Genomic DNA, 72,089 nt, shown 5'->3' on the forward strand with positions numbered 1-72,089 from the left:
GATGAATAAATCTGGGGTAACATGACCCAGCAAGGAATAGCATGGGGAGCCTGAAATCTGTGGAGGGAGAATAAAAATCTCCAAAAAATAATGGAGATTTGGCTTTTGTAGAAATTGGGGAACAGAAAAGTCAGGGAGTAGATTATGCGGAAGGTAATCTAGATCAAAACAATATGAAGGAGAGTTAAACTAAAATGAAGACTTTTAGGCAGAGGTTTAAGGGAGACTGTCCTGCTTAATTCATCTAACTGAGAAAAAAAATTAATTGGTTTGTACGAAGAGATATTAATCAGCAGCGTCTATAATTCCAAATATCTAACCATAGGAGAACTCTTAGGTAAAATTTGGTGTATCAATTCAGTTGCATTTTATACAACCATTCAGCACAACCATGTAGGAATGCAGAAACTGCTTACATTAAAATAGCATGGTACAGGTTATATTCACATGCTAGGAATTAGAAGTTAATATACAAAAATGAAAGTATCTGTGTTGGTTGGTGTCACTATTTTCACTTTTCACAATTTTAAAGGGAAAGATGATCTCAAAGTGATTTTTCGGAAGCTTTATCATTATTCGGAGAGTAATGGTAACCAGCATGTACTGAACACAGCCTATGTTCCAGAGACTGTGGTTTCATGGATTAGCTTGTCTAATTCTCACAGCAGCCCTGTCTGGTGAGTACGGTTACTTGGTGAAGGCCACTGAAGTCTCTGGCTCAAGATCTCACAGGACATAAACCCGGGCAGCTGGACTGCAGAGTTTATGCTTTTTCCAGAATGCTGTCGTGCTTCACCTTAACAACAAGGTCATTTTGACACAAACAGACTTGCTAGGTTCAAGGTGGCCTGCTGCCAGGCTGAATTCCTCTCTGGGGCAAATGATGTAAAAGCAGACCTTTAAGAAAGTCCAGGCCTTTGGGGCCAGTGGGCATAGCACCAGGCCGCACACAAGCAAAGCTGGATTCTCTGTTCACTTTAACCATGGAATGGCCTAGATAATTTGGGAAATTTCACCGAGTCCCTGCCCCCAAAGCAATAATTTAATCTCTCCGCATACTGCTCCAGCTTCTTTTACACACAAACGCAAAGTAGCTAGTAACTCAACAGAATGGATTTTTCTCTTGTTAGCTGAGGTAAAGCAATCAGTTGCTAGGGATAGATTTAGAACTAACAGGGCATTCGCTTTAAAGAGTCCCTGGACAAGCTCTGTTAACATCATTCTCCAAGCTGTCTAAGCTGCGCCAAGCCCAGTTCTGGCTGTGGGCTGCAATGAAGTAAGCTACAGTTCTAGGGGCTTTAAGATGTGGTAATTGGCGACAAACCCAGAACCTTACATTTTGTAGCTCCTTGGAAGAATGTGACGACACTTTCATAAATATTATTTCAATGGGTCTCTGCTAGGGATTGAAGTGTGTCCCCTGAAAGTTCATATGTTGGATTTCCAACCCCAGTATGTCAGAAAGTGACCTCATTTGAAAATAGGATCATTTCCAATGTAGTCAGTTAAGATGAAGTCATACTGGAGGAGGGTGGACCCCTAATCCGATATGACTAGTTTCTTTATGCAAGGGAGGAATTTGGTGACAGACAGGCACACCTGGAGAACTCCATGTGAAGATGAAGGCAGAGATTGGGGTGATGCAGCGAAGGCAAGGACAACAAACTGAGGAACACCAGATACTGCCGGTAAACCACGGAAGGAAGCAACCCTGCCAACACTCTGATCTTGGACTTCTACCTAAAGAAAGATGAGATGATAAATTTCTGTGGTTTAAGCTACTCAGTGTGGTACTTCGTTATGGCAGTCGTAGGAAACTAATATAGTCTCCAAAAATACAATAGTATCGTAAGATAGGCAAACTCTTACTCCCCCTATTCATATAAATGCAGTCCTGTACCATTTAACTATGGGGCTATGTTCTGAGAAATGTAGTATTAGACAATTTTGTTGCACACACATCACTGAGTGTGCTTGCAACAAACCTAGGTGGTATAGCCTACTACACTCCTAGGCTATATGGTAGAGCCAATTGCTTCAAGGCTACAGACCTGTATACCACATTACTACCTTCCCTTGCCAGCCTGGTTGCCCCTAGTTGCCCTCCCCTGCAGGCCTGGTCCCTCCCAACTGCCCTCCCCTTCTGGCCATCTTGTGGTGGCTATCTTATTTCCACATGGGGGAGACCATCTTTGACCAGAGGGGGTGGTTATCTTGTGTGCTGGAGTGAGGGTTGATTTGCATATTACTCTTTTATTAGATAGGATTATCATAAGATGGGAGCTCTGTTGCCAAGGCAACCAAATGTGATACAAGGGCTTTTAGCTTCAACTAAAACCTTAACTCTCTTTGGCCCCATTCCATACTTTTTTTTTTTTTTTTGTCTCCCTTTACTCCTGAGGTTGGAACAATGGAAGATATTCTACATTTCTGCCAGCATCTTTGTTTTATATGCTTTCACTTCTATACTCATTAACATGTCCAATAGTGTCTAAATTTATTAATTTAACTAATTTCACTTATACTACTTGTCCTTGATAGCTCCTCTCTTTCAGTATCATACTACACAATATCCATTCAATATGCATTTAATGGCCCCCAGCATGTTCCTGGCACTGAGGTTATAAAAGTAATGAGACAGATGTGGCCTGTGTCCCTCCAGAGTTTACCAGGTTAGGCAGTCAGGCACATAAAAGGTAAAGACATAGGTACTGTACTGGGGTCCTAAGTACCATGAGAAACAAGCACAGACCAATCGGTGGGGGCTTGATCTAATTTGCATCCAATGAGGATTTCTGAGAGGAATAAACCACTAACGCCAGAAACAGTTCCAAAATACTTCTACTTTTTATCCCTGTCCCAAAGCCATGTCCCTCTCCTTACCATCAGAAAATTATGCACACCTGCTCTATCAAGCCCCCTTTTTACCTTTGCTTCCTCATCATTTTAAATGAGGTGAGTTCAAGAAACAGAGTTTGTGTCAGTTGACCTCCCATAAGAACTGAACTGGCACAAAAATGATGCCATCATAATATAGTTTGGATTCTTTGAAGAAAATGCTGTAGGGAGGTCCTAACAGGCACAGTGGGAAATCCAGCTGGCATCAGTGAGAGCTGTGTTTGAATAAGGACTTAGAACCAGGGTAAAGCAAAAATACACATTTTCAACAGACTCACCCTGGCCTCCAGTGGGAAGGGTCTGTGGCAAAGTAGTAGTCACTCAGCATTTTACATTCACAGGACCTGAGTGTCACTGATTTTCAGAAACAGGACATGGCAGCAGAAACCTAGGTCCCCTTGCCTAACTCTAATATTAATCATCAATTGTTTAAAAAATGTGTTTTACAGCTCATCAAATATTGCCTTACTATAAATTTGTCATTCAAAAACCTACTGAGTACCATGACAGTACTGGGCACTCTGGATGCCGTCAGATGACAGTGATAGGAGCATACACATCTGGATGGATGAGCAAATCTTACCCAAGAAGCAATGCTTTTTTTATAACCTATATTAATAATAATGAAAGCAGTTATGATTTGCTGGGTAACTGGTACATTCAATGGGTTCTCACTACATAGGGAAGAACCCTCCTGGCAGCCACAGGATGCCAGCAAGTGGAAAACCATGCATCTTTTAGTGTATGCTTTTCAAGTCCTCTGACTGTGATTCTATTGGTGTGTGTGTGTGTGTGTGTGTGTGTGTGTACATGTGTGTTGGGGGGGAGGGTTTATCTGAGCCTTTCATTGTCTTCAAGCTATTTTACAACTCTGTATGTTATAGATAATTGATAACAATGCAATGATTCTTCTGTGCAGATACACAAATATTTACTGGCTGGCTGGAATTAAATTGGTTTTTCCACCCTCTCAAACCCGTCTCTACCACTGGAAAAAGCCAGTTTCTATTTGTAAACTTGTTTCAATATTCCTTTTCACCAAATAAATTTGTTTCCCCTTTGGGATAGTTTAACATTGTTGTGGGGTCGAATCCTGGGTTCAAAATAAGACCACCAGAGGCTGATGATTGATTAAAAAAAGCAGGCAAGGATTTATTGAACTGGCCAGGACGGCCCAAGAGCACCACACTTAGGTGGCCACACTCACGACCCGCACTGCTGCAGGTGTAGGCAGTCCTTTTAAAGGTCTAAACCACAAGAATTTTCCTTTGTTCTGAATTCTAAATTCTAAATGCTGGGAACAGGCTGCAGGGTCATTCCCAGCCACATCCTGCTGGACATTGGAATGTGGCCCTATCTTGCAAAAGCAGATAGTACAGAAGCAGATCTGAGTGGTTAATCTCTAAAGGTTATCTACAATTTCTATTCCTGAAGCTACTGAGTCAGTGGGAATCAATCTCCTGTAGCTCTGGTCCCAGGCACAGGAAAATTGCCTTAGCCTCCAGGTCTCAATCTAGAAGTTGAGGCAACTACCCTATTGTTTAAGCAAGTAAGCAAGTGCAGAAGCCAGAATACCAGGGTTAAAAATCAAACAGCAGTTTTTACCCAAGTATGGTTGTACCATATTTCAACATTCATCTGTTAAAATTTTTAGCATGTGCTTATTTTATATCTGTATAAGAGTCATGATTTTATATTTCAAAATAAATATCCCTTAATACTATTACTAACTCCATTAAAACATAATATATTTTTATTGATTTCAAAGAGAGGAAGGGAGAGGGAGAAAGATAGAAACATCAGTGATGAGAGAGAATCATTGATCGGCTGCCTCCTGCACTCCTCCTACTGGGGACTGAGCTTGCAACCCAGGCATGTGCCCTGACTGGGAATCGAATGTGACCTCCAGGTTCATAGGTCAACATTCAGTCACTGAGCCACATTGGCTGGGCTATTGACTCCATTTTATAGTTGAAAGTTTTGTGGTTCAGAGTGATTTGTTTGGGATCATTAATGTTCAAGTGACTTAGTCAGGGATAAAGCCCTGTGCTTTCTGACAGCACAGCCTATGTGCTTTTTTCTAATTATCTTCCTGCTCTATGCCAGGCATGTGCTAGGCCTGTGGGAATATTCTTTAAAGTCATTCAGCTATTAATAGCCTTTTCTATGCTGGCACTATGGGGATATAAAGTATTCATGATATAATCTCTGCTTGCCAGATGATAATCAGGTACACAAGAAGGCAGAAAATGCATGATAAGGGGAGAGAGGAGAGAAAGCAAGTGGTATATGCGCAATGGAATTAATCTTGAAAGTTTTTAGGAAGTGTTAGTCTCTCCATCTGCATCACCTAAATGGAAGAGGTATTAGGAAGAAGCTTGCAAATTAAAGCCAACAACTTGTAAACTTATGTCCTGAAGCCTTAAGAAGCAAGCAAGGAAGGAGGATTCTACCACTGACAGCATATTTGTGATCTAACAATGTAAAAAAATGTGGCAAAGGAAACAAAGAACCTCTTCTAATTTCTGGATCATTTGCTTTTCAACTATTTTGCATGACATTTCCACTGGCCCACATTGGGTGGGTTGTGTTTAAAACTGGTTGTCACTGGCTACTCTGTTTGCAGGCTAAACTCTAAACACCTCTATATCATACATCTGTGACATGGCCCCTGCCCACCTTTCATCTCTTCTGTTATGTAACAGCATCCCTCTCTACTAGAGCCTTTCTCTCTCTCTCTCTCTCTCTCTCTCTCTCTCTCTCTCTCTCTCTCTCTCTCTCTCTCACACACACACACACACACACACACGCCCTCACAGTCAGGTTCCTGACTCCCCGAAGGCTTGCACAGGCCATGCTCCGCTGCACCTCAGCCTTTGTGAAGCTCTGCCTGTAACACACCACCCCACCTTGGCAAGCACACACGCATCATCACTCACCACTGTTTCAGGGTCACCTTCCTTATGAGAAACTACTGATCCCGATGTGCAAAAACCAGCTCCCCCTAAACAAATTATGTCGCAGCCAGTGTGAACTTACAAAACCCTTGCTTGTGCCTCTGTGTTGACACACCCGCTCCCAGAGACAGGCTGGCCTCCGTTGGTCTCCCTTCTCTCCCCAGCTTCCCGCGCCGCCTGGTGCACAGCAGCGTGAGCTCAGGAACTGAATGCATTCTGCCTCCCTGAGCCACCAACACAATAGGCAAGGAAGGGGCTGGGGTGCACATGCAGACCCTTCCCTCCACAGCCAGGAAACTGAGGCGGGCGGGGGTGAAGTCAGGGCTGGAAGTATTCATAGAAAAGGACTGCCACCCCCTTCCCACCCCCCACCCCCACCCCCTTCCCGCCGCCCCCGGAGTTCAGGACTGATTGCAATGTGCCACCCTGGTTTCCGGGCTGGGGGTGGGGAAGGAAAATCTGCCTCAGCGAGAGGGATGGTTTATGCTTTGTTTTGTTTCTGCGGGGCTTTCACAATGTTGGTGAAGATATTTTTAAGCCAGAGCACGGGGCGGTTCGGTTTTCATTACCCAACTTGGCGTTTTCCTCTTGTGCGCGGCTGGCTCCCAGCCCTTATCGCAGCCGGGTAACCACATCCCCTGCCGGGCCCGTGCTCAATCATCACTGCCAGTCACACACCAACACAGCAGGTGTGCCCCACGGAGCGTCCGGGTTACACACTGGGGCGGGGAGCACACCCGACCCGGTCCCCTGGTCCCCGCAAGCCTGGGGCACCGGAGCCCGGGGCGGGCACCCCGAGGACTGCCAAGGGCTTCCGAGGGCTGCGGAGGCCTCCGGAGACTCAGGCCTGCTTGCCACAGGGCTGAGAAGCGGGTGATGGCAATGACAGGAGAAGTTTCCTTCCGCCAGGCACTCTTTAGAGCTCCTTGGAGCCCCTTAGGAGAGGTCTGGACCAGCGTGGCTGATCTGCCCGGACTCCGGGGTATCCTGAGCCCAGCACCCAGTGGCGACTGGCCACCAGCAAAGGTCATGTTCAGGACAGGAGCTCCGATCAGATGTGGTTTCAGAGGAAAAGCAGGGCCTACAGCCCGCCCAGGTCCAACCCTGCCCAGAGACGAAAGCGTCTGTTCCTTTATTCCTGAAGCTGCACCCTGGGCCTCTGAGCCAGGGCTCCGTAGGGTGCTCAGAAATAATAGTTCTCAATAAGAAGAACCTGAGCGAATGAGGCACTGACTACAGGCCAGGTGGTTCCAAGTCCTTCCCTGGTATAATGGCATTTAACCCTCACCTCAGCCCTAATGGTAGTAGCATGATCAGCATCCTATCCACTTTACAAATAAGGAAGTGGAGGGACAAGGGATACATTAAATTGGCCAAGGTTATGCAGATAACAGGTTTGTGGTGGAGCCAGCATTTAGTTTCAGGCAGTTAATTTCAGAGTGTGTTGTTAGGCCTTTATGATAGTGCCTCAGCTTCCTGGGGTTGATCTGATGGTTTCCAGCCTCGGCTGTACATTAGAGTCTCCTGGGTAGCTTTGAAAAATACCAGTGCCAGGCCCACCTCCAAAACACAGATTTATGTGCATTGGGGTAGTTCCAGTATTCTAATAATAGTAATAATAATAATTGTTATTATTATACATATATACACACATATATATGTTTTTGCAACTTGATATAATATATAAAACATAATATAGTTACATATATAGACACATACTTAAAAAGATATATGTTAGAGACATATAGCATATATACTTTAAGTATATATAATTACGTCATATATATGTCATTCATATATATGTATATATATAAAACAGAGACCTGGTGCACAGAGTTGGTGCACAGGTAGGATCACTAGGCCTGGCTGGTGATCAGGGCCTATTTTCTGGCTGCCGGCCAGGACCTTCCTTTGTTCTGTGGCACCCCCTGGTAGTCAGTACACGTCATCTTGAATGATTGAACTCCCAGTCTCCTGATCAAACTCCTGAGGTGATACTTTGCATATTAGCCTTTTACATATATATATATTAGAGGCCTGGTGCACCAGTGGAATCCCTTGGCCTGGCCTGTGGGATAAGGCTGAAACCAGTTCTCCAACATCCCCTGAGGGGTCCCAGATTGAGAGAGTGTGCAGGCCAGGTTAATGATCGATTGGTGCCAGGGAAAGATACAGGAGGTTGGCCAGCCAGGAAAGACCACAGGAGGGCTCCAGAGCATGTCTGGCCCAGTTTGCTCAGTCCCAATCAGCCAGACCCCAGCAGCAAGCTAACCAACCAGTCAGAGCATCTGCTCCTTGGTGGTCAGTGCATGTCATAGCAAACAGTTGAGTGGCCTTAGCATATCATTAACATATTACACTTTGATTGGTTGAACAGATGACAGGACACTTAGCATATTAGGCTTTTATTATATAATATAACAATTAGCCTTAGGCACTTAAAGAGTGTAGCTGGCATAGATAGTCACATTATCCAGCACATTATCCAAAGTGAGTACTGAGGAGGGCAGACCAGCCAAGGAAAGTCTGGCATGGGTGTGGTGCTGTGACTGAGGCTTGGGAAGAATGCCAGAAAGAAAGCACAGGTGGCTAAAAGGGGTGCTGGAGAGACAAGAAAGCCAACAGAGGCCTATTTCCTTGTTTGCCACGAGTGGACCCTGGAGACAGGCCAAGGGAGAAAACTTCGGGGTTGAGCACCTTCACAGATGATTTCTGGAACTCACCAGGACTAGAGAATTAGGGTTCCCAGAAAGGTGTTTAAAGAGAAACACTGGTCCTATAAATCACATCCTTTGGAACTCTGAGGGGGTATCTCGGGATCTGAAGCGCACAGCACAAGAATCGATTACACGCAGGGACTGGGGGCGTGGGATGTGAATGTTGGGAAGTAAGGGGTTCTTGAGACCTTCAGTGGCTGGTCTGGAATCAGCCTGTATCGGGTTACATTCTCAGACTGTTGTAGGGGCTGCTTACATTTCAGACATACACTTTAAAATGATAGAATTCATGTCCTTTAAAGACAAATGAAAATATTTTAAAATAGAAAAAAGTAATCACTCATAATTTTGTCACCTCAAAATAACAATGATTAATTAGCATATTTCCTTATGTTATTGTTTTTCCTGAACATAATTTTTAACATAATGTTAATCATAATATATATGCAATATTATAGCCTGCCTTTTCACTTAAAATAACATAAAGCTGTCTATCCCTTGCATCAATTTCTTTATTTCCTTCATAATAATTATACTAACAGTGACCAGTCATTACTGGATTACCGATAACTGAATAATCTATGAACTCATTCTATGAGAAAAAACTTTGTGTGAACATCCACCATTGATAAGAATGGTTTTTATTTTTACTTACTTAGATTAAGCCTAAAATGGTTATAAACTTCTTTGTTACTTGCAAACAACCATGAAATCAAGGCAATTTTATATGTTAGGAAAAAAACTACAACACCAATGTATTGCAAAGTAATAGTATTATTAAACATGAAAACATTGCTTTGAGTCTGACTGTTGCCCACTGCTTTGGTGCAAGTGGGTGCCTTCTTGGTGCCGACAGGCTGGGAGCGGTGAGTTCCCGAGGTTCTCCCACCACTGCTCTCTGTTCCTAACGCCGGGAACTCTCATGCCCACCACCCGCAAGCATCATGGGCCTTCACTTGGCATAAGCGCTTCCTTTTAATCAACTCGCTTTTTCTTCTGGTCTCTGTAGCTCATCACAATTCAAGTAGAACCCCTTGGTGCCAATGTCACTTTAAACACATACTCCAAATTGAGGTTTAAAATCTAATCCAAATAGATCTCCCCGCTGATCTAGAAGATGGTTCTATTATTTTTTAAATTATGATCGAAAGACAAACGTAAAGGTAAAGATCTTTCATAAAGAACTTCCAAATCTAGAGGATTCCTCATTAGGCCCCTGCCTTTTTGAGAAGTACTGGTTTATCAAACACCTTTCTTATGCCAGGTGCTGTGCAGGTCACTTATCTAGAACCACTCACTCATCCTAACAACATCTAATTCCCACTCCGCAGATGATGTAATTGATGCCTGAAGAGGTTCTGTACGTTGCTGAGGGACACAAAGCCGTCAGGTAGAGGAGCTGTGATTCTAGCCTCCATCTCCGTCATTCCACATCCGTTCCTCGTTGGACAGCCTTCTCACATGGCCTCTGGCAAACTCATCCAAAGTGTTCTTTTCCCATCTGGGTTTAGCATGTTTTTGCTGATGGGGCTGGAGAGAAAGGATTGCTTTTTTTTTTTTCCTTTAGAGAAAACATAGCATCTGTCATTTGTGGTGTATTTATTTAGGTATAAAACTAACCTGACAAGGATGGACTCCTTAAGATATTTCAGTAACATTTGGCAGTAGCTTAGGCTGTTGGCAGTAGCTTGCCAGCTATTAAATGGCTCTGAATATATAAAGACTTGTAATTTCCTTCTCAAAGGGGCTCTGCCAAAGAGGCTAAGCCACGTGGCATAATCCCTGAACACACATTGGCATATGCAGGGGCTCAGTTCATGCAAGTAGATTATTGGAACCAATCGGGCTAGCTTGGTATTTCATCTTTTGGCCTGATACCATAAACTGGCACAAATAGCATTACCCCTGCCGTGCACCAAAGTTCAGACCGATAAATCAGCCACTCTGTAATTATACTGGTGGAGCCAGCGTTATCCCCTCAGCCAGCAGGCTGATGTATCTGTTGAGACTGGGTGCCTGCGGCCTCTCTGGGAACCCGGGCTGACTTCCTAGTGCCCGGGCAGGCACTGCCCCAGTTCCCTGTGCATAGAGGTGAGCTCCCACTGTGCTTGGATCAAACTGGTTTCCAAACCTGTTTGGCTTCTCCTCACGGTCCATAGCTGTCAAAAAGTGAAACCAACAAAGGGCTGGGACCACAGAAAGACATAAGCTCATCCATCACATGGTGTAAGCAGAAAGGCCGAGGAGGCGGGGGTTGAAAGCCGGCCTTGCTGCCTGAACCTCGGTGGCTATTAACTCAGCCTTTGAAGACAGCCTCAGACAGGAGAGGTTGGGCCAGGTCATCTTTTTGTCTGAATCCATGCCATGTCTTCAGCAGTTGGCAGGAAGGCCTCGAAGCAGAAGATTTATGCGGGCAAAATAAGACCTGGAGAAAGGCCATCTCATATGGGGAAAAGAGTTACTTGTCCTTTTTCCTGCCTTACTTTAAAGCACATTAAAAAAGATCATATTCATATATTAAGGAGAGGGTGCGTGGGTTGGAAAGGGGGAGGTATACGTCAAAATCCTGTTTTTAAAAGTTGCAGGTCAATCATATCAGAGTTTAAAGGTGTGCTTACATTGCAGCATCAAGCTCAATCGATACTTCATGGATACATCCCAAGATTTCCTCCCGCAGGTTAAGAGTCACTGTGTTTAGGATGTCACTGTCTTAACCAAGGAATAGGTACACAGTCTCATTCTTTGTTCCAGACTTTCCAGAGATGGCTCTGTAACCTCTGGTAGAGAAACAGGAAATTATAAATTCTGGCATGACACTGATACCATAAAAGGCAAATGTTTTCCTCATTTAAGTTGCCATGGCCACAGACAGATTGGTCAAATGGCGAGAAGATGCTGGGAGACTCAACCATGTTTAAGAACCTTGGTGGATTTTTTAAAAATAACTTGCTGAGTATTTTAAAACGTATTATTATTCCCAGAGCTCTCCCTCATATATTGTGGCTAAGTGATTTGTTTACATTTTAAATCAATATGGTAAATGTTTGGACATTTACTTTAAAAAAATCAATATACGTAGTTCGCATGAGCAAATGGGAAGTTCTTAAGAATCTTGAGACATAGAAGGCTTTTTATCTTTTTCAACGGATTTCACATTTGCCTTCTCATTTTATTTCTAAACACCACTGAAGCAGGCGAGCGGGGTAACGTTCCTTTCTCCAGCCTGGGGGACTCCAGGTCACTGGTCTGGACTCTGGTTTTCGTCTTGCCGCGGTGGCTGCTCCCTTGAATCGACTTTGTTGGCTCCTCTTCATCACCCAGCCTTGAAGTGCTGGTGTGGCCCAGGACTCAGCCTTTAGGCATCTTCCTCCATTCATGTTCCTTGTGGCCTCATTCATTCCCTTGATGTTAAATACCATGTTTATGCTAATCATGCTCAAATGGATATTGGCAGCTCTGTTCTTTCTCTTTATCTCAGGACTATTACTCTCTTTGGCATTTCCATTTGGTCATCTTATGGGTATTTAAGTTTGAAATACCCAAAATGGGTTTCCAAAGTTGCTTCTCTTAGCTTGCCCCACTTCAGTAAAAGATGGCCCCATTAGTCTTGGGCCCATCCCTTACTCTCCATCTGATCTGTCACAAATCCTGATATTTTCTCTTTAAAAAATGCAGCGTATCCCAAGACTGGTTTTTTTTTTGTTGTTGTTTTTTTGTTTTTGTTTTTTACATTCCCTTGTTGTCACCCTGAGCCAGACCACTGTCACCTTTTGCCTAATTGCAATGGCCTCGTAACTCATCTCTTCGCTTCTCCTTTGCTGCCTTTTGGCCTGTTTCAACACAGCGGCCAGAGGGATTCTGTTGGCCCATCATGACCCTCCTGTGCTCTACATGCTCCCAGGACTTCCCTGTCCCGTAGAGTAAAATCCCCAGTTCTTCATCACAGGACCCTCAATGCCCTGGCCCCTCTCGCTCTGACGGGACCACGCTACTTCCTCCCTCCAGGCACACAGCCTCCCTGCCGCACTTCAACTTTCCCACCACAAGCCCTTTGCATTTGCTCTTCCCTCTGACTAGGTGCCCTCCCTCCAGAGATTTCTTTGCTTTTTCCTCAATTCCTTTAGATCTTTACTCAAATGTCACTACCCTCCTTCCATGCTTTATTTGTCTTAACACTTGAATCACTATATAGTATTCTATATGTGGTAACACAAGCCTTTTCTACCTGATCTAAAAACAGTGATAATCATGGTCCAGATCTCACAGAGCTGTCATAGTCCCACCACCGTCTGCTCCCAGCAAAGGGCTAAAGCCCTCATATTTTGCACCCCTTGGCACCCAGTCAGGGCCTTACTGCAGTCGATGCCCAAGACATTGCCTTTTCTTTTTTAAAATTTTATTTTTAATTATAGTTTACATTTAGTCGTACTCTGTATCAGTTTCAGATGTATAGCATAGTGGTTAGAAAATCATGTACTTTGCAGAGTTGTCTCCCGATATTTCAAGGACCCACCTGGCCCCACACATAGTTATTACAATATGACTGACAATATCCCCTATGCTGTAATTTGCATCTCTGTGACTATTCTGTAAACTACCAATTTGTACGTCTTAAACCCTCCCCCTCTTTACCCAGCCTCCTGACCCTCTCCCCTCTGGCAATCATCAGTCTATTCTCTCTATTTATGAGTCTGTTTCCATTTTGTTTGTTTTCGTTCTTTAGATTCCACATATACTAGTAAGTGAAATCATATGGTATTTGTCTTTCTGTCTGACTTTGCAGAATATCCTCTAGATTCATTCACGCTGTTGCAAAATATAAGATTTCTTTTTTTTTTTAATGGCCCAGTAACCAGTACATTGCTTTTGAACAAATAAATGACTTAATTGGCAGTCGGATTTTTTATGATTATGGAGAATACACACAAATGAGGAGTAGGATAATACTAAGATGATGCCCGAACTTAGCTTCCAACTTTATAGCTACTCAAGTAGGTCTTGTTTTAGAGCAGTGATCTGAGTCTATCCGACCTCAGTAAAGGTTCTGAACAATAGAATGGGTTTCCTCTGAAGAGAGAGCTGTTACAAAGGAACATGACCTTTGAAGTGTGCTCAGTATTAATGCCTTCTGAAGCAGTTATACAATTAGATGTGTTTCATTAATTGTGTTTCCTGAGCAAAGCAATTTGAAAGGACATGTTCCCTTCTGTCTCGCTGTCATGTTCTCATCAGTCCTTTCACAAATTAATCTGAAGAAAAGCAACTTCCGCTCAGTGGTGAGTTAAAATAAGCTACTGTCCCCATGATTATTACTTCATAGTGCTTTTACGCAAATTCCTCGGTGCTTTTTAATTATATATAATTACTAGGGAACAGGAAGTCAAATCTGTTTAATCTAAAATGAAGCATGCTAAATAATGTTTGCAGTTCCTGTTTTTTTGGTTTGTTTTGGTATGACTCTAACTCAGGGAGGTTAGGTTCAAAAGTGTAGATCTTGCAGAAAGCACAGCAACCTTCATGATTAAACATTATTTATTTCATGTGTGTGCTATTACTTTTTTTTTTTTAAATTGTCTTGCGACTTGGCGACTCAAGTAGTGACATCTGGGTGCAGTTATTTCTCATGCCAATTTTTTTTCTTCTTATAAGATAATTGCAATTAACTGCAAAGAAGAGTTAAAGTTGGTGGTAGCATATGGTGGCTTCGATATGATGATATGTTTTTACTATAGTTTTCTATGTGTACATTTTTATTAAAGCTTGTTATAGTGATCATATTAAGATATATGCCACTGGTCAGGAGAAGCATAGCTCAGTGGCTAAATCTCAGGCCCTGAAGACAGACTTGCTCAAACTATATCTTAGGCAATTTATGTAAGTTCTCTGTACCTCTGTATCTTCATCTCTGCCATAAGGATATAATATTATCCATCTTACAGGGTGTTGTTAGAATTAAATGAATATATACAAATAGTACTTAGGATAGAGCACTCAATGACAGTTGATTATTGTTATCAGTCAGGAAGACAAGCTCATGCTGCAACCACAAATAACTAAAATCCCAGTGGCTTAAAAGAACAAAGATTTATTTTTTGTTCAAGCTGTATGTCCCTCATGGAGTTGCCACTGTCTCAAATGTTGCCAATTGCTGGGGTAGAAAGCAAAATCATTCTGGAGAGTTCTTGCACTAGCAATCAAATGCTTCATGCTGGAAGTGGCACTGTCACTTCAGCTCCAATCTCCTTGGCCAGAATTAGTTACATGGCCACCCTTGACCATCTGGAGGCCAGGAAGTGCCATTTTGCCATGTGCCTGGAAAGCAGAGGGCAAGCATTTTTGGCAAACAACTTTTATGACCTCCACAGTTTCTGTTGTCATTATGCTTCTGCCGTGAAAGCATTTGGTGCTCTCAGTTGGAATGGCCTTAACTTTTTGGCTGCTGGCTGTCACTGTTGGTTAAAGAGAACTGCAGACTTCTGGGAAAGGCTTCAAGAGGCTGGAGTGTGGGGATGTCTTGGAGTACAGGAGGCTGAGCAGAAGGCTCTGTTTAGCTACTGCATGTTAATCTGAGCCACTGAACCGTCTGCAGTATAAATGACTTATAAATGTTCTCCACTAAAAAAATTAAAAAAACTATTCCAATACTTCAAACGTGTCAGCTTGAAGACAATGTTGAAAATACTCTCTATATCCATCCCCCCATTGATGTCTACCTCTTCTATTCACAGTTTTGCATGGTCTCTCATGGCTTAGCAGCTACTGGATGTGGCTTTATTTAGACATCCCAAGAGATGCATTTATTTATTTGTCATGAATTTCCCTAGGGTCATCCAAATGCCAAAAACAAATGACTTACAGTTAGCTCTTGATTATCTTTGCAAATGGTTGGTAATCTTGAATAATATGTATTTGCCTTTGGTTGAGCTTCTTCTCCTCTGTTCTGTGGCCAAGATTCATGGCCCTCACTCTTCAAATCCTCCTGTGGCTCCTTATAATACATAGGAAGGGTCACCAACTTCATTAACCTCTGGTCTATATCCAATCCTCTCTCAGATGGACTGGGCTCCTGCTTGGGGGTGGGAATGATGTTGGATGAGGGCTGGGTTTTGGTTTCCTTTTGATCTATAAATATTTTTATAATTTATTCTGGGCTTTCCCATTGCTGTAACATTGGTGGAGAAAATAGCAGTCCAGTTCAGATTTCAGAAGTCAGGACTGCTTTGAAGAAGGGGAGACCAAGGCAGGCTCTCTTTCTGTAAGAATATTACTGGACAGGAAAAGTTCCACAGCCATCATCACTTCCAGCTTGCATTTGCCATGATGATACAGGCCTCCATGCTTTTCCTTACATTATCCTTTCACCCGTCCACATAAACTTTGAAGCCGGAAATACCTGCATTCACATTATAAACCTACCATTCATTATAGCAGAATGACTTAGGGAAAATGACCTGATTGCTCTTGAGTTTCAATGTCTTCATTTGCAAAGTAAGGCTTAATAACATATAAATGTGAAGGGCTGTTGTGACAATTAGATACTACATGTTAGTTCTTGACATAGTCCCTGCCACATTAAGGTTTCAAATTAATTCTGGTTGTTATTAATTAAGGCCCAGATTAGGTTTTATCTTTTCTAGGAACTCTAACCAAACTATTTCAAATCCTTCTATACAATGGATTGGTTTTCAACTATGTATTAATTAGAGTAGGCTTACTTCCTATAACAAATTAGCCTATGTGTAGTATGTAGGGGTTTATTTCTCCTATCGCAGACCAGGGAAGAATGCTGGAAGCCAAAGCATAACAGTATTAGCATAAAAGACATTGGAAGGCCAATGGACCTTGTTATTCAGCAGGGGTGAAATCAGAAAAAGTTAGCTTCTGCTGTGATTGCGATGGCTCGAGGCAATTTTCTGACCTGATAATCCTTACATTGTTTCCCAAACTTTACCTTCCGATCTGCCTGTATGCATTGCTAAAGGGAATATGTATATTTAAAGTGAATAAAAAGCAGACAGGACCGGACTCTTGGCTTCTCTTTTCAAAAGAGGTTTCCACCTGGCCCCCCAATGCCTTCAAAATTTGTATTTCTTGTATACTATATTCACTGTGTTGTTGGACGTCCTATAAGTCATCCTGAACCCCTTGTTGAGGTCGCGGCCAAAGAATTCCAGGTCCAGATTGGAGGAGTTTGGAAAGAGTTGTCTTTGCTGTGTACAGTCATTTACAAACTCGGGATACTGCTGTACTGCTTCTCTGCTGTCCTCAACATGTAGCCTCCAATGTCACTCCAGTAATTATCCTGGTCATTGTACCCCAGAGCAAGGGGACATGTATGAAAGAGCATGTGTGGGGTGTTGAGTGATTCAGATACTCCAACTCTGTCACAGTCCATTGGAGAGAAATTCATCACAGGGCCACAGGATGCTGCAAGGGATGCTGTGAGATATACTGCAGCTGGCCTTCATTGCCCCATGTTCTGAGGTGATCAGTCACTTGCCTCCGATTCAGACTCTTTTATATATGGTAGGCATGTTAGACATCTTTTCAATTAAAACAGCATCGCCTTGCATTACAGACCTTGTTTTAACTTTCTCCTACAAAGTTATGTTCAATGACAGACAATAGTCATCCTAAAAATGCCTTTCAAATTGCTAGTGCTCCTGAATGAATAGAACTATTCTCTGGCTATCTCATACTTGGTTTCCATTGAACCTGAATACAACTTACCTTTGAGCATAGTGAAATCAGGTTTTAACAGGTTGGTTAGGGATTAGATGTCCTCGACAGTTCATTCTTTGTAACAGTTTAAACTAAGGTAATAACAGAAATTCTGAGAATTTTCCAGTGATATGTGGATTCCATTAGCAATTTCCATTATTGAAGTTATTCATTATAATCATTTACTCGTACCTAATAGATTCCATTAGGTTTTCAGTGTTATCTTTTATAACTACAGGTTTATATATATTATTTTCTTGAAGATAAATAGTATTTATAGAAAATAAGCATAGTGAAAAATCATAATTTTGTAAGGCTTCAGGATGGAATATCTGGTGTTATGCTTTAAAAAAAAAAACCCTCTGAGTTTCATGTAAAAGTCTAATAAAAATACATGTTTGGATTTAAAATAGAAATCATGCAAATAAAAGTAAAAAAAAAACTGTCTCAGGGTAGAGCAAACAGCAATGACTTCCCATCATCCCTGCCCTAAGAAGCCCCTGGGTCTCAGTATCCCATGGTAATTACTACAAGCACGTCTGAGAGAAAGCCACCCTCAAGTTTCTCCCACTGCCAGACAGTCCAGTTTTCCCCCATATGAGTCTGGGTCCCCAGAGTCTTGCCTGGAACTGAAGTTCAGAGCAGGATGAGAGCTTTTGTCTCCTTCCCCATTGGGAAAGCCAGCTGCATACTCAGTTGCCAGCCCTAAGAGACAGATGACTAGTTTTCAATATCTAGTTAACAATTTTTTTTCTAACCTCATTTTCTCTCTGTTAAAATAACTGACATAGTTTCTGTCTCCTGACTGGGTCCCAATTGATATAATACTTAGAAGTTCATTCAATAACACACCTTTTAGTAAAAGTTATACTTAAAAATAAACAAATGAATAAACCAGCTAAGAGCATTTGGTATTTGACGAGACCTTGAGAATGAGTAGATTTTTTGTTGTTGTTAAACTTTGCCACTAATTCTATTAATTTTGGAGCCAGAGCTGGGCCAAGGGAAAATAAGGCTTGCAGGGTAGACTGAGATGTCTGCCCAGACAGACTGAATGTCCTTGAAGATGGGACAGCATCTTATCCTGCAGCACATACAATCTCAGTGTCTAATCGGTGCCTAGTTTGTGGTGCATTTCAAGTGTTTTTACTGGACAACTGTGCTCTCTCTGGGAATAGATGAACATCTTAAATGGTTGCACTCAGCTCACTATTATAAGACAAAAGAAGTTTCCTCTAATAATATATTGGATTTAATGAAAGTTTTCACCCAAGTAAAGTCAGTCTTTGCAAACTCCAAAGAAATAAAGCTGCCTGTGACTCTTTTCTTTATGTTGCAGGATTCTGCTTTTAATGAAAACAAACAAACAAAACCCAAAACAAAACAAACAAACAAAAAAACTCCAAACAAAAACATGATGTCTTTTCTGGATACAAAGAATAATTGATAGAAATGAGGCAAGAGCAAATGAAAAGAGATTTGTTTACAAGAAGGAAGAAAAAAGTTAATGCAAATCACAGTCTTACTTGAGGTTTAGAGAATCTAGTGGAATAATAGAGGATGTTTCTTTTTTATTCAACTACAAGTGTACCTCATTTTATTGCACTCCATTTTCTATCGTCTTTCACAGATATTGCCTTTCTTTTTTCTTTTTCTTTTTAATTGAAAGTCATACCCTCCACCAGCAAAAAGATTACAATTTGCTGAAGGCTCAGATAATGGTTATCATTTTTACCAATTACAGTAACTATTTTTAGAGAAACCAAGATGGCAGCATAGGTAAACACCTAAACTGCTGCCTTGCAAACAATTTCAAAACTACAACTAAAAGACAAAAGGGACATCATCCAGAACCACAGGAAGGCTGGCTGAGTGGTAATTCTACAACTAGAAGGAAAGAGAAAAGCACACTGAGACTCACAGGAGTAAAGTGCAGAGGTATGGAGGTGCACATGAAGAGAGGGTTGGCAACTGAGTATGCAGCTGGCTTTCTCAATGGGGAGGGAGACAAAACCTCCCATCTTGCTCTGAACTCCAGTTCCAGGCAAGACTCTGGGGACCCAGACTCATAAGGGAGAAACTGAACTGTTTGGCAGTGGGAGAAACTTGAAGGCGGCTTTCTCTCAAAGGTGTTTGCAGTGATTCCCTTGGGATACTGAGACCCAGTGGCCTCTTAGGGCAGGGATAATGGGAAGCCATTGGTCTTTGCTCCACCATGAGATCCCGCCCACTCAAGCTGTGCACAGAGGCTCTTACATATGAATGGCCTGGTCCTTTGAATTCTAAACTTACCTAACAAACTGTAGCTGAGTCAGTGAGACCCAGAACATCAAAAAAAAGGCCCAAGGCCCCTTGCATTGCTTCACATGGGCCTCATGTGGGCACTTCCAAAACCCAAACAAAGAAGAGGAATCTGAAGATCTCTCTGTAGATCCTGCTGGGTGGCCTCAGAAAGGCTAAATTAGCACCTCCTTGGAGATCCAAGAGCCAGTGTTCCTTGGGGTCAGAGTAGGACCATCCAGACATACAACTCCTCAGATTCATAAGGGGCACACTCAGGGGACAGACTCAGTGAGCACCAAAGCCCCATTGAAGCAAGTCTTGTCTCATAAGGTTTCTCCAGCACGGACGTTCTCCCATTGTAGACACAGCTGATCCTCTCAGCCAATTGGCCTGGAGGTCAATTCCTCCCAGTGATACCAACAACAATCAAGGCTTAACTACAACAAGACTGTCCACACAAACCACAAAAGGGTGCACCAAGAGTGTCCACCTCAGGTAACTGGGAAGGCTGAGCCACTGGACCCTATAAGACACCTAGTACACAAAGCCACTCTATCAACACAGGGAAGCAGCCAAAATGCAGAGACAAAGAAACAGGTCACAAATGAAAGAAATGGAGGAAAGCAAATGACTGAACATAGAGTTTAAAACCACAGTTATAAGGTTTTTCAAGAATTTTCTAGAAAAGGCTGATAAATTTAAAAAAATATATATTTTATTGATTTTTCACCGAGAGGAAGGGAGAGAGATAGAGAGTTAGAAACGTCGATGAGAGAGAAACATCAACCAGCTGCCTCTTGCACACCCCCCTCCGGGGATGTGCCCTCAACCAAGGTACATGCCCTTGACCGGAATTGAACCCGGGACCTTTCAGTCCGCAGACTGACGCTCTACCACTGAGCCAAACCAGTCCCGGCAAGGCTGATAAATTTAATGAGACCCTTGAGGATATGAAAAAGGACCAACCAGAAATTAAACATACACTGACTGAAATAAAAAAAATAATATAGAGATCCAACAGCAGACTAGAGGATCGCAAGAATCAAGTCAAGGATTTGAAATACAAAGAAGTAAAAAACACCCAAATGAAAAAGCAAAAAGCAAAAAGAATCCAAAAATATGAAGATAGTGTAAGGAGCCTCTAGGACAACTTCAAGTGTACCAACATCAGAGTTATGGGGGTTCCAGAAGAAGAGAGAGAGCAAGATACTGAAAACCTATTTGAAGAAATAATGACAGAAAACTTCCCCCGCATGATGAAAGAAAGATACTTACAACTCCAGGAAGCACAGAGAACCCCAAACAAAAAGAATTGAAAGAGGACCACACAAAGACACATCATTATTAAAATGCCAAGAGCAAAAGACAAAGAGAGAATATTAAAAGCAGCAAGAGAAAATCAGTTAGCTACCTACAAGGGAGCACCCATACAACTGTCAGCTGATTTCTCAACAGAAACCATGCAGGCTAGATGGGATCTGCAAGAAATATTTAAAGTGATGAATAGCAAGAACCTACAATCAAGATTACTCTACCCTGAAAAGTTATCATTCAGAACTGAAGGTCAGATAAAGAGCTTCACAGATAAGAAAAAGCTAAAAGAGTTTATCACCACCAAAGCAGTATTATATGAAATGCTGAAATGTATTCTTTAAGAAGAGGAAGAAGAAGAAAAAAAGGGGTAAAGATAAAAATTATGAACAGATACATATCTATCAACAAGTGAATCTAAAAATCAAGTGAATAAAAAATCTGAGGAACAGAATAAACTGGTGAATATAATAGAATCAGGGGCACAGAAAGGGAGTGGACTGAGAATTCTCAGGGGGAAAAATGTGGGGGTTGTGGGAAGAAACTGGACAAAAATCATACACCTATGGATGAGGACAGTTTGGGGGGGTAAAGGCAGAGGGTGGGGTGGAAACTGGGTGGAGGGGAGCTGTGGGGGAAAAAAAGAGGAACAGTTGTAATAAACTGAACAATAAAGATTTATTAAAAACAATAAACTATATATATATATATATATATATATATATATAATATTAAAAATAATGCTATTTCACGTAGTAGACTATAGTATAGTGTTACCATAACTTTTATATGCACTGGGAAACCTAAAAATTCGGTATTGCGCTTTATTGTGATATTTGCTTTATTGCGGTGGTCTGGAACCAAACCCACAATATTTCTGCGGTATGTCTGTACTCTGATTTGTCTCTCATTTCCTGAAAAATTCCCTGGGAGAGAATTAGATCACACTTCGTAAAACTGAACTGAACAAAAGTAATCTTTTCTTTATGATTCTGAAGCTAATTTGGGATATTGTACACCATAGTAACTATTATTGTGAGTATTATTATATAGTTTCACAAAAACTATTCTGGTTACTAGAACATATCGGGAGTTCAGATTTTAGATAAATAAGAGTTTATTGCATTCAGACTTTGCTCCAAATTTTTGGATAACGAGAACTAGTAAAATGGCCATGTAATATATGATGTAGACTTGGAAGGAGATTTAGGGTCGAGATCTTTCCTTTCCAGACTCAGGCAGGAGAAAAAGCTTGTCAACGTCTAACTTCTAACCTGAATCTCAAGACTCTCTGCTCAGTGCTCTTTCTCTGTATATCAGACTAAATAGCAAGGCCCTGATCTGCTTGCCTCTGATATTGGTTCATTCTACATGAAACGGTTTACCCATCTGCAATGCTAACTTGGAGGAGTCCAAGTTAGCATTGCAGCTTTCTTTAACTCTTCCATTTCCCCCCGCCCCCAATATCAACCTGAAATAAATGAAAAAGTATGTTGGTGCCAGACAGGAGAATGCTTCTATTCAAATCAAGAACTGCAAAGTCATTTGCATTTTGCTTTGCCCATATGCCATGGTAAAAATGTGAAGGTTTTAGAGCTTATTTTGCATCTGTACAGAGACTCTAAATTTAAATCCAATTTTCCTTCACTGAACAAAGTAAGCAATATTTTTAGGTAAAGTTAATTGAATGCCTCTGAGTAGGAAACCAATTAAGAGCCCCTTTAGCCTTGCTGAAGTAGGCATTGGAGGTTCATAAAATATTCCTTGAGTACCCATGCTTGGTACCACCCAGGGATGAGAGGGCCTCTGTGTCAAGCCCTCTAGGTGTTTGTACAAGTCATTCCCCTTCACTGGTGTCCAGGCCAGGTCTGCCTTTCCCGTAATTTTGCAGGGAGGTCAATAAAACTACAGGAGGCTCTGGGATGCTGCCTCGCAGTTCTATTCCTTAGTTTCTAACTTACAGCCACTGCACTCAGTCTTGTCAAATCGAAGAGCAGAGAGCAACTAAAAGTTTGTCCTTGTCTCCCTTAGTTCAAGCAAAGGCAGGGATTGAGGTTTAAATTGATGCTTCTTCTTTTTTTATCACTCCACTTGCAAGCTTAGAGCTCATAATACTCTTCTTCTGAGTGTTATTTTACTTACCAGCCTGCTGATCTGGTAATATGTGAAATGCAAACTCTACTCAAAAGGGAGGTGATGTAAGGATACTGACCTGGCCTAACCTGTCACGTGAGTCAATAAGCTGGTTCTGGTGGGCCCAAGAAAGGTTTTTAGTGCCTTCTTAGTGTTTAGAGGAACTAAGGCAATTTGACATGGAGTTTATTAATTTAATAGTGATTTCACAATTCTTCGGCTTTTTGCCAGTCCATTTATCTCACTTATGTACTTAAGTGATGTTTTTCTCTCAGCCTCTAATTTTCCCCCCAGGTCATCTGGGTTGGTGAGTCCAGGGAAAATGTGGCTGAAATGAAATGTACCCCAACTTTGCCATTGTTAGAGAAATGCCGAGAAAATGATCAATGTGGATAAAAGCAAGAGGTGTTATGTGAAAAGACAAGATTGAGACCCAACAGGGAAAGACTGGGGAAATTGTGTTGCATTAGTTATGGTTCTTTGGTTTCAAGAAGCAGAATATGATGAGTTAATTAGGCCAAATTAAAAATAAATAAATTATATTTTTATGTTTTTTAAAAATTGAATGGCTACTGCAGTATCTTACCAGCATCTGAGAATATTTGCTTCAGAGAGTTGCCCTTACCAGAATCTCACTCCAAAGTCTCCTTTTTTCTAACTTTCTCACGGGTTAGTGTGTGTGTGTGTGTGTGTGTGTGTGTGTGTGTGATGTAATCTTCTGAACACTCTACATCACAACAGGCATCCACCTGGATCCATAAGCCACAGCCAGAGTGCAGTAGACCTCATTTTTTGATACAGCTGCTGAAGGTCCATCTCTAGGCTCAGGGCAAATCCCAAAGAAGCTGGGAAGCCACTCTGAAAAGTGTCTAAGACCCCATCCTTTCTTATTGGCTTGGACATTGAATGTTCACAACATTTTTTTTTCTAAAAGAATTTGCCAGTTAGACAGCTGGTGCTGGAGGAAAGGGCCCAAGGGTCAGTTTCAATGGTAAAACATTGTTATTTGCCAACTTTGTGATCCTGGCTTTACCTTGCCTCTGTTTCCTTATCTGTATAATATCTACCCTACTTGCCTTACAAAGGCATTGTGTAGATGAAAGGAGAAGGTAGATGTGAAGTGTCACTTGTAGCACACCCAGGCAGGACTAAGCCTTATTGTGGTGCCATCTGTAAGGAGTGCTGGTTATCTGGGCTGTCCAATCTGGGCAGCGAGCGAGAAGCGACTGCACTTGGCTGTGGGCTTTATCTCTCTAGACCTATCAAATACTTATCTTGAAAAAGCCTGAAGGAATTCCTTACTTTGGGAGTTTATAAAAACAAACATTTTTTTTATTATTAATTCAGAATGATTACACATCAGCTATGAGCCATACCGAGTTTATTACATAGCATCTTCAGTATGATTATGATGGTAACCACTGACATGAAATATATCTCTTTGGCTTCCTTCTCATTAAGGAGGAGATGAGAATGTCTTCCATTGGTTCCAGTTAGGATTCTTTTCTGCTTCCCATCATCTATCACTGATGTGCTCTACTTGTACTCAACGCCATTTTCGAATATCTTTTTCTCATGGCAGAGCTTCCTGTAACATTTGCAGAGGATTATCCGTGTTTTTACCACCCTGTTTAAAACTGTCTTGGTCTGCCTGAGCTGCTCTAACAAAAAATGCCATATACTGAGTGGCTTTTAAACCACAAACATTTACTTCTCACACTTCTAGGGGCTAGAAGCCCAAGATCTAGTGCCAGCGGATTTGGGTTCTGGTGAGACTGCTTCCTGGTTCACATACAGCTGCTTTTTGCTGATCTTCACATGGTGGAAGGGGTCAGGGGGTCTCTGGGGCTCTAGTTCCATTCATGAGGGCAGAGTCCCCAAGACCTAAGCACCCCTCAAAGGCCTTTCCTCCAAGTACTATCACATTAAGGATTAGGTGTCAATATATGGATTTGGGGTGAGAGACGCAAATATTCAGTCAATTCAAAAAGTGTAGCCTTGTGTTAGAATCCTTACCAACCTTTGTCTGTGTTCCCAGCTGCTTCTGCTCTGAATTGCAGTGAACTCAGGAGGTGCCTGCTGCTGTGATGTGCTGCTTGGAATGGATGCTGCTATTAACTAATTGCTCTGGGTCTGACTTCTCTGCTTGGGTGGTATCCAGTTCTCCATCCTCCTCTACATGGGGCCAACGCTGACTTACTAGTATATGTCTGTGAATGTCTGCTGAGCTGTGCTGTGGTTTTGAAGAGAGGCTGGAGCAGAAATGTATTGGAAACTGTACTGTGTGCCCTTATTTGAAGCTCAGAAGAGAGTCAAATTCTGGCTGCTGTTCAATGTTAAAATTTGGGCAGAGGAGCAGAGGTAGGTCTTATCATACCCAAAGGTGATTCCAACTGGAGTCCATCAGTCTCATTACTGGTTAAATCGAGGGCTAGGACGATGGTTTGGGAGCTGCTAGGAAGATGGTTTGGGAGCTGGGCAGATGCAAGCCTGAGCCCTCTCTGGGGCCTCAGTGTTGTTTCCCAGATGCTGGTACAAGGGTGCACTCTGCCTTTTTGGAGACAGAGGAGTCACTTCCAGATGGAGGCAGAGCATTAAAAAAAACCCAACAAAACAAAAAAAAACCCTCCCCTGAAAACCCTTCTGCTTTTGCGTCTAATCATCCCAGAGCCGGTGGCGTGTGAGCCACAATGCCACCTTTGAGAGAGTGCTATGCAGTGCAGAGCGTCTGGCACCGTGCCCCGCAGAAACGCTTGCGTTCATGAGGAATTACCGGCACTCAGAGGCTGCACTCACCCGGTTGGGCTAAATTTTTACTGGCTTCCCGCTTCACTCCCTTCCAGCAATTGCCTGGGTAAATTCTGTTCCTCACTCTCCCACATCACCTTCCAGCAGCTCAGCATCGCCACTTCCCATGGAGCCTCCTTGCAGGTGCAAACTGAGGGACTGACAAGGCGCGAGGTCACCAGGTCACCAGTGCAGCCAACGATGCAGCCATCTTACCAACACCCATGCCTTGGCCAGGGCGCCGCTGTTAGTTGGAAAAAGATAACACTGAAACTCCAACATTGGGTGCTTTCAAGACAGTTTTAATGCAACTCTACAGCTTTCTCCCAAGTACAGGGTGGGGCAAACGTCGTGAGTACTTGAAATGCGAGTTTATTCTTGTATTATTATTTTGTAATTATTGTATTATTTTCCACAAACAACCAGAAGCCTACTTGCCCCACCCTGTTTTTACCCTTCCTTTTCACATAGCTTGCCTCTTTTAATCTGGAATGCAGAAGGAAGAAAGAAAATAGCAAACCTGGGCACTTTTGAGGGAATGGTTGGGGCATACTTTTTTCCTTTCTTTGTTTTCCAATACTTTCAGATGAGAGGTTATGCTTAACTTTTTGTCTTAATTGGGTGAGGTCTGGCTAATAAAAAAGGAAGAATGTTTTTCCAGGACAAGAATGGGCATGAGAGAGAGAACACAGATAGACTGGGTTTTGCTGTGGTGGCAAAGCCCCTCAGATCTCAGTAGTTTACTACAGCTGTAGATCCATCATGGGTCAGCTGAGATTTCTCCCATGCTGCTTCATCCTGAGGCCTGAGCTGATGAGGCAGTATCTGTCCAGAAACATTAATGATCTTGTTACAAAAAACAAACAGAAAAATGGCAAGCCACTTACTGGCTTTTAATCCTCCTGCATTGGGGTGGGTATCACAGAAAGGGGCTCTAGGATAGTTTGCAAGATTGTAGTAATACAATCTGCCACATCCAAGTATATGAAATATTTAGTATATGATAAAGGTAGATTTCAAATTACTGAAGAAGTGGATAAAATAATCAGTGGACCTGGGAAAATCAGTCAATTATGTGGAAAAATAAATAAAATTAGATTGTTTTCTCATGTCATACACAAAATTAGGATGGATCAGTGCCAAAGAATTAGAAGAAGTATGCATCAATAATTTATAATATTGGGTGTTGAAGGCTTCTTGATGTTTAAAACTGAAGGTGGAAACTTCAAAGCCCAAGATCAGTAGAGTAGACTGACTATATGAGAAGAAAATCCTCCAGTAAATAAAAAATCACAAATATCAAACTAAATAAAGGTTACAACAAACAGGGTAAAAGTATTTGCAATTTAAATAGCCAAGAGTCAATATTACCACTGATAGAGGAGCTTTCATTTATCAGAAGGACGAAGAATTGTGCTCCAGTTGGCTGTTCTACTGTAGATGCGCTTATTATGAGGGGGATGCAACCCAGAACTGCCCTCTCTTTCCTTATTATTCCAGACTCACGGGTCTTTCCCAAGTGTCAAAGAACTAGTAATCGAAGCCAAGGAGATGAAGAAAGGGACACCCGAGGCATCCAATCCTCTTTTCCACAAAATATTTTAACGCAGCCCCCTGGAAACGTTTGTCTCCACCTCTGACCCAGCTGAGGATGTCTAAGTAAAAAGAAAGGGCAAACCTTTACCAGAACCTTCCTTGTTTTCCTCTCCTCCTTGACCAAGTGACTCTCACCATAGAAGAGTCGCAGATCTTCTCTATGTCTGGGAGAATGGGGTGGATGAGGGAGAAGGGTAATTACGGCCCCAGAATGCTCATATTCCCAACTTTCCTCCTTCTGCCACAGGAGACTTGTCTTTCTCCCAATACATAAATTATGCGTAAATGATCCCTGAACAACTCTTGTCCACTATCTTATGGAGAATTCTTAAGAGCATTCATATTCCAGACTGGGAGCTTCCCAAGGATATGATTTCCTCCATTCATATGTTAGTAGATTTGCTATCCATCTCTCCTGGGAAGAAGAAAGTCATAAGCAAAGTGGTGTCCTGTACTAATATTAGCATCATCTGGCAGATTGCAAATGCTTTTCAGCCTCAAAGGAGGACAAAGGCCTCAGGCAGAAATGCAGCCAGATGCTACCTTTCCAGTGAAATGCCTGGACTCCTTAGCAGTACTCTAAATTTCTCCACAGTGGCCTCAATAATTTTCCTTTTTCTTCTCCTAAATCCTTCTCTACATGACCACCCAACCAACATAAATTCTATATTTTAATTTCCATTTAGCTAACACACCTTCTATGTTCTGCAATTTTCTGGTTAACTATTTATACACCTATTTAGTGTTAATCCTCTTGTGTGATGAACTTTAGCTGGTCTGGCTGTTGATATCTCTGCTGAACTATACAAATCTTGAAGACATGGGGGGAGCTTTGCTCCCTGTCACCTTCAGTGTCTAGTACAGTGCCTAGCATGTAGTAGGTCAATAAATAATCGCTACATGAATTTGTCGTTAAAAGTTTCCTCACCATGAAAGTAAGCAGTGCCTTGTTGAGAGCTGGGCTGTGACATCGGGGGACTAGCAATTCCTGGGCAACCTCTTTATCTTTTTTAAAAATATATTTTATTGATTTTTTACAGAGAGGGAGAGGGATAGAGAGTTAGAAACATCGATGAGAGAGAAACATTGATCAGCTGCCTCTTGCACATCTCCTACTGGGGATGTGCCTGCAACCAAGGTACATGCCATTGACTGGAATCTTGCCTGGGACCCTTCAGTCCACAGGCCGGTGCTCTATCCACTGAGCCAGACCAGTTAGGGCCTGGGAACCCTCTTCTAAGGTTTCTATTTGGCCTTCCTGCCAGCCTGGATATATCAACAGTGGCTATAGCAGGAAAGGACATTTCAAGAACCCACATGCTCTTAAATGCAGGACAGCCATGGGTTGCTGTGTGAGAGTTCAATGTCCTTAGAGTCATTGGAGCCCCACTCATATTTAGCACAGGAGAGCCTTCAGTGTGCGAGTAACCAGGTTTGTAAGTTAGCCTCTCTGTGCCTCAGTCATCTCATCTACAAAACAGGGATATTAATCTTACACCTAGAGTAGTTAGGAGAATTAAATGAGATAATAGAGGTAAAGCACTTAGTACCTGCCTCACAGAAAGCCCTGTGTACTTGTTAGCCATTAGTGGTTTTATGTAACTCACTAGCATGTCCTATAGCATCTTCAGGGCTGTGCTGTCACAGTCCATTACCAGAAAACACATCACCTTACTAATGATGATTCCTAAACACACCCAAAATCCAAAACATGAAGTTGAGTAGGTTTTGCTTTTTGAATCAAATCTCCCTTCAACCACGCACAATCGAGGTGGGGGCCATTCTTTTGGCTTTCTTCTCTCTTTGTGGTTAAGGTCCTATACTCCCTTCCCAGTCCAGATTGCAGCTTGCTGACCCCTTAAGTAACATTCATATGGTCAGGGCCAACAGACCACTATTTCAGGCTCCAGCCTGCATAGATGAGATTGGCTTTCCACAGACTTCTGTAGAAGCAAGTAAAAGAAATGTTAGAATCTAATCACATCTCACCTCCTCCTCCATTGCCTCCAACAGCATATTCTCCTCCCAGCACTAAGTCAACACCCAGGAATACTCTGCTTAAAACTCTCCAGAGTCTCCAAGTTGCATCTAGATTTAAATCCAACCTTTGCCTTGGTTTGCAAAGTCTTGTGTGAGCTGACTCTAACTCTCTCTGATCCATGACACCCTTTGCGTACTCTCTGGGCTTCAGCCACCCAGCCCTTCATTCTATCGCTTCAAATGCAAGACACACGTTCTTGCTTTCAGGAGATGTCTTTCCTCTCCGAAGTTCCCTCTGCCTAGGATGCTCTCCTCCTGCACCCTCACGTATCTGGCTCCATTCTTACATTCCATGCTCAGAAGCCTTCCCTGACCATGTTGTTTAGCCATCCCTGCCTTCCCCCATTTCTCTTGAACCCTTGTGATGTTTTTCATTTTTCATAGCAGTTACTGCTATTCATATTGCTTTTTTTTTCCTGTGGTTTATTGTCTTTCTCTTCCCACTAGAGCAAAGATCCCATGATAATAGGGACTGGTGTATCCCCATGTTCAACATTTCCAGTTCCTAGGACACAATAGGTATTCAATAGATATTTAAAAAACAGATGAAATCCTTTGAGGATGGTATCTATTTATCAAACCTCTCTTTTGCTATCCACAATTTTGATGGCTTATTGTGCTACAAAACTTCCTCCTTGGCAGGTAAGAAAGGGCAGGGGATATGGCAGAAAATGTATCTTTTGCACAGCTAGAAGCTGGTGTTTCTGCTTACTGTTTTATCGCATCTGCCTCTAGAAAGATGTTTTATAGGGCAAGAGGCTGTGTCTCTAACAAGAATGCAAGTCCTATTTCAGAGATGCCTGAGGTACAAAGATGCTTGGTTACTTTTCAAGGGTGTCATGTTTTCTTCTGGCTCAAGCTCATACCCAGAAACCTGGATAAAACTCTACACTGGACAAACTGGGTAGTTGGCAAAACTTCCCAACTTGTAAGTGAGATGACTGCAACACATAAAAAGAAAACTGTTTGTTTTTTTTTTAATTAAAACTTTAAGTGATGAATTTAAATAGGCTAAAATTCCACAATCTACATCAGCCCCCCAGTATGCTTTATACAAGGAGAAAAATATATCGATAGAGTATGGATTCAAAAAGTATGGATTTGAGTCACAGTTTGAGCACCAAACAAACTGGGTGAATAGGGAAATTCATTTTATTTCTCTAGTGCCTTGGTGTGGCAGCCATGGAAGCCTGCTCAGATCAGTGCCAGCTGCGGGCATAACTGACAGATACCAGAGCTCTCCTCCATCTCCGCAGGAGCTGCCCTCTGGATCCATCTAGCCAAATTCCCAGGGGTTCTTCCAACCAGTGGCCTGGCACGGTAAGAGAGCCATTCTGGATGCGTAAGAGAGTTCTTCAGGAGGCAACTTTGGCTTGAGAACACCCCCCTCCCCAAACCTGGCTGTGTCTTTCTTGGAACTGCGATGCAGCCCTAGACTTTTCTGACTTGTCCCCCTATTTCCCCCTCCTCATCCTCACCGGGCTCAGACCTGCTTTGGGTCTGATGGTTCTCTCTGCCAACTCCTCTTCTTTCCCTCAATATATCAATGGCATGACTAACCTGTCTTGGGTTCTACTACTTGGTGGACTCAAACAACACACTTGTTTTACTCATTTGTGAAACATGGACCACTATCTAGGAGAGGGTTGTTCAACTCTTTGATTTACTCCCCTTTGAAGGGAATGGGTAGAATTTATCCTCGAATCACTGTATAGTTGTTAGGATTAGAAAATGAGGTGTGCAAAATTGCTAAGCTTGGCATCTGGCATACAGCTGGTACTCAATAAGGGAGAATGAAACTGAATAAATGTCTTCTAGTTTCAGGCATGTTCCTATATGAGGAAAACCTTCTCTGCCTTGAACTTCTGTGTTACTCCCAAGACAGACCAAACAGGTGTATGTAGGTTGCCAGCAAGTCCGAGGCACTCTATTTTTTCCTTTCAAATTATTTGATATCCTAGAGAAAAATACCAGGACTTTGTGGGCCCTTATATTGTACTTACTTTATGGCTTGGCATTGATTTTTTAATAAGTAACTTTATGTGGAGATCAGCATGGTATCCTTCTCAATGCTTTGGGCCTTCATAGGTCCTAAATGGTCTCTGTGTCTCCTCCTCCCCTGAGGGCCCCTTGGCTACTCTGGTAAGCTGCACCGAATCTTCTGCTGGGGTGACCATCTGTTCCCTGGGGCCTTCTTTCTGTGGGTTTGACCTTCAGGAGGTTCCCTCTAGCTGCAACATGAAGAACAAGCTACAGAGGGCGGGTGTAGAAGTAGCAAGATGGTTAGGAGGCTACTGGAGTATTCAGGTGATGACTTGACTAAGAGTGAGCAGTGGAGATGGGGACAAATGGAGAGCATTGACGTATTTAGGAGGCACCAGCCACAGATGAAGTGAGGATGAGGGACAGGAAGGTTCAGGGATAACTCCTGGGTGTCTGAACTGGGTGACTGAAGAGACAGTAGCTACATGTCTCTGTTTACCTTTAACCTCCCTTTTTAGGCATGTTTTGTCCCATTCTGTTTTAAAGTCCGAAGAGTTGCACTTTACTGTCCCAAGAGATCCTCTACCTGTGGTTCAGCGGCCTGGCTGCCCCAAACACCAGGCCCAGTGCCATGCTTCAGCCGTGGTATAAGGAAGAGGGGACAGCAGTCAGTCATATTCTGATCAGCTTCTCTCCAATTTTTAAAAAGTAGGTTTATTAAGATATAATTTACATGCTACATAATTCACCTATTTTAACTATACAGCCAGTGGTTTTTAATATGTTCACAGATATGCACAGCCATCAATACAGCCAATTTTAGAACATTCCCCTCACCTCCAAAAGAAATCCAATATCCTGTAGCAATCATCCTCTCCTGCCCTCTACCCTTGCCCTCAGCCCTGGGCAACCATTCATCTAATTTCTGTCTCAGAGGTTTCCCTGTTCTGAGAATTTCATATGAATGGAATCATATGTGACCATGCACAGTCCTTTATGAGTGGCCATTTCACTTAGTATAATGTATACAAGACTCATCCATATTGTAGCATATAGCAGTACTCTTGTTTCTTTGTATAGTCGAATCACATTCCATTGTTGGGATGTACCACGCTTTGTTATCCATTCTTTGGCTGGTGTCCACCTTCTGGTTATTGTAACTAATGCTACTGTAAACATCCGTGTACAAGTCTTTGTGTGGACTCATCTCTCAACATTTTTATAATCTGTCTCCACGCTCTGATCACATCCAGGTCAAACAAGCAACAGGATGTTGGATGGGGTGACCAGCCCCACACTTGCTGGTCAAGGGAAGGGACTCAGTCTTATGCACAAGAACCACAGTGCCTTGTTTGTTTGAATAAGAAGAGTTTCTTTATTTTGCTCCCACTACTTCTGTGCCCACTCATCGTTTTCACCCAGCTGGGAATAGAAAGAAGGAAGACAAGGCAAATGTAAGAACCTGTATAAATAATCAATCCTAGTAATAAGCCTAAACTGTTCTCTGTCCACTGACCCTTCGCTCATTCCCACTGAGGCCTCCAGGTCATATAAATATCCCCACTGCTCCTGGATGCTTATGAGCATTTCAGATAACTGTGTCTGTGATCACCAGCCCTCGCTGCTTCTCATCCTCTGGTGGGGACTTGGCCACCTGCCAATCACAGCAAAGTGCCTTAATTCCTTCAGCACATGTTGGGGGGGGGGGGTGTCTCCCCCTGTGTGCACAGCTGCAGGCACAACTCTGCTGCCAGAGCAACAGGAGCACAGCTGCTTCCCAGCTTCCAGGCCATCAGGAGGGGCTGAGGTGCTGGACTTTACATCCCACCCAGCATGCAGCTGAGCCTCACTGGATATCTGGACCTTGTCGGGTCTTCATTGTATAGTGTCTGTCCAAGCTGGCTCCTGCCGGCTGGGGCCACAAACCGTTCAGTGCCTCAGAGCTGGCTGAATTCTCCAGAAGTTAGTTCTGATGACCTGGTATTCACAGTGCTCTAGCTACCGGTTCTCCTCTCTGTGTCTCCTACTTTTTGAAAGGCCCACACAAGCAGTGGAGAGCTGGGATCCATTTGTACCATTTCCCGAGAGTTGACTGCAGCGTCTCTTCCCAACTCTGCATTTAGTCATTTTATGGACTCACCATTTTATGGTGGTAGCTTGAAATCTGCGAGATGGGTGTTTACACTACAGAGTTGGCACATGCTATAAAGCAGAGGTTTTATTTTCCTCTCTGAGAGCAGGTTGTTAAACATTTACCAGCATATAACTGTGCACAGGTCCCTGCTACTCTGGTGTGGGAAAAGGACTGTCTCCCTGGTTTTGATGGGCATATTGGAACCTTTGGCTATTATAAAATCAGAGTTGGATCAAGAGTATGAGGCAAGACCACATACAAATTATCTCCAAAGAGTTCCTTCTACCTTTTCTTCCTTCTTTCCTTCCTCCCTCCTTTGATCCCTCTTCTCTCTTTCTCCTTAGGTGCTTTATTACTAAGCAACAGTCTCTGTTTGCCCATAAACCAACTGAGCAGACAAATGCAGGACAGACCCATTTCCTTCTCCCACTCTCTCTTCCCCCTCCTCCGTTCCACTTTCCCAACCTCTCTTTCCCTCTTCCTCTCTCTCTCTCTCTTTTCTTTCTTTCTTCCTTCTTCCTTTTCTTCCTTCCCACCATGTGCCAGGAGCTGTGCTGAGTTCTGGGATACAAAGATGCATACGTTTAATCTCTGACCATGTCACTTCTTCCACTTCTCTTCTTGTGCTCCTATGTCTTTGCTTACAAACATCTTCCCACCTACCTGGCTGATGAGAACTGTACCTCTGACATGCTCATCAGATGTCCACTCTTGGCATCCATTCCTGAGCCACATGAGCAGTTCCACTCAGGCCATCCCATGCATATCTATAACACTGCCTCTCTCACTATGCTGTCCTCTTGCAGGCAGGGCCTGGGTCTGAGTCATCCTTGGGGCCTCAGCATTGCAGTTGGGATACTGTAGACAATGCATTTTGCTGAATTGAATGGAATACTCAAGACCCTTAAGAAAGAGAGGAGATAAATTGCACTTACAGAGCACCCACTGTGTGCTAGTCACAATAGAAGGCACTTTATGGTTTATTAAACAGTAACCTCTGCAAACAGTAATTACTGGCCCCTTGTTGGCTGTTGTTGAGCACAAGGTGCTGTGGAAGCTCAGAGAAGGGCTCCATACACAAGACTTGGTTAGAGAGCGTCCCCAAGGAGGCAATAACTCACCTGAGTTTGAAAAGTACAAGTAAGCTGGCCCACAAAAAACAGGAGGGACAGTGGAACCTCCAGCACCTCAGCCCCCCACTTCAGCTAACAAGTTTCTTCAGATAGGATGACACATGTTAAATCCTCAGAAGTGTGGGATGGCTTGGTGAGTCCAGATAATGAGAGCAGCTGAAAGAAGTTGGAATGTAGAGTATCAAGAGTGTGAAGCCCGAGACAGTAGGTCTGGAGACTCACACGGTACCTGATCACAGTCTCTATAAGCAGAGGCGTTGAACTCCATGCTGATTAACTGCCTGGCTCTTGTCTCAAATCCGAATGGGATACTCTCAAGCTTCTTCTCAGTGAGAAACTCATGGATCACACCTCTCTCGCTGTCGCTGGCCCATGTATGTCGGTATACTCACTGGACTGAAGGCGGGGTCCTCCAGAGAGGTTTGCCTTTGCCTGGGACAGTCATGAGGGCACCGTCAACCCCAAACCAAACGACTCAGGCCATCCCATGCATATCTATAACACTGCCTCAGGACAGTGAAAGTGTAAATACAGACCACAGAGCTGCAGGAGCAGCTGGTAGTTCAGATTCTCCAGGGATCTCCCCCTCCCCCATTGGCAATGTGCAGAAATGTATTTTCTTGCCGTCCCTTTCTGTGAGGTATATTCATCTCTCATCTCTCCTTCACTGGAGATATAACTGGTTGGTGTTCCAACTTTGTGAAGAGACTTCCTGTTAAATTACATTATTTTGGGTATTTTCTTAATGGTGCCTGTATTTTGTGCATGGTTGTGATTTTGTTTGTTTGTTTGTTTGTTTTTAATTTTATGTTGTTGTTGTTGTTATTATTATTATTATTATTATTATTATTTTAAATTTTCACCCAAGGACGTGTTTAGAGAGTGAAAGGAAGAGAGAGAAAACCATTGATTGGTCACCTTTCATGCTCTCCCCAACTGGGGATCTAATTCACAACCCAGGTATGTGCCCTGACCAGAAATCGAACAGGCAACCTTTTGGTGCAAAGGATGATGCTCAACCCTCTGAGCCACTCTGGCCAGGCTGTTAGGTTTATATTCAATCAGATCTTAGGTTCATTTGAATGCAGCATTCAGCTCGTCAGTGGATGCTCTCCTTACTGCTATCATGATGTTGAATGTGTAGCAACCTACCCTTCCTTACCTGTGGTGATTATTACAGGGTTCAGTCCACAAAACAGAGGCCTCTCTAGGTATTCCATGCCTAAATGGCGGTTCTCAAAAGTTTTCCATAAGCTGCAGCAATTCTGAAGAATCTCACAGAAGCTTCATCACCATCTTAACCTGCTGCAGCCACGCCAGTGGCTCTCAAGAGCTCACTGGAACCTCCCAGGAGGCGACCCTTTGCCCCCACATCTGCCTGCAGCCACCTCTGGAGAATAGCATGGCTTCTGCTTCTCTTTTGCATTCCAAGCATCCAGGGATACTTCTCCTTGGCAAAGGCTAGCCTGGCTCTCTGTGCTGAGCATAGAACTGCGGAATGTGCCGCAGGTGCCGTGTGAAGAAGTCCTGGAAAACCCAAGGGAGGCGGGCGTGTCAGGGCTGGGGAGGTGGTGGACAGGGGTTCAGCAGCCAGAACCCAGCGAAAGCCGGCAAGTTTCTTCAGCCCCAAACAGAAATGTCTGTGATCATTAGAAATGTCTGTGATCACAACAATATTCAGCAAATTTCACAAATGTGAACAATGTAGAAGGGGAGGAGAGTATGAATGACCAGAAACCCCTCTTAAGAAGAGTGGCTGTGGCCCTTGCCATGGTTGGGCATTGCTATATCTTGCATTGTCTTAAGACTGCAGATGTAATCTGTGCCCTGAGCTCCACTTGAGATTTCTATTTGGTGTTTGTTTTTTTTTTGTTTTTTTTTTAATTATTATTATACTTATCCTGGATATTCATGAACAAGGGGATCAAACAAAAAAAGTGTTTCTTTTCTACCTGTTTTCCTGAGTACTCACAGAAATAAACAACCAGGGATGATAAAGCAGGAGTCTGCAAGCTATCTCCTGAGAGCTGAATCTCGCCTGCCACCTGCTTTTTCAAATAAAGTTTTATTGGATTAAATCATGCTTATTTGCTTACATACTCCTTTCACACCGGGTTGCATAGTCATAGAAGAGTTGGGTAAGGCCCACAAAGCCTAGAACATTTACTATCTGGTCTTTAATTAAAAAAATAAATTGCCCAGCTCTGCTCTTCAGGAATATAATTTATTAGCACAATATCTCAAGTCCAGTTAAAAATAAATCTTCCCCTTTAAAGTTTATCTTCCAACAAAAACCCTCAGTCTTTTTTTTGGCAAAAAGCATCTTTCGACTTTGATTTTAACCAGACTTACTTTCTAATCACCAGCTTTAATAGAATACCTGACAACAGCTGAACAGAATTTTAAAAATGAGATTTTATTTGCAGAATCCAAAGCACCACTTTCCTCAATGTGTGCCAGCTATTAAGAGTTAAGCATGTTGAATTTTTAACAGGGACCCACAAGGAGGGGAATCAGAGTAATTCCAAACCAAAATCACAATCACGGTAGCAATACCGCATATAAATCTCATATGCATAACCCGGTCAAGGTGGCGAGAATTCATCTCACTGTAGGGAACAAGGCTCCAAGTCGCAATGAAAGCTAATTGATCATTTCAACTGTTTAGTCAGCCCTGCTTGATAACAACAGTAATGGGAGAGGTTACCCAGCAGAGGTGGAAGTGAATCAGACACGTCTTCTGGCTTCCCGTTTCCTAAGGCCAAATGTTCCTTTCTGTTTGGACACAGCATCGCGAGGTAAGTGGGGTCTTCAGTCAGAGTGTTCGGATCTCTTTGGAGAACACGGGAGCATGTCTTTCTGCTTGAAAGTCAGCCCCGGGCTGCCTTGCAGTCACTGGCAGTAAGGGATTGTTTGTGAGCCTGGGAGGCAGACATAGTTTTAACTACTGCTACACTTCTGACCTCGTGTCCCACTACCCTGCCCCTGGCTCACTCCTGCCACACTGCTCTGCATGTTGCTCCTCAGGCACACCCAGGGGGCTCAGAGCTTTGCACGTACAATCCTCATGCTCATTATTCTTTTCTTAAATATCTGCTTGGCTGACTGACATCCCTGAGGTATCTGCGAAAGCATGCCCTTAAGAGAAAAGCCTTTCCTGATCAGACATTGAAACAGAGCGCCCTGCCGAAACCAGTTTGGCTCAGTGGATAGAGCATCAGCCTGCAGACTGAAGGGTCCCAGGGTCGATTCCAGCCAAGGGTATGTACCTTGGTTGTGGGCACATCCCCAGTGTGGGGTGTGCATGAGGCAGCTGGTTGGTGTTTCTCTTTTGTCACTGTTTCTAGCTCTCTATCCCTTTCCCTTCCTCTCTGTAAAAAAAATCAATAAACTATTTTTTAAAGAGAGAGAGAGAGCGCCCTGCCTCCTCTCCGTCCCTCTCCACTCACCTTTATTGCTTTGTTTTCCCCATAGCATTTATCACCATCGGGCTTACTATGTGCTGTTTCTTTGGTATTGCCTGTTTCCTCCCTGGAGGTCAGTCACTGACACTTTGTTTTTGTTTCTTTTTAAGTACATATTTTACTGATTTTTTACAGAGAGGAAGAGAGAGGGATAGAGAGCTAGAAACATCGATGAGAGAGAAACATTGACCAGCTGTCTCCTGCACACCCCCAACCAGGGATGTGCCTGCAACCAATGTACATGCCCTTGACCGGAATCGAATCTGGGACCCTTTAATCCACAGATAGACGCTCTATCCACTGAGCCAAACCGGTTTCGGCAGTCACTGACACTTTAATTTCTTCACCAGCATATTCCTAACTTCCAGAACTTAACACTTGGCACATAGTAGGGATTCAGTAAAGGTTTTTGAATGGATGAATGTGTGCATGAGTGCATAGTGAGGCTTGCTTTTTATTTAGAAGGAAAAAACAACAACATAGGAAGCATCTTGTGTTATGCTTATTGAGCCTTCCAAACATGCCTGATACCTCCATTTCATCCATGGCAGTACGATAAGGCTGTTACGACACATATTTTGTTACCATACAGACCTGGTTCAAATCCTCACTCTGCCATTTAATGACTATGCCTGTAACTTAATCTCCCCAATTCTCAATTTTTTTTTTACCTGTGAAATGAATATAATAATAGTACTTATTTTATAGGTATGGTAGCATTGAATGAAATAATAAATGCAGAGTGCTTACCTTGATATGCAATATGTATTTTAAAACACAATCTTTGTTATTTCACACATATTTGAATAGCACACATGTTTTAGTTCAAAGTGACTGTCGCCAGATTCCCGAATCTGGGTCAATATTGTATAATTAACTGCTGAACTAGAACATTTACTGTGATTTAAAAAAAAAATTATTGAAGTGATTAAATGGTGGATAAAATGTGATATTATTATAAGGCTAAGAGAAAACTGGATATCAGTTCAGTTGAGGGGCCGTATGCTTTGTATTTTTGCTCTACAGAGAATTTTAAAAATGTATTTAGTCAAATTAATGTTATTTCCCTTATGATTGTAGTTTTTTAATACCAATCTTGGAGCATCCTTCCCCATTGTAAGATAATAACTACATTAATATATTATTTTATTATAAAATTTTAATAACTATTTTTTGCATTTGAATCTTAGATCTCTCTAGAATTTATTTTGATGTGTCATTATTTTTAAAATAGCTATCAATGTATCCTTAATTAAGTAATCCAGTACTTCAGTGTTGTTCACATGGGGCATAATAATACCCTTTAATGTCTTGTAGGGTTGGTTTCATTTTTTTGCTTTTAATTTCAGATGGGAACAAGCCTTTTGATAGGTTTAATCACTATCTTGTTGGTTGTATAGAAAAAAATTATCAGCACAATGTCAAATCTTTTTACCTATGAACAAGATATCTATTCTTTTTATTTGCTACTTTTATGCCATTTAGTCATATTTTAAGTTTTGGTTAGTGTTACAGAGTGGATTTGAAGACCAGAGGATCAGGTTGGGGGGAAAAACAGGAATCAGGATAAAAATTACATGACTATTAAGATATCACTGCTGGAATGAATGAACTCTTAGGCAGTTTCTTTTGCCTTCACTATCACTCTGTGAGACAAAGACATGTAATTTTCCTAAGAGAAAGTCTGATTGAGTTTAGGATATATACCTGCCTCTTGGTATCCAGAAAAAGTTCAGACAGAACAAATCTCAGGGACCTCTTTAAGAAAGTGATGGGTATGTGGAACCTAAAGAACAATATAAATGAACAAAACAGAAACAGACTCATAGATACAGAGAACATATTGACAAAAGGGAGGGAGTTGGGAAGTTGGGGGAAAAGATGAAGGGATTGAGAAGTACAAGTTGGTAGTTACAAAACAGTCATGAGAATGCAAAGCACAGCATAGGGAATCTATAATAATAAAAACATAATGTGCTAATTAAACCAGATAGCCAAATGACCTTCCGGACATTATTCTGAATGTCCTTCTGGACAAAGCTGTGGCAGCCGAGGCAGAGGTGGCTAAGGATGATCAGGAAGGCAGGTGAGCAGTTAGGGACAATCAGGCAGTCACGCAGAGTGGTTAGGAGCAATCAGCAGGCAGGCAGGAGAGCAATTATGAGCCAGTGGTCCTAGATTAGGGGTATCAAACTCAATCAGAGAAGGGGCCAAAATCTAAAATCCAGCCTAAATCACGGGCCGAATGGTTTACTGAACAGTCATAAACTGTCATTGTGATGGAAACGCAGCGGAGTGCAGTGATGACAGTGCGGTGCGGGCCACATTGCAAGGCCTGGTGGGATGGATTTGGCCCGTGGGCCTTGTGTTTGACACATGTGTCCTAGATTGAGAGAGAGATGTTTGACTAGTGGTTAAGGCTCAATCCTGGCAGTCGAACATCCCCTGAGGGGTCCCGGATTGTGAGAAGGTGCAGGCTGGGCTGAGGGACTCCCCTCTCCCCCGCCTCCGTGCACAAATTTTATGCACCGGGCCTCTAGTATATTCAATAATATTGTAATAACTATGTATGGGTGTCTGTCAGGTGGATACTAGAATTATCAAGGGATCACTTCATAAATTATATAATTGTTTAAGCACTATGTTGTACACCTGAAACTAATATAAAATAATTGAATGTCAGTTGCAACTGACATTCCTTAAAAAAGGTAAAAAGAGGGCAGAGCACCTAGATTAGCTGGGTCACTGAGGCTGATCTTAATTTTAGAGAGAAAATTCCTACAGAAGAAACAGGATTTATAAAAAATGAAAATCTCCCATTATTAGAAGACAATAGATATTTACTGAGATGATACTCCAAGCTGGTGAAATATAATCTTGTTTAAAAATCATTTAATCCTCATTGTTCTCCTTTGAAGATATTTATATCTCCAGAAAGATTATCAAAGCAATTCAGAGATTTGCTCAGCTTTACCCAAACGTGAAATGGCTGCTTTGGGATTAGAACTCAGCTCTGCTTCATTCAAACCTCACCCGGTATCTTCTCTCAAAGGGGCAGGTAATCACTGAAAGCTCTACAGTGGAAATAAAAACCAGAGGAAGAGACATTGAGCAGTAAGGAAGTTTGGCAGCAGGCAGTGAGGTCCATTCAGCTAATAGACTGATGTACAGTGTTGGTATTCAATGCTACCCTGTTTCCCCGAAAATAAGACAGTATCTTATATTAATTTTTTTCTCCCAAAGTTGCACTAGGTCTTATTTTTGGAAGATGTCTTATTTTCGGGGAAACATGGTAGATGTGGGCACTAAGTATTCATTTATTAATATACTAGAGGCCTGGTGCATGAAATATATGCATGTGGGGGCGGTATCCCTCAGCCCAGCCTGCACCCTCACCAATTAGGGACCCCTCGAGGGATATCTGACTGCCCGTTTAGGTGTTGATAGCCACCAGGATTGGGCTTAAACAGACAGTCGGACATCCCTCTCAATCCAGGACTGCTGGCTCCCAACTGCTTGCCTGCCTGTCTTCCTGATTGCCCCTAACCACTTCTGCCTGCTAGCCTGATTAACCCCTAACCACTCCCCTGCCAGCCTGATTGATGCCTAACTGCTCCCCTGCCACCAGCCTATTTGGCCCCAACTTCCCTCCTCTGCTGGCTTGGTCATCCCTAACTACCCTCCCCTGCAGGCTTGATCACCTTCAACTGCCCTCTCTTGCAGACATGGTCCCTCCCAACTGCCCTCCCCTGCTGGCCATCTTGTGTCCACATAGAGGCAGGATCTTTGACCACATGGGGCAGCCATCTTGTGTGTTGGAGTGATGGTCAATCTGCATATTACTCTTTTATTAGATAGGATAAAGGCCTGGTGCATGAGTGGGACCAGCTGATTTGCCCTGAAGGGTGTCCCAGATCAGGGTGGGGATTCCCTTGGGGCATGGCGTGTCCTGGGTGAGGGGCCTGTGGCGGTTTGCAGACCAGCCACACCTCCCTGGCGACCCAAGCAGAGGCCCTGGTATCTGGGATTTATGTATCTTCTACAATTGAAACTTTGTAGCCTTGATAGAAGCCAAGCCTCCTGCTCGCTCAGTGGCCACAGCCATGTCTGTTGGGATTTATTTAACTTATGTAATTGAAACTTTGTAGCCTTAAGCGGAGTATTGGGCCAGCCAGGGTGTGAGAAAAGCTTGGCTTCCTCCATCGCTGGGGAAACCCAAGCCTCCCTCCTGCTCTCTCTATGGCCAAAGCCATCTTGGTTGGGTTAATTTGCATACTTGCTCCTGATTGGCTTGTGGGTATGGCTTGTGAGTGTAGTGGAGTGATGGTTAATTTGCATATCACCCTTTTATTATATAGGATTCATTTGTTTAGCAAATGCATACTGATTCTTCCTAGGTAGCACAACAATGTTATAAGGACTAGTTTAGAGGTAAAGATGGGACATTTGTTCATTTTTTGCAAAATATATTTTATTGATTTTTCACAGAGAGGAAGAGAGAGGGATAGAGAGTTAGAAACATTGATGGGAGAGAATCATCGATCAGCTGCCTCTTGCACACCCGTTACTGGGGATGTGCCCGCAACCAAAGTACATGCACTTGACCAGAATCAAACCCAGGACCTTTCAGTCCGCAGGCCGACGCTCTATTCACTGAGCCAAACCAGTTTTGGCTGTTCATTTTTTAATATACTCAGCAAGTATTTATTGAATAACTAGTAGGTGTCACACACTGCTCTCAGGTTGATATGAAAAGCATAGGGGAGCTCTGTTGTAATCTTGGGAGCTTATCCAATCTGTTTTTTGGATATAGTGAATTGTGTCACCACAAGAATTCATATGTTGAAATTTTAAGTCCCAAAGTGATGGTATTTGGGAATGGATTTTGGGAGATGATGGGTTTAGATGAGGTCCTAAGGTAGGGATGGGATTAATGCCCTTAAAGAAGATATATCAGCTGGAACTGGTTTGGCTCAGTGGATAGAGCATCGACCTGCGGACTGGAAGGTCCCAGGTTCGATTCTGGTCAAGGGCATGCACCTTGGTTGCGGGCACATCCCAGTGGGAGCTGTGCAGGAGGCAGCTGGTCGATGTTTCTTTCTCATTGATGTTTCTAGGTCTCTATCCCTCTCCTTTCCTTTCTGTAAAAAATCAATAAAATATATTAATTATAAAAAAGTAGATATATCAGAGAGTGCTCTCCCTCCCTCCCCCCACAGCCATCTACAAATCAGTAAAATGCTCTTACCAGAAAAAGACCATGCTGGCACCTTGATCTTAGATTCACAGTCTTCATAACTGAGAGAAAAATAAATTTTGGAACACCCAGAAGTCTATGGCTTTTCTATACACCAATAATGAACTCACAGAAAGAGAATTTTAAAAAGCAATCCCATTTACCATTGCAACAACAACAACAAAAAATTTTAAGATACCTAGAAATACACTTACCCAAGGAGACAAAGGACCTGTACTCAGACAGTTTCAGGATGCTAAAAAAAGAGATAGAGGAAGACATGAACAAACGGAAGATCCCATGTTAATGGATTGGTAGTATCAACATCATTAAAATGTCCATACTACCCAAAGCATCTATTGTATAAATTCAACACAATCCCTGTTAAAATACCAATGGTATATTTCAAAAACCTAGAACAAATTCTTCAAAAATTCATATGGAATAAAAAAAGACCCTGAATAGCTGCAGCAATCTTGAGAAGGAAGAACAATGTTGGAAGAACCACAATATCAGATATCAAGCTATACTACAAAGCCACTGTTCTCAAAACTGCCTGGTACTGGCACAAGAACAGACATACAGACCAGTGGAACAGAACAGAGAGAAAAAAAAAAACCCGACCCAAGTCATTATGCTCAATTGATATATGACAAAGGAGGCAAGAGCAAACAATGAAGTGAAGATAGTCTTTTCAATAAATGGTGTTGGGAAAATTGGACAGATACATGCAAAAAATGAAACTAGATCACCAACTTACACCATACACAAAAATAAACTAAAAATGGATGAAAGACTTAAATGTAAGTTGGAAAAGCATAAAAATCTTAGAAGAAGCCATTCTGTTTTTTGGATGGTGCCATACATTGAAATGTGTCACCACAAAAAAATTCATATGTTGAAACCTTGAGTCCCAAAGTGATGGTATTTGGGAATGGATTTTGAGAGATGATGGATTTAGATGAGGTCCTAAGGTAGGGCTTTCAGGATGGGATTAATGCCCTTAAAGAAGATATACCAGAGCTTTTGACAATTAATTTCTCCAGCTTCAAATTTGCTGAAAAAAAAAAAAAAAAGAACATACTGATAATAAAAATAATGTAATGAGGTTTGGCAGTAAATTGAGACTAGAACAGATTTATTAAATAGCAGATATGTATATAGCTGCATGAAAACTTGCTGAGGCATAGCAAATATTGAGGCTGTTTATTAAAGAAATGCTGTGTAATAAACAGCAGGAGAAGTGAGAATGGGAAGAGATTTCTGGAAAGAAATTATAATAAGCGACTATGGGGCAGTATTAGTTTTGTTCAGATGGTTAGAGGTGCAGGACACACGAAGAAGCTGATGCTGCCTACAAAGCAGCAGCTGGTTGAAGGACACGCAGCAAGAGGACTGGACTGTCGGGGGTCGTTTTGGTCCATTGTCAGAAACTCACTGTCCTGTAGGCTATTCCTCCGTCCTTAAGAATCCTGCCCTCCTGGGACTTGAACCTTGGCTCTAAGTCATGGGAACAGCCCAAATCACACCTTTCCTGCAATTGGTTTCATACCTTTGCAGGAGGTGCACGAGCAGCATGGAGAGCATGCTAACATTTGGATGATAGGAATAATGACCCTATTTTTACCAATTCTTGTCTCTCTTCATATTCAACGCAATTTTAACAACACAAAGAATTTTTCTAATTCCTCTACTGGCAAATTTATTAGAAGTACTCCAATACACCATTTATGTGAATAACTTTATTAAATTATGCACAAGGAACCAGATCCTAGTGACTAGCCCCTCTCTTCAACAAACCTGACGTGGTAGGCAGATGCTCCCTCCCCCAATCAAGATGTCCACATTTTAGTCCCTGGAACCTGGCAGAGGAAGACTAAATTTGCAAATAGAATTATAACTGCTAATCAGCTAATCTTAAAATAGGCACAGTATGCTGGATTGTCTGGATGGACTCAATGTAATCTCAAGGAATTTTATTTGATTTAAAAATATTTTTATTGATTTCAGCAAGGAAGGGAGGAGAGAAAGAGGTAGAAACATCAATGATGAGAGAGAATCATTGATCGGCTGCCTCCTGCACGCCCCACACTGTGGATTGAGCCCACAACCCAGGCATGTGCCCTTATTGGGAATCGAACTGTGACCTCCTGGTTTATAGGTTGACATTCAACCACTGAACCATTCCAGCTGGACATCACAAGGATTTTTAAATGTGAAAGATGGAGGCCCAAGAGTTAGTGTTCGTGTGATGTGAGGACTTTACCCTCCATTGTTGGCTTTGAAGATGGAAGGGGGCCATGAGCCAAAGAATGCAGGCAGCCTTCACAGGCTGAAGTAAAGCAAGGAAACAGATGTATCTGTAAAGCCTCCAAAAAGGAACCCTGCCCTGTCAACACCTTTATGCTAGCCCAGTTAGACTCAGGTTGGACTTCTGATTTTCATAACTGTAAGATAGTAACGTTTTGGCTGTTTTACACCTCGAAGATGGGGTCGTTTGTTACAGCAGCCACAGAAAACTAATACACTGGCACATTTTGCCTAACACTGCAAACGCAGAATAGGTAAGTGGTTAACACAATCAGGAAATTCACGAATATGGTTATACATTCCTTGGGATTCTGGTCAAACACATTCAGGAATACCACAGAAGAACTTGGGTCTCTCCTAATACCAACATTTAGATCAGAAAGAATTTTCATCATTCATGTAATGATTGAAATAAAATTACAAAGCTGCTAAAGGAAATACCTTTTTCCCCCCCAGAAGTAAAATAGCCTTATGAAAGGTTTAAAATCAATTCTAATTTTTAGTTTCTTTGGAGTGAATGGATCCTTTGAACCATTTTGTCTTTTACCAGATTGGAGGACATGTAACGTGACCATGAGGGAAATCTCACCTATGAAAACAGATCTTTTGAAATGTACTAGTAATCGTTCTCAACCTTAAGTTCTTATGCAAAATTGCAGTATCCATACCTAAATTGTAAACCCTGCTTATTGGGAATAATTGAGATAATAATGCATTACCGCTCAATCTTTCTTATGTCTTTAGATGGACCTTTTACATGGACCTTTCCCAGACACTGCAAAACTGGTGCACAGTTTATGCATATCTCTGAGTTCCCTGCTCTGAGCTGTTGCTGTTCCTTCTTCCCTCTGTCCTCAGCTCCCTATTGATCTCTAAGTCAGCTTTAATAATTTGCCCTTGTTCCCCACCCCACGTTCCCGTGGCATTGGTTATTATATTTGGGACATATGCCCCTGGTTTCCCTTTAGCACTTTTAAGGGGCCATTTTGGTATTTGCTCCCTGACCTTATGCAATGTAGTTGGAGGTAAAAGATAACCAACCTGCCTTCCATCCCATCCCCACCTCCATGGCCAAGCCTATGCCAAGTGCTGACCCTCCTCCTTTTCAGCAATGTTTTTGTCCCTGCCTGACATATATCCCCTTTGGAGAGAGAGGCCAAACAAATACTCTACATGTGTCATGAATTTCAAATTCTATCATCCCATTGATTCTGTCTTTATGGGAATATACTACCTTTATTGTTTCATTAAAATTGATAACAATGAATTTGTAAGGTCCTTTTAAAGTTTATAACGAACTCTAGCTCTATTAGTCCTGTGGGTTTTTTTCTTTCTTTCCTTTTTTTTTTTCTTTTTTTTTTTTTTTTTTTTTCTTTTTTCTGTATGATCTATTAGTGTTCAACTATGAATTTTTCTACCCTGGGGGTTTTCAGAAACCAAATGTCCACAGTTGATGACAAACAGCTGTATTGAAAGCATGAATTGATTACAGTATGTGATACTTGAGATTTTAGTTAGGTGCCATCTCCTGAAACACCACATTACTATTCATTGACTTTTCAATGAAATTTTTTTTTTAAATAAAACAATGGGATTTTTAAGGGAACTGCTCCCAAGCAGCACAGCACAGATTAGATGCAATTAATCATCGTATTAAAATAGAGCACCAATTGTCTTTAAGATCCAGGTGGGAACAGAGGCATCGCTGAAGGAGATTGAGCCGAGATATAAGTACAAGACTGTCAAAGCAGAAATATCTACCCTGGAAGCACTTTCCCTATACAGGTTCATCCATAGTGGGCTGAAAGGGCCTGGCGATTTCTGCCCTGCACCTGAGGAAGTTATGGGCGGCAGAGATAAAGGTCTCTGAGTCATGTGGGAGGCACACTGACGATGGTGATGTCGTTTCCTGACCGCGTAGGGTGCTGGGTAGCTTCTCCCTCTTGAATGTAGCTGTGTGAAAGTTAGTGTCAGGGAGTCAGGCGACTTTCCTGGGGACACAAAGAAGGTCCCAGATAATGAGGACGACTTGGATTAGGCCTGGCATGGACACTGTCATTCTTTGGTCGGGTGCCACAAAGGCCAGGCGGGTCCCCCTGCAGTATAATGAGCACCTCCCAGTGAGTGACCAGACAGGCAAAGGGACAGATAGTCATTATGAAGCAACGTGTAGATATCAATTTGTGATTTACAAAGAGATTCCACGAGCAAGTCTTTATTTGAAACTGCAAAGCAGACAGGGCAAGGAGAAGGGCCCTCTTTTTATAGATGCAGAAATAGAGAAAGGTTAACTTGCCCTGAATCCTACAGCTACCACATGGAAGGACTGGGTCTCCTGGTTCCCCCTTGCCACCATATCTCTCTTCACTGGAGAGAGAGAACAGCTTTGCCAAAACCCGTTTGGCTCAGTGGATAGAGCGTCGACCTGCAGACTGAAAGCTCCTGGGTTCGATTCCAGGCAAGGGCAAGTACCTTGGTTGTGGACACATCCCCGGTAGGGGGTGTGCAAGAGGCAGCTGATCGATGATTCTCTCTCATTGATGTTTCTAACTCTCTATCTCTCTCTCTTCCTCTCTGTAAAAAAATCAATAATATATATATATATATGAAAAAAAGAAAGAGAACAGCTTAGCTGCACAGCCCTTCAGACTCACAGCAAAAGAGGGTGTGGAGCCCACAGCAAAGGGGTGTATGCTTTTTCTTCTGCTACTTACAGGGACCATTACAGGAAAAGATGCTTTTTGTGTATAAGAGATGGCAAGGAGAGAAACAAGACGTGAGAGTAAGAGCTGGGGGTGGGGCCTGAGGAGAGAAAAGGAACAAAAATAAAAACAGTGGGCTAAAACTGTATAACATGGATCAAAATGTTTTGAGGGAACGAAGTTTAAAGGGAGAGAACCCACGGATATGAGATCACTTGTGATCCCAGCCCTAATCTAGCATAAAAACAACAACAACAACAACAACAACAATGCCACTACCAAGAAAGACCCAATTATAAATTCACAGAGTTCAGTCACAGACCTCCTTATTTGGAAGGGACATTCCTGTAGAGCAGTGGTTCTCAACCTTTCTAACCCCAAGACCCTTTAATGCAGTTCCTCATGTTGTAGTGACCCCCAACCATAAAATTATTTTCATTGCTACTTCATAACTGTAATTTTGCTACTGTTAATGAATCATAATGTAAATGTCTGTGTTTTCTGATGGTCTTAGGCTCTACAGTGGCGGTTCTCAGACCCACAGGTTGAGAACCACTAGTAGGGTCACCGAAGACCATCAGAAAACACAAATAATTTTATGAAATTATTTTATGGTTGGGGCTCACCACAACATGAGGAACTGTGTTAAAAGGTTGTGACATGAGAAAGGTTGAGAACCACTGCTCTAGGAGGAAGCATGATGCCCATAAAGCATGCCGGCGACGCTCAGCTGGGAGTTGTGTTTTCCAGGGTGAGCAATGCGCTGGAGGCCAGGGCAAAGGACAGAAGCCAGTGACAACCAGCTCCCAGGGGCAGGGGCCGGGCTTCCTGAACCTCACCATCTCCCACGTGGTTAGTGAAAAGGAACTGTTAATTTGAATAAGGAGGAAACTTGAGTCTGTTCTTTGGTCCTTCTGTCGCTGTGGCTCGGGCACTTCATGACAGATCACTTGTTGCTGCGCTTTTCTAGTCTTGGAGGCTGAGTCACCTTGAGAGCTCTAAGAGTGGGGAATGAAGAGCCTCATGAGTGCAGAGTTCCAATGAACCACAAGGAAGGTGGCCTGCTTTCCCTCCTCCTGGATGTGCTCATTCCAGCAGTGCACGGAGCCTGCACAGCCCCTTCGATCCGGGAAGGAGGGCAGACACCAGCTGTGCTGCTCGCAGGCGTGGGACATCGCTTGTCAGCCACTTTCTTTCCACTCAGCCAGGGCACAGCTAGCCACGCCACTGTCATCAATCAACCGCATCTGAACAGACATGGCAAATGACACCGCGTCGCAGCCTTCTCCTACATATTTGGGGGTAGTTTTTATGTGTGTGATAGAAAAAAAGTATGGGGGTGGGAGGAGGCAAGCAACATTCCGGTAAGCTGGGACAAGCTTGCCCCACCTTTCCATGGGCCCAGCCTCATTAAAGACTTCAGTCCCAGCATGTCAAGCTGGTGGCCCACGGGCCACATTTGACCCACAATGAATATATTTTCGGCCCAGCCAATATAACTGAATGTAAGAAACATTTTAATAAAAATCTCGTAACTTAATTTTTACAATATCCTGTTATACATAATCCTATCTAATAAAGAGGGAGTATGCAAATTGACCATCACACTGTCACAAAGATGGTGATGCCCACAGCAGAGGCGGGGTTTCCATAACACAAGGTGGCTGCACCCACAGCGGAGGCTGAGTTGCTGTAACAAGCCTTAATGAGCAATCAGCAGGAACCTGGGGCTGCGTGGCACTAGGTCAGGGCAGAGGACCTGAGGCTGTGCCCCCACCCACCCAGCGGGGCTTGACAGGGGATCTCAGGCCCTGTTCCCTACCTGCAAGGCTTGATGGGGGACCTCAAGGTGTGCTCCCCACCCTGGTGCTGGGCTGGCGGACCTGAGGCTACTCCCCCTCCCTGGACTGGAGGACCTCAGACCCCACCCCCACCCCAGCACTGGGGCACCTGAGGCTGCACCCCCTGCTCAGTGGGGCTTGAGAGGGGACCTGAGGATGTGCCCCCCACCAGGCGAGGCTTGACAGGGACCTTGAAGCCGTTCCTCCCTCCCAGTGCTGGTTTGGGGGGCCTGAGGCTGTGCCCCCTGCCTGGCAGGGCTTGATGGGGGGTCTCAGGCCATGTCCCCCACTTGGCGGTGCTTGACAAGGGACCCCAAGGCATGCTCCCCCGCCCCTGCCTGGGCTGGGGGACCTCAGGCCATGCCCCCCCCCCCCCCGCCCCGGCTGGGCTTGCTGGGGGACCTGAGGCTGTGCCCCCCACCTGGTGGAACTTGCCTGGATCTCACCCAATGGAGGTGGGGCCAGCCAGCTCTGGGTCTTGCATGATTTCAAGGAACACGCAAGTGGTCAGGGACTTGACTCTGGGTCCCATGGTGCACCCCAGATCCTGACAGGAGGAATATTTTCATATACATTTTACTAATTTTCTTTTATCTCTGACACTTCTATTATAGAGAAAGGGAAAATAGCAGTATTAAATTATTTCCTCTAATTAATTCCCTTTTAATGTACACAAATTTTGTGCACTGGGCCACTAGTTATTAATAACAAACTACAACATTCACTAATGACTGATTACTATAATGTGTTGCATTCATTTTCCTTGCACACGTTAAGCAGAGGCACACCATTTCTCTCCACTAATACTAGCAGTGAATGTTTTAGCAGCCGATGGCCACATCATTAGTCTTGGACTGACTTGTTTGGTGTGTGCAACAGGAAATATTTTGCTTTCAGAGGACAAGAAAAATAGGTTTATTTGGGTTACACTTCTTAATTTGTACAGTTATTCAGTGTCTGGTAAGTTAATGTTCAAGAAAATAGTAATTTTTATTAAAATGGTCTATTATTTTATGTTAACAATTACTCATTTATTTTAGCACTTTGGATTCAGCATGTCTCTATTGAAATAAACCTATGTTTCTATGAAAATTTCAGCTTTTGTTTTTTTGTGGCCCACATAAACTTAAACCTTGTTTACTTAGCCCATTTCAGGCTTTGTGTTTGACACATTTGCTTAGGCCCTTGACAGATGAAGAGGCAAGAATGGGAAAAATAAGAAGAATCACTCAAGTATAGAATACCTGGTGATTGTGAACCAAAATAAATGGACCAGGATCAACTACTCCAAGGATAATTTATCATGACAATAAAAACAAAAAACAAACAAGCAAAAATCCCCCCCAAAACAAACAAACAAACAAACAAAAAAAAAACACACAAAAAACAATGGTGAAAGAAAAACAAGGAAAGGATCACTGACCGCTTGGAATTTTTAAACAAAAGTATCTAGCTGACACTATTTTTTACATGTCTGGTTTATTTCTGGAGCCAAAAATAATTTGACAACGAGCTACTGGTTTCAGAACATACTTTGTAGCTGCTTTGTATCTCGAACTGAATGTCAGTTTAGTAGCGAATTGAACTTAACCATAGCAAAATGCAAACTTTAATTTATCACTGGGCTCGAGCCAGAGTCAAAACAACCACTTGTTTCTTAGTTCAGTCTAGTTCGTGGCGGACAGAGGAAGAAGAAAACAATGGTTTGAGTGGATTGGTCAAAAAGTCTGTGGCAGAATCACAGCTCAGGCCCAGCCCCTGAGCCTGTGGCCATGTCATCACGCTTTCATCCGCCCCCGCCCCCACCCCCACACTGTGCTCTCTCAATGGCACCAATGTTTTGTGATTATCTGATGAGACCATTAGAAGACCTGAATGGCTGAGTTGTGTCTCCTGCCAGTCTCTTTTCTTCATAACTAAGCCTTATTATGTGTGAAAGAAAGAAAAAAATACATTAAGTGGAAAAGCGATAGAATTGAAAAGACAATGAACAGCTGGATTTAAATACATCTTTTCAATTCAGTGCTTTTATTTAAGGGTTTCAACTCAGAGCCGAGAGACATTGTGCTTTCCCCAGCCCTCCAGGAAATCATATCAGTTTCAAGAAGGTTGTTTCGCTTGAGCCTCTTATTTGCATGGCCATTTAACGGAGAAGATAAAAGGCTGCATTAGACTTCACTACTTTGTCCTTGCTGGGACTCCATCCATTCTCTTCAGTCATCCACACTCTTTCCAAAGACCCATTGACTGCAGAGAGAGTTATCATTACAAATGCAATCCTGTTAGATGTACAAAAGAATAGTGCTTAACTCTTAGAAGCCACTGTCAAAGATAATTTCCCGGTGAGTAGAAAGTAATAAAGCTGAGAAACCTATGGCAAAATTAGAAATGCTTTCAACATTGTTAGCCTTGGGTTAAGGTCAAATTACTTATGCTTACCCATAAGTAAGCTTTTTCCTCCTTGTTTCACTGTTTAAAATTATAAAGCACATTGGATGATCATATAAATTCTAGAGGCCCAGTGCATGAGATTTGTGCAAGGGCCTCGGCTCTGGCAGCCCCAGCTTCGTCCGAAGGTTGTTTGGCTGTCTAGTCTAATTAGCATATTATATTTTTATTATTATAAATTCTCAATAGATGTTTGAAATAGTAGTATGGGAATTGGGCAGATATAAAAGGGCTCAAACTCTACCTTCCAGAACTCTACTCCCTTCACTATATGCACCCACAGCCCCTCTTCTATTTGTTAGTGCTTCCCCCACTATCTTAGGACTCACTCTCTCTATATATATTTTATTTATTTATTGTTTCACTGATACGGCTCTCCACTTGCTCTTTAGGCTCAGAGAATATAGATCCTCTTGGGGCAGTGACCAGCTCTAAGGTGAAAACAAACGAACGTTCACAAGTCTGTCTGTGCTAAAGTTTTTTGTTTGTTTGTTTGTTTGTTTGTTTTTAATCCTCACTCGAAGATATTTTCCCACTGTTTTCTAGAGGGAGTGCAAGATAGAGGGAAAGACAGAGAGAAATATCGATGTGAAAGAAACACATCGATTGGTTGTCTCCTACCCGTGCCCAGACCAGGGCCTGGGCCGGGGAGAAGCTTGCATCTGAGGTACCCTTGATTGGAATCGAACCTTTGGTCCTCAGGTGATACTCTATCCACTGAGCCAAACCAGCTGGAGCTGTGCTGAAATATTTTAAAGTATATAGCACTTAACATACATATCCCTTGAGACATCAAAGTTAGGAAATATAGTAGAAGTGAAAGGAACTTCAGAAAACCTGTTTCTCCCATCAGCTGTCTCTTTTTCATTTCCTTCTTCCCTTTTAGCCTCTTCCAACTATGCTTCAACATTTCCATTTATAATGAATAATCGGAAACATAACTCATGTCTCCAAAAATATGTGGAATCTTTCCCCTATTTTTCTTATGTTAGATTAGTCATAACATACTGAATTCGGTGGAGAACCTGTCAACACAAGGAGAACATTGACAGAATACAACCACTGGGAAGAGGGGTGAGTTTAGGAGGTCTCTGTGCCTGTTGAGGTGGAGTTGATCACTGTGAAACAGGTGCTCCTCAGAGAAGGTGGAAACCAAGAGGGATGGTGCATCCATTTTAGAACTGCACAGAAAGAGGGATAAAAATGACACACTAACTGGCAGTTTTTACCTACCATCTTGGCAAAAGAATAAATAACATGAGGAGACATGGAAATAGGCACTCATGCATTTTGTCAATGGCGTAAATTGATCTTTTCTGTAGAATGCATGTTGCCAATATCTTAAGAATTATCATTGTATATACACTTCGATATAGAAATCTCACCTCTAGAAATTCTTTGTACAGATTCATGTATGAGCAAGGATATATATGAGGAGATACTCCTTGCAGCATTGTTTATAGTAATATCTGAAATAAACAGTAATAGCGAAATGGTAGAATAAAATAAGGATACACAGTGTAATACTGTATGTATAAAATGGGCAATTCTGTATGTACTGATATGGAACAATCGTTGCATCAGCTATTGCCAGGATAACATCATAGAACACATCCCCTATTTTAGTGGCTTAATACCATAAGCATGGATCTAACCCATGAATCTGTGCATTGATGACATAGGCTGGGCAGTTCTGGATTCAGTTGGATGTTGACCAAAGCAATGAAGGAGAATTTCCTCTCATTCTACCACCAAATGTGCCATTGTACCTGCCTATTTATTTTGCTTTCCCTTGGTTCATAGTGGGCACACCGTCCTGGCTCTTGTCTGAGACACCTCTCTATAAGGTTACCTAGTCAATGACCTTTGACCCTGCAACTGGCCTCTCTCTCTTGAATCATGTATTTCACCTCTATGCTATATCATTTCTTTTAAAACATGCTACATTGCTTTGCTTCTAAAAACAAAATACCTTTGGTAAATCTTTGGAACCATTTCCCTCTCCTCCTTCCCAAAAATCCAGAACTGTATATAGGTGCTGTCTCCATTTCCTCACTTTCTATTCTCTCTTGAGCTTTCTCTTCTTGAGCTGTTGTCTCCACTAATCCACGGATACTGCGTTTGCCAGTATCTTCAGTGATTTCCATGTTGCCTCATCAAATGGTTCCTTCTTTGTCCTCACCTTACTTAGCCTCCTGGCAGCATTTGGCACAGTCTATCACTCCATCCTTCTTGCAACTCTTCCTTCTCCTGGCTGTTGGTCAACTACTCTCCTTATTCTCCATCTATCTCACTGGCCACTACTTTTCCTTTTTTTTTTTTTTTTAATTTTTAAATTTTATTTATTTATTTATTTATTTATTTATTTATTTATTTATTTATTTTTGGCTGGATCCTTTTCATCTTCCTGACCCCTTAATGTTGCATGCTCCAGGACTCAGTTCTCAAATATCTCTTTTCTTTCTTTGTCTCCTAAGCAATTTTATCTAGTCCCTTGATATTAAATACCAACTATATGTTGATGGCTCTGAAATTTATTCAGCCCTTCATTTTATGAGAGGTATTCCCTTTCCATTTTTTTCCTATTGTGGGTAAAATGCAATAAATATCTTTATACATATATTCTTCATTAATATTGATTTTACTTCTTAGAAATAGACAGCTGGCTGAAAGAGTGTATGTATTTTTAAATCTACTCGCTATTCTTAAATTTCTGTTTAAAAGATGACAAAACGTCACATTTTCACCAGAAATCTACGAGTACCTACTTTTTCTTGCAACTCTGTCATTATTAGGCATTATCGTTTCTGTGTGCTTGATAGGTGTAAGGAGAGATGAGCTTTTAGCAACTGGGTGGCAACAGTGTATCTGGTGTAACTGACTGACTGAAATAATACAGGGGAAGGCAGTGGGAGGGTTGTTACTGAAATAACAAACCTGTATTGTGTACTGAAACAGAGGAAGAGATGATAAGATGGGTTTTCTATAAATATCTCAATGAAACAGCTGACCAAACTTTCTAAAATGAGGAAGATAATGGCTTAGAGACTTCTGCAAATATAATAAATGTTTACCTTTGGCAATTGTATTGGTTGATATCAGGTTCTGCTGAAAGTAACAGATATCCGTAATAACAACGGGAAACCCCACAGTATCTCATATAGTAAGTAGTCTGGACGCAGTGATTCCTAGCTGATCAAACCCCATCACAGTGTCAACATTTTTTATCTGTTGTTCCAACACATGTGGCTTCAATTCCCAAGGTCACTTCATGGTCAAATAGGACTGCTAGAACTCCAGCAATTGCACTCACATGAAGCGGCAGAAACAAGGAATAGAAGAGCTTGTGTCCTCTTTCAGAGGACATTTCAGAAAATGACGCACACTGATTCTGCTTAAAGCTCGTTGGCAAGATTGGGAAATGGCTCATTCTTGGTGGATGCCCATCTAGAAATCAGGGGTTATTTTTTTTTAAGAGGGAATGAGAAAAGAAGCATAAATAAAAGAAAAAGTTTCTGCCACAGCTATCACTGGTTCTCAAGTAAAAATTGTCTAAGAAAAGACTTAGCTATACAATAATGATGACAAGTCCCCATTATTATACAAAGCCTTAAATAGAAACTGATAATCTTGGGGGGGGGGGGGGAGACATGATTGTTTTTGTGTTTGTTTGTGCAAAACATACTAAACTAGTGGTTCTTAATGGAATGATTTTGTCCCCAAAGAGGCATTTAGTAATTGGGGACATTTTGACTTGTCCCAACTGAGAGGGAGAAATGGGGGAAGATGCTGCTGGAATTAGTTGGTAGAGGCTAAAATCTTATAATACACTAGGAAGCTCCCTCAATAAAGAATTACCCAGTCCAAATGTCAATAGTACTCAGGCTGAGAAATGCTGTCTTGAAAAATTCACAAAAGCTTTCATCAAAGTTCAGGATCTGAGCAAACAGCTGTGTGCATCGTCAGTTTTGAGTGATTAAACTAATCAAATCTCATCTTTCTTTGGTTTCATTTGTGCTATGGGATCTTCATGTATTTGATCTATTAAGCCAGAAATTAAGTAATTTCTCAGAAACACAGGGACTTCTTTTTAAGTGGAACTTTTTATGTGGCTATGTGACAATATGATCTATTTTTATAACATCAGTATATCCATTTCAGAATCATCTTTAATCCTCTAGAACACCCTACCTTCCTACACTGCCCTGAGATGGGGTCTCTTACTTCTCATTCCTCCCTCTCACCACACCACGTAGCGATCACATGTTGAAGTGTCTAAATCTACCCCACCCTAGATCACAAGTTCCATCAAATAAAGGACAATATTTTATTTTACCTTTGTATTTCTAGTGCCCAGTTCAGAATATGCAACTTAGCAGCTGCTCAAAAGTATGTATAGGATAAGCTACACTCCTATGTCTTATTGGGTCTTTCTTTATGCCATGGCTAGTTGGGTATCTTTTGGCTTGGAACTCACAGCAAAGATCAAATTGCTACTGATGCAAAATGCTCCTCATTCTGGTATTTTACCTAAAATCCAGAGAATGGGAAAACTCAGAGGGTAGAGTCTTCAGTGTAAATAGTTCAGTTCTCCTGTGCTGTTTCTGGGTAAGACACATCCCTATGATTATATTGTCTCCCCATTATTGCCCAGCTTTCAAATGTAAGTATGCACAAGAAACTTATTAAGATGGTTTCAGTAGTATCCCAAAGGAACTGGAAGGTTCCATTTTGAAATTTTCTTGAGAAAAAAAATGATACAACTTGTGACAGAGTTGGAAGGTCAGGGTACAAGGAGGTTGAGGTATAAAGATGGAGGAGGCAGGAAGCCATTGAGATAAAAATCTTGGCAGCTGTGGAGGCAGGGCAAGGAGAATTTGCTGCTGCAAACTGGGATATGATATTAATTGTGGTTGGTGAAAAGGTTAGCTGTCAGTGGGTCCATTGCTCACACATACTCTAGTAGGTTCATATTGAAGGGTTCTTGTGCCCAGCGGCTAGTTAAGGTGATTTCTCTTTTACTGAGAATGTATTGTATCCAATAGAACTCAGCCCATTCCATTTTGAAATTTTCTCGAGAATTATTTATACAATCTAACAGTTATTACGTAGAGGAGAAGAATCTTCACAGCACAACGAATAGAGCCAGTTCTTTCTGAGCACTCATCCGTCTCCATGGTTCTTTGGGTGATATTAGGTAAGGCTTGATTTCTTGAGGTAAATAGCCAGTGAATCTGTTTACTTTTAAAGGCCAATAATACAGTATTTTCTGTATTGCTGCAATACCCTCTGCCACGGCTCACTGAGAGGCCATGCAGGCAATCTTAATTGACCAAGCCCATTTGTTCATTCATTCATTCATACACACATACATATAATTAATATTTATTGAGCCCCTACTAGGAGCAAGAGGCCCATATGGATTGTAAGCATGGTTCAGCCTTGATCTCATCGAGGTGAGAAGATAAAGTATAAAAGGTGACACCATCACAAGACCAACTGTGACAAAAGTTTGTGGAACTGTTCTGGAATTAAAGTGTTGGTGAGTTCAGAAGAGCAAGCAGTTCTTCAACATAGATTCCAGAGGTCAGGAAAAATTTCAGGAAAAGTTGCAAATTAAGCTGACACTTTCAGGATGGGTGGGCTTTGGGCATGCTTTAAGGTGTTACATAGGTGATTCTTTGTTCACGGAATGCTCTATTGCCTGGCTAAATCATCTTAATATTTTACATTTCATATAAAAATTACTCCCTTAGAGAACCTTCCATGACCTATCAAAAGAGGTAAGATGCTCTTGTTATATGTCATAGTAAGGCTTTGTACTTCTGCATACCACTTGCCAAAACTGAAGTTCAAAGCTCCTGTATTAGGGACCACCATGAACACCATGATCATCCAGCTGCAGCAACTTTTAACTTTTTCTATTATTCATTTTTCCCCCCTCATCTCTGGATTCCCAAAACCTATTAAAGTTTCTGAAACTGAACAGATGCACCACAAATATTTTCCCAATAAATAAATAAACAAATAAATAGGCAGAGCGACATGGCAGGCTTTCACAGATTAAGGACAGTGTAAGTGAGGTGTGAAGATAACAGTGTGTCTGACATGTGGTGAAGCTCCTAAGTAGATCTCATAGCATGCCTGCATGGTGGAGCAGTGAGTAGTTTGGTTGAAGTCAATGCCAGGTAAAGAGTTTATTCTTTTTCTATTGACCGTGAGGAGCCATTGAAATTTTTGGACTCTGCAAATGACATACTGAAATTGGAATTTTAGAAAAATTAATCTGCTCATATTGCAAAAGTGAATTTGATGGGGAAGAGGGTTTGTGAAACTTTGGGACCTTAATAATTAATAGTAATGGGTCTGCCTTCCAAGAACTGGAGTTAGTTTATTGAAGAGTGACTTAAAGTTTCCAAACTACAAATAGTGACAAGATTCTCATCCTTACCTCATCCGTTCATGGTGGTAACAATCTATATCTGGAAAGTAGAAGCCTCCTCCTTCCTTTCAGGTGGGGTAGCCCATGTATCAGTTGATTCTGTGAGAATGTTCAACATACTAATCACACAGTTCTCTCATCTGGTAAATGGCACAATGAAGCTAATCTTAGGATCTGGAGAATAAAAATTAGTTCCTGTCATGGGTTCTACGAATCTGGAATGTCCTTAAGAACTTTGAGATGGTAATGCCTTCCCCATCTCCCACCCTCACCCCTACTCTCTCTACCTTAATTCCCTTCCATTCTAGCTTTGGTTCCCAGTGGGGAACTGATGTTGTTCTAAACTTTCTCAAGTGTTCACTCATATAAGAATGTTCTAAAGACAGAATGGAGCCAAGTCATTTTGAACACTGTGATCACGACCATCCTCCTGGCTCTTCTCCCTCCCCTGGAGTGCCCCTTCAACTACACCATAAGCTCCTGAGGACAGACTCCAAATGTCATTCTTGCATCTCCGTATTCTAGACTGCAATCGGTGCAGAGTAGCTCCTCAGTCATTTGTCAAATGACTCAAGAATGGGATACAGTTTTCCAGCTGTCACCTAGGAATGAAAGAAAGCCTCATAGGGATCCTGCATAATCAGGATTTTTTTTTTTTAATCAGAGTGGACTCAGCCTACTGATTGTGGTGCAAAGATGAGAGCACCTTCAGTGACCTTCAGATCGTTTCTCTGCTTAATAGTGGTTGAGTTCCTTTACTTTGTTTATAATCTTACCCTCTTCCTCTTGTTCTGTTGTTGGTCAGAGAGAGGTTCCGGGTTCTGGTTTCACTTTAGGCAGATTTGGCTACCTGTATCTTTAATAATCTAATTTCATAACACCAATATGGTCAGACTTCTTACTTGAGAGGTGACCAAGTAGAAGACAGTGCTTCAAAATCAGAGCTGCAACGGAGTTGAGAGGAATAAGGAATTAAAATGTCCCATTCTATGACCTAAAAATAATCTCATAGATCTATTAAGATTTCTAAAAATGATTCTCTTATTATTTGCATATGGAATTGCTCACATTATGTGTATTATACAATCGTGTAGTAAGCACATAAATGTCATGTTTGTTGTTCATCTCACCACCCTGCCTTGCAAATACAATTCTGATCATTATAAGAGCTGGAGGAGCAGTGGAAAGAGCACTTCCCAATAATTTAACAGGCTTTACTCTTTTCATCTGTAAAATGAGAAGTTGGACTAGCATAGCTCTTAAGAGCACTTCTAGCACTCAAATTCCATTAGTCATTAGCCTGCCAGGAAATACATCTTCACCTGCCAAATACGGACTCGGCACCCACGTGTACAGGAGCTCCCCCAGATCCCTCTCCACAACTCCTTGGCTTCAGCCTCTCACTTTCCAAGCCTTCTTGAAGGTATCCTCACCTACTATTGGCAGCCTATTCTTAAAAAAATATTACTTTTTCCTGTCAATTTCTTTCATCAGCCTTTTTCTGTCTGCTTCTTCTGTTGCATTTAAATCACATTAATGTCCAATATTTTTTTTCCTGGCTGACTTTCATTAAGAATGCATATTCATGAGATTTATTTTAGTCATTACTCAAACATATATTAAGCACCAAATGTTTGCCAGATCTCGTGGTAGATTGCAAGTTTACAAAGACAAAAAAACAACAACAACAAAATGTTATTCTCATAAAGCACAATGAGCTCACAACCTAATGGAGATGTGGTCAGGAGTATGGGCCTTAGGCACTTTTGGCTTCATGGGCCCCTTCCTCCACTAAATAACATTTAAAGTGGTATTATTTTAAATTTATATATATATATATATATATATATATATATATATATATATATATATATATAATTGATTTTTTACAGAGAGGAAAAGAGAGGGATAGAGAGTTAGAAACATTGATTAGAGAGAAACATCAAACAGCTGCCTCCTGCATGTCTCCTGCTGGGAATGTGCCCGCAACCAAGGTACATACCCTTGATTGGAATCGAACCTGGGACCTTTCAGTCCACAGGCGGACACTTTATCCACTGAGCCAAACTCGTCAGGGCTAAAGTGCTATTTTATTATATAACAGTTGAAATGAAGATGACATTTTTGTATTTTAATATTATGTATCAGGGGCCCAGTGCATGAATTCATGCATCTTGAAAGGAAGTGTGGGCCATGAGGCTGCAGCAGACACAGGTACGGGTCTTGGCCCATCCTCCTCACCCCCACCTGGCCTCTCCCACTTCAGCCCCTGGTCATCTGTCTGCCAGCAGCCCTGCTCCCATTGTCACAGCTCCCATGTGCTTACTGCACCAGCCCTGCTAACACCTGCTAAAGCACGAAGCAATTGGGGCTGGCACCAGCAGCAGGTGTGAATGGCAGCTGCTGCCCCATCACCTCTCAGGATCAGGGGGAGGTGGAGAAGCCCTCAGGGGTGATTGGGACTGGCAGCTCCTGCTGGCACCTGCTGATGGTGCCCAGTGATTGGGACCTACGCTGGGCACCAGTAGTGGGTGTGAACAGCAGTTCCAACTGTGGGTGTTGGCAGCAGCTGTGAGAGGTGGCTGCAGACCCTGATCTCCCCTCAGGAGCAGGGGGAGGTGGAGAAGCCCTGAGGGGCAATTGGGGATGTCAACCATAGCTTGCTCCTGCTGATGGCGCTGAGTGATTGGGGCCAGTGCTGGGCACCGGCAGTGGGTGTGAGTGGCAGCTCTGGCACCAGTAGAGGGTTCAAATGCTGGGAGGGACCATGGAGCGTGGAAGTAAGAATTTTCAGTAACTACCAGAAGCTCGGGCAGATGACAGTGATGGGTACCTGGCACCTTGCCTTGATCTGGCACTCCCACTCCCACCCCAGCTCACCTGCTCCACCATCCTGTCATAGCCAAAACATCATATTCCGGATACACCCTCTGGTGGTCATTGCATGTCATAGGGACGGGCTGTTTGGTTGTTCTGGTTGTTCCGCCATTTGGTTTACTTACATATTAGCCTTTTATTATATAGGATTATATATTACTTTAACATGAAAGGTTTTTGTGGGTGTGTTTTTTTGTTGTTGTTGTTGTTGTTTTTATTTGTGAATAAGCAATTCTACTCCTAGACCTGTAACCCCCCCAAAATTCTATTTTTTTTTTCTTCTGTGGAGATAGGGGGCAGGCCAGAAACAGAAAGCTAGAAATGGTAACCCAAGGCAATACCGCTTTACTAGGGTAGTCTTCTATGACCTTGAAGGTCCTCCTTTCATTCACTCATTGAAAATCCTCTATTTTCCAGGCACTGTTCTAGGTGCTTGAATTACATCCATGCACAGCACAACGTTTATTGCCCTAGCCCACCTGCCACATAAATCTGTACCTGAAGACAGGTTTTTAAAGTGCATTGTTTCCTACCCTGTGAAATGAGAGCAAAAAAACCAATGCATTTTCCAGCGGTTTGACAGTAAGTAGATACCAGCATCAGAGCTCTCTGTCAATGCTCAGTGGGGAAGGCTGCAGCCTCCAGACAAGGTAGCCCTTGAGGACTCACTTAGGGGCAGTTCAGATCATTACGTAAAGGTCATCTTCCTGAACCCTAATTGCTATTCTGAAGCATGTTTGGATGAGCGTTGGGGGGTGAGATGGGGGTAGTTCTTCGCAGGTATTTTATTTTTCTAGGAATTTCCAGTTAAAAATACCTGTTTAATATCGATGCAATGATTACAACAAATATTTGACTTAAAATATTAATTCTCGCTCCACTTAGGTTTTTATGAGAAGATAGATGACCTAATTTTCAAGGTAGCAGGTGGAAGCTTCCAATTTTCTACATGGGAGAAAGAAAAAGGACACCAAATGTTCTGTTTGAAGGGAAAACTCAAAGCACAGCTAATTCAAGTATTACCATTTATGGACTTATCACAAGTAGGAGATGCAAAGAGGGCTTTGAGACTTAAGACTAATGATTCACATTAGTTGTAGCCCCTGGCATTGGTCCTTTAAGTAATTTTTGTTCTTGTTCTTTTCAACTTGATGGCTATCCAGAAGACTTTAGTGTTACATTCCTATTAGTTTAGTCTCTGGGCTGGCTGATTTCATTGTTTGTAATATTCTAGAGGAAATCGTTGGCTCCAAATGGGAAAGAGAAGAGCACAGTAGATGCTACACTGACAAGAAATCTGCATTTTATTTTCAGGTTGATAAATAGAAATAGAAATCAGTCCTGTGGAGGGCAATCAGACGAGACGCTGATAAAGATGGAGGTTCGACTGATCGTCACTCCAGGACTTCACCATCTCAGAGTGCTTCCTTTTGAGTTTATTCCATAGTATTAAATATCTGATCGAATTTAAAGAATAAAGAGTCATCTTTTATTGGGTGCTGATGACATCAACTGTTACAGGATGGAAGGTCATTTTTCTTTAACAACAAAAAAAGCTACTTAAGGAGATCTAACTATCTCTTAGTTATAGTAATATTCTTATGAACAACAAGCAGGCTTTGAAAAAACAGAAACCTCCTACTGAGGTTTTAGCTTGAACTGCTGTATGGATGGTTTGGGACTTACACCACAAAATAATAAAGTATAATGATTTACTTATACTTGGTACATTTCCATGACTTTTCATTTCTCTGTGGTTTCTTATTCTATAGGGTGATTAATTATAGATTGACAATGAAAAGAAATAAAGACTTAGATGCCCAAGGCTTGAAGAAATCAGTAATTTCATTTAATAGTTAGCTTAAAAATGTGGGATGTGTTTTCATTCTGGTTTTGTTTGTTTTTGGTGTTGAGGTTAGTGTTAGCTGGAATCCTGGGGGAAATTTGGCAAGAAGAACAGTGTTATATCCTCTTAGTCCACTAAACTTCAGAGCATAAAAGAAAGCAAAATTGGCCAATATGCATAACGAAAAGGCAGCTTTGTCTGTTCATCTTTCAGTTGCTGACATTCCTCCAGTTGAGGGTCTCCCTGGTGGTGGTCCACAGTCATAAGAGTGTTGTAAGCCAAGGTATCAGGCCTGGCAACCTCCACAAAGCGGACAAGTGGGGCAGAAGGCCACATGGAACGCTAAATGCATTTGCCACTGGGTAGTTGGTGTGAAGAGAATTTTTACGAAGGTTTTAAAGGAGCTGTCAAAAAAATTAAAATGATTACGACAGCTCTTTACACGTTTCCTTTCTGAGGAGATACCATGAAGGAGACAAGGAGCCTCATTTGCAGTAATTAGAGGCACAGTGTTGTCTACACATAAATATTTCAGATTTCAGTGCATGTATTGGGCTTGTCATGCATATCAAAATGGAAGGAATGGAAATGAATGTCTGACACAAGGAGATTTCAAAAGACAGAATAGATGATTTCAACAAGAAGATTGATTTGGAAAGCCTTTGAAAAACATATGAAATGAAGAAAAAAAACACCTACCCAAAGCATCAAGTTTTATAAACCATCATATGTGATTAGAATGAGAAATTGCATGCTCTATGGCAAAATAAGATAGGTGCAAATGTGGACATCAAGACCAATTTTGATATATGTTATGCATGATTTCATTAGAGAGGAAATGTCTAAGATGCCTTCACTTTCCCCAAGGCTCTCCCCGTGGAAAGGAAAATCTAAGAATTATGATTAATGAGCCAGTGCTTCTTTCACTTATTACTGATCTACAACTGAATTTGATGCCGACACTGACTCTTATCTTCAAAGCTCTGAATAAATTAGATCTGGGCTATCTTTCTAGTGAAGAAAAATAACGAAACCACCAAAGTTTTAGACTCTGTAAGCTTATTTGGCGCAGCTCTCCAGGCACTGAAAATAATTATGTGAGTCGGGACAGAGAATGATTGTGCTTGCACATAATTAAGTGTGCATTGTTATTATTATTACTAGAGGCCTGGTGCATGAAATTAGTGCATTGGGGTGGAGGGGATCTTAGCCCGAGCTTGCACTCTCTCCAATCTGGAACAACTTGGGGGATGGATCCCCAGGATCGGGCTTAAACTGACAGTCGGACATCCCTCTCACAATCCAGGACCACTAGCTCCTAACTTCTCACCTGCCTGCCTGCCTGATCACCCCTAACTGCCCCCCTACCCCCACCCCGTCCTGGTTGCCCCACGCAGCGACTGTTCAGTTGTTTGGTTGCCCCTCATTAACCTCCATGCCGGCCTGGTCACCCCTTGCAGCCTGCTGCTCGTTCATTTGGTCATCCCTCACTAACCCCCTTGCTGGCCTGGTCGCCCGAAGTAGCCTGTTCTGTCGGCAGTTCCATTTCCATGGTCACTTAGGCTTATATACATATAGATTGTTGTTGTTATTATTGCTATTATTATTATTTCTGTAGAGCCCTAATGGCAGTTTGTAAACCAATGTCCTTGACTATGCTTTCACAGAGACATTAAATAAAACTACTTTGGCTGAAAGCCCTGGAGAAAACTTACAGGTTATCACTCTGTAGTTCAGTATCACTCAAAGAAATATATCTCAGTTTTTCTTTTTCTTTTTTCTTAATTGTTGACAGTATTATAGATGTTCCTCATTTCCCTCCTCTTTCCCCCGCTCCACCCAGCCCCTGCCTCACTCCAGACCTTCACCACACTATTGTCAGGGTTCATAGGCTATGCATATATGCTTTTAAGTTCTTTGGTTAATCTCTTCCTGTCCCCTTCCCCCCACTTCTCTCTGAGATCTGTCAGTTTGTTCCATGCATCCATGCCTCTGGACCTGTTTTGTTCATCTGTTTATTTTGTTCATTAGGTTCCACTTATAAGTGAGATCATGTGATACTTGTATTTCTCTAACTGGCTTATTTCATTCGGCATAATACTCTCCAGGGCCCCCTATGCTGTAGCAAAGGGTAAGAGTTGCATAGTATTCCATGGTATAAATGTACCACAGCTGTTTTATTCACCCATCTACTGATAGGCACTTGGGCTGTTTCCAGGTCTTAGCTATTATAAATTGTGCTGCTATGAACATAAGGGTGCATATATTCTTTCTGATTGGTTTTTGGGATTCTTAGAACATATTCCCAGAAGTGGGATCGTTGAGTCAAAATGCAATTCCATTTTTAATTTTTTGAGGAAACTCCATACCATTTTCCACAGTGGCTATACTATTCTGCATTCCCACCAGCAGTGAACTAGGGTTTCCTTTGCAGCACTTGTTTGTTGATTTATTGATGGTAAGTAGCCATTCTGGTAGGTGTGGTGTATCTTACTTCTTCATTGTTAGGGCAGGCAAATCCAACATTTCAATGGACCTTTATGGAAAGCTATTTTAAATTGTGATCATCACCCTTTGGTTGTCTGAATAAAAATCTATAATGTGTAAATAAAACATTTGAGTCTTATATCATATTGTCATTTAAATGCACTATCTATTCCAATATTAGGAACTGAAAAATTCTATAAGTATGTTAAGTAATATTTGATATTCATAAATCCTCCAGAATCTTAAGTCAATATTAGTAAACAGGGGGTAGATTTTACTTTTCAGCTAACATTATAATAAACTGAGGAGATATCTTTATATTTATAAATATTTACAAATATAGCAACACTCCATTCATTAACCATAGTTCCAAAATACTAAAATTTCTGAAAGTTAATTAACGTGGTGGCAAAATCTAAACTAACCTGAACTCACTTGGTCTCATTTGAGAGCACAACCTGGCCAGAATTAAACCTATTTATTGTTCTTTAACTCATTTAATATAAATACTAATATTTCTATAGAAAAATCAATATGTTTGACTGTGGGGTATTGTATTAGAGCGGCCATGTATTAAAAAGAATATATCTCACAATATCTTTCTACAATTCAAAGATTTCTCAGTTCCAAAATATATCTGGCCACAAAGCTTTGCTAAGTGATTTTTTTTATTGATTTCTATGTATAAAATATGAGTTTTAGTGCCCAAGCTATGGTATGCAAAAGCATTATTATTTGTTTGTTTCTTTCTTTTAAAAAACTTAAAGTTGAATGAATTTGACTGCCCCAAAGCACTCAGTCCTGGTTGGAATACCCTGCTCTCCATAGGCAACTCACAGCTGGGGAAGACATAATGGTGCCCACAGAACAGGAGAAGGTTTTCTGATCTCCACTTCATCATGGCTGCCACTTATTCACCCTCAGGAAACCAACTCATCCTGTTTTCCCAGGACTTTTCTGGTTTTAGTGCTGCAAGTCCCACATCCCAGGGACTGTGCTAGGCAAACTGGGACAGTTGATCACTCCAGTCTTTACGCAGGCCTGCAGTGGTCCCAGAAGGTTTGCTCACTATGTTTGTTGTTGTTGTTAGTCTTGCTCTCCTGAGGACTGCTTATAGGTCTGCTACTTCCTTGGGACACAGCCAAGGAGGGAGTGGTTCTAAATCTCAGGTGCCCAGGGGATCCAAAGGTCTCTCTCCCTTCCCCACTCTCTCCCGCTTTCCATGTCTTCAAATTGTCTTTTCAATTGGATATTTCCCATCGTCTTTTCAATGAACAATGGCTTTCCTGGGACAGGAAGAACATTAAATTCGGGTAGCCTCTGCTTTCATTTCAGTAAAAGCTATCGGAGGCACAGAAGTCTCAAAAGCTAACTTAAAATGAGAGAGGAAGGATACAAGGAGATCAAATCCAAGTTAACAATTAGTGAACCACTGTGCTGCACCAAGGTTTGTTTTGTAGAAACTCCCCTCTTTGTCAATTGGACAAGACTCAGTCTTTGGAAGAAGTGCCTTTGTCCTCACAAATCCTGTGTTTGGACAGTGAGTGCCTGGGTGTACTAACATCTCACACCTCTTCAGTTGTTGGCACTTCATAATACTCTGTCAGATACATTACCCACAGAGCAGGGTGGGTATTGTTATCCTTACATTTACATGAAGAAATAAAGACTTAGAGGTTTAAATAACATCAAGAGCTAGCACAAATGCCACACAAGTAGTTTTTAAATCTTAAAAGTAAAACATTGCCATCCATATTGCTGCTTTGGATTCCTAAATTGAGAGTTTTTTTGTTTTTAAAAATAGTATTATAAAACATTTTCTAAGAATTGGTATCCCTAAATATATGTGTTTGGCATTAGACAGTGGATTCAACTATAAGAAAAAAAAAATATTTTAAGCATACTGCTCTTCTAGTCTTGTCAGAGAACAACAAAACCTTAAATACAACTAGCCATAAACATTTTTAGTACCCAAAATCTAGGAATGTCACCCAGACTCAGTAACTGGTGTCCCAGGGGAGAACGGGCTCTTTGACCTTGTAGAAGGTGAGTGGGTGCTTGGGTGCTAGCCCAGCATCCGCTTCCACTTTTTCCTTCCTAACAGAATACCAGATTTGTTCAGGTGTTACTCTTCCCCATGGACCTCAGGAAAAACTGAGCTCCAGGAGTGAATCTAATTGGTCAAAAGTCAATATTATCCCTCATCCCAAGAGTTAGATCTGAAACCACATGTGATCCAATTGTGGTTAATAAGACATAAGAAAAATTTGCTGAAAGCTTATCTTTTATACACTGAAGAGAGACACAGGACGCCAGTTTCTCTATTGCACTTGATGGAGATAAAGAAGGATGCCCTAAATGCCATGTGCAGCCATCCTACAACCTTAAAAGAGCTTCCCTGAGATGATACGGATGACAGGTTAGAGAGACAGAGCACCTGGGTCTTGATAAAATTATTGCATCATTGGATCAGCCAATGCTGAACTTATTCTACCTCTGGACTTCTTTAATGCAAATTAATATTTGTCCTTATTATTCAAGTCAGATGGAATGGGTTTTCTGTTACTAGAAATAAAAAGCATCCTAATTGATTCAGAGAACTATTCTTTCTCCAGTCTGTCTTCCTTTTACAAAGGAAGAAATAAAGGTTAAGAGAAACCACATAATGTAGGAAGGTCACACAACCAGGATTAAATGTCAATTTATAAACCTGAGATTAATTGTAAAGAATATTGGAATATGTTAACCCAATCACTAAGCCACACAGCCAGGACTGATTTTCTTTTTTTTTTTAACTAGATGCCTGTGCATGAAATTTGTGCTCTGGTGGGGAGGTCCCTCAGCCTGGCCTGGGCCCTCTCACAATTTAAGAGCCCTTAGGGAATGTCTGACTGCTGTGGAGGTGGGAGAGGCTCCCACCACCACCACTGCACTCACCAGCCGTGAGCCCAGCTTCTGGCTGAGTGGTGCTCCCCTGGTGGGAACACACTAAACACAAGGGGGCAGCTCCTGCATTGAGTGTCTGCCCCCCGGTGGTCAGTGAGCATCATAGCAATCAGTCACTCAGCCATTTGATGAATTTGCACATTAGCCTTTTATTATATAGGACTAGAGTCCCAGAGCACAAAATTTATGCACTTGGGGGGCGGGGGGGATGGGAGGGCAGTGTCCCTCAGCCAAGCCTGCACCCTCTCCAATTTGTGACCCCTTTGACATTCCTCTCACTATCTGGGACTGCTGGCTCCCAACCACTAACCTGCCTGCCAGCCTGATCATCCCCTAATAATTCCCCTGCCAGCCTGAGCACCCCCAGCTGTCTCCCCTACAGGCCCAGTTGCCCTCAATTGCCCTCCCCTGCCAGCCTGGTCACTCACAACTACCTTCCCCTGGCAGCCATCTTGTGGCGGCCATCTTTGACCACATGGGGCGGCCATCTTGTGTGAGGGTGTGAGGGTCAATTTGCATATCACCTCTTTATTATATAGGACTAGAGGCCCAGTGCATAAAATTTGTGAACAGAGCCGGTGTCCCTCAGCCCGGCCTGCACCCTCTTGCAAACCAAGACATCTCGGGGAATGTCTGACTGCTGGTTTAGGCCTAAACCGGCAGTCGGACATCTCTTGCACAATCCTGGACCACTAGTGCCTGCCTGCCTGCCTGATCACCCCTAACCATCTCTACTTGCCTGCCTCATTGCCCCTAACCATCTCTGCCTCAGCCCCTGGCTGCCAGTTCATTGGGAAGGATGTCCAGAAAGTCAGTTGGCTGCCTGGTCTAATTAGCATGTTATGCTTTTATTATTATAGATGTTGATAGATGGACTTTTAATTAAAAATAACTTTCTGTGAACCTTTAGCCAGGCTAACCAAGAAACAAAGAGAGAGGACTCAAATAAACAAAATCAGAAATGAAAGAGGTGAAATAACAACAGACCCCACCAAAATACAAAGGATTGTTACAAAATACTACCAACAACTCTATTCCAACAAACTGAACAACCTGGAGGAAATGGACATATTCCTAGAAAAATACAAACTTCCAAAACTCAATCAGGAAGAATCTAAAAATCTCAATAGACCAGTGACTTGGGAAGAAATTGAAACAGTCATCAAAAAGCTTCCAGCAAACAAAAGCCCAGGGCCAGATGGCTTCACAGGAGAGTTTTACCAAACATTCAAGGAAGAACTAAAACCTTTGCTCCTCAGACTATTCCAAAAAATTCAAGAGGAAGGAACACTTCCAAACTTCTTCTATGAAGCTAGCATCACCCTAATACCAAAACCAGATAAAAACAACTCCATGAAAGAGAATTACAGACTAATATCCCTCATGAACATAGATGCCAAAATCCTCAACGAAATTCTAGCAAATTGGCTCCAGCAGAACATCACAAAGATCATACACCATGACCAAGTAGGATTTATTCCAGGAATGCAAGGATGGTACAATATCTGCAAATCAATAAATGTGATACATCACATAAACAAATTGAAAGATAGAAATCATATAGTCATATCAATTGATGCAGAAAAAGCATTTGATAAAATCCAACACTCTTTCCTGATAAAAACTCTCAACAAGGTGGGAGTACAAGGATCATACCTCAACATAATAAAAGCTATATATGATAAACCCACAGCCAACATCATATTCAATGGGCAAAAACTAAAATCATTCCCTCTAAGAACAGGAACAAGACAGGGATGCCCACTCTCACCACTCCTGTTTGACATAGTACTGGAAGAACTAGCCATTGCAATTAGACAAGAAGAGGAAATAAAAGGCATCCAAATTGGAAAAGAGGAAGTAAATTTATCCTTATTTGCAGATGACATGATATTGTACATAAAAAAACGAAAAGATTCCATTAAAAAAACTAATTGACCTAATAAATGAATTTGGCAATGAAGCAGGATACAATTAACACCAAGAAGTCTATGGCATTTCTATACACCAACAGTGAAACTACAGAAACAGAGACTAAAAAAGCAATTCCATTTACCATCGCACCAAAAAAATTAAGATCCTAGGAATAAACTTAACTAAGGAAGAAAGGACCTATATGCGGAAAACTACACGACACTGAAAAAAGAGATAGAGGAAGATGTAAACAGATGGAAGAACATACCATGTTCATGGATTGGTAGAATCAACATCATCAAAATGTCCATACTTCCCAAAGCAATCTATAGGTTCAATGCACTCCCCATTAAAATACCAATGGCATATTCTGCCAGGACTGGTTTGGCTCAGTGGATAGAGCATCGGCCTGTGGACTGAAGGGTCCTGGGTTCGATTCCGGGCAAGGGTATGTATTGTACCTTGGCTGCAGGCACATCCCCAGTGGGGGATGTGCAGGAGGCAGCTGATTGATAATTCTCTCTCATTGATGTTTCTAACTCTCTATCCCTCTCTCTTCCTCTCTGTGAAAAATCAATAAAATAAATTAAAAAAATAATAAAATAAAATACCAATGGCATATTTCACTGACCTAGAAAGAACTCTCCAAAAGTTCATTTGGAGCAATAAAAGACCCCGAATAGCCATAGCAATCCTGAGAAAGAAGAGTAAAGTAAGAGGGATCTCAATACCAGATTTCAAGCTGTATTACAAAGCCACTGTTCTCAAAACAGCCTGGTACTGGCACAAGAACAGACATATAGATCAATGGAATAGAATTGAGAACCCAGATATCAACCCAAATCACTATGCTCAATTAATATTTGACAAAGGAGGCACAAAT

At 42.0% G+C, this 72,089-nt stretch overlaps 1 long non-coding RNA gene across 1 annotated transcript; it reads left to right on the forward strand.

Moving 5' to 3' along the window:
- The first annotated feature begins 19,301 nt into the window (after positions 1 to 19,301).
- LOC118730725 lies at positions 19,302 to 40,907 on the forward strand. Its single transcript, XR_004991594.1, has 3 exons — positions 19,302 to 19,431; positions 26,626 to 26,628; positions 40,890 to 40,907. It is a non-coding gene; the product is annotated as an uncharacterized LOC118730725 (long non-coding RNA).
- Positions 40,908 to 72,089: the final 31,182 nt, after the last annotated feature.

Source organism: Pipistrellus kuhlii, unplaced genomic scaffold, assembly GCF_014108245.1.
Source record: "Pipistrellus kuhlii isolate mPipKuh1 unplaced genomic scaffold, mPipKuh1.p scaffold_m20_p_3, whole genome shotgun sequence".
Classification (NCBI taxonomy): domain Eukaryota; kingdom Metazoa; phylum Chordata; class Mammalia; order Chiroptera; family Vespertilionidae; genus Pipistrellus; species Pipistrellus kuhlii.